General features: G+C 37.4%; 4 protein-coding genes across 5 annotated transcripts in view; all 4 read left to right on the top strand.

Moving 5' to 3' along the window:
• The first annotated feature begins 1874 nt into the window (after positions 1–1874).
• Positions 1875–9020, top strand: LOC127439046 (uncharacterized). The gene is made up of 7 exons (XM_051695067.1): positions 1875–1951; positions 2199–2290; positions 2374–2479; positions 3302–3646; positions 4693–4773; positions 5972–6097; positions 7238–9020. Exons 3-7 carry the CDS (start codon positions 2422–2424, stop codon positions 7396–7398), a joined length of 771 nt encoding a protein of 256 aa, XP_051551027.1. The 5' UTR covers positions 1875–1951; positions 2199–2290; positions 2374–2421; the 3' UTR covers positions 7399–9020.
• Positions 9021–11014: 1994 nt separating this feature from the next.
• LOC127439187 (WD repeat-containing protein 47-like) lies at positions 11015–33335 on the top strand. Its single transcript, XM_051695323.1, has 14 exons — positions 11015–11142; positions 11871–12043; positions 12355–12438; positions 12565–12649; positions 14023–14810; positions 18601–18709; positions 19699–19868; positions 21444–21677; positions 21798–21965; positions 29179–29348; positions 29470–29640; positions 29809–29940; positions 32029–32247; positions 32403–33335. Exons 2-14 carry the CDS (start codon positions 11886–11888, stop codon positions 32543–32545), a joined length of 2631 nt encoding a protein of 876 aa, XP_051551283.1. The 5' UTR covers positions 11015–11142; positions 11871–11885; the 3' UTR covers positions 32546–33335.
• A 2450-nt stretch (positions 33336–35785) lies between these two features.
• LOC127439094 (chloride channel CLIC-like protein 1) lies at positions 35786–40199 on the top strand. Of its 2 annotated transcripts, none has more exons than XM_051695141.1 (10): positions 35786–36056; positions 36901–36947; positions 37120–37256; positions 37574–37630; positions 38068–38292; positions 38598–38726; positions 38821–38920; positions 39622–39719; positions 39800–39946; positions 40040–40199. In XM_051695141.1, exons 1-10 carry the CDS (start codon positions 36031–36033, stop codon positions 40163–40165), a joined length of 1092 nt encoding a protein of 363 aa, XP_051551101.1. In that variant the 5' UTR covers positions 35786–36030; the 3' UTR covers positions 40166–40199. The 2 variants fall into 2 exon arrangements, with proteins under 2 accessions (XP_051551101.1, XP_051551100.1); XM_051695140.1 differs by having other exon boundaries at positions 37574–37684.
• Positions 40200–47887: 7688 nt separating this feature from the next.
• The window catches only part of LOC127439093 (chloride channel CLIC-like protein 1), a 16763-nt gene continuing 3702 nt past the window's right edge, over positions 47888–60948 (top strand). Inside the window, exons 1-9 of the mRNA XM_051695139.1 lie at positions 47888–48269; positions 48597–48719; positions 49614–49727; positions 49816–50040; positions 51432–51572; positions 52072–52171; positions 52250–52347; positions 55549–55695; positions 55788–56324. Of these exons, the coding sequence (XP_051551099.1) occupies positions 48102–48269; positions 48597–48719; positions 49614–49727; positions 49816–50040; positions 51432–51572; positions 52072–52171; positions 52250–52347; positions 55549–55695; positions 55788–56324 (1653 nt within the window). The 5' untranslated portion in view covers positions 47888–48101. The remainder of the gene's footprint in view (positions 48270–48596; positions 48720–49613; positions 49728–49815; positions 50041–51431; positions 51573–52071; positions 52172–52249; positions 52348–55548; positions 55696–55787; positions 56325–60948) is intronic.

The raw sequence follows: 60948 nt of genomic DNA, 5'->3' as shown, positions 1-60948 counted from the left end.
TGTGCATATCACATAAAATATTCAAAAATTGCTGGAAAATGATGACCTACAGGTGCATCTCAATAAATTAGAATGTTGTGGAAAAGTTCATTTATTTCAGTAATTCAACTCAAATTGTGAAACTCGTGTATTAAATAAATTCAGTGCACACAGACTGAAGTAGTTTAAGTCTTTGGTTCTTTTAATTGTGATGATTTTGGCTCACATTTAACAAAAACCCACCAATTCACTATCTCAAAAAATTAGAATACATCAAAAGACCAATAAAAAAAACATTTTTAGTGAATTGTTGGCCTTCTGGAAAGTATGTTCATTTACTGTATATGTACTCAATACTTGGTAGGGGCTCCTTTTTGCTTTAATTACTGCCTCAATTCGGCGTGGCATGGAGGTGATCAGTTTGTGGCACTGCTGAGGTGGTATGGAAGCCCAGGTTTCTTTGACAATGGCCTTCAGCTCATCTGCATTTTTTGGTCTCTTGTTTCTCATTTTCCTCTTGACAATACCCCATAGATTCTCTATGGGGTTCAGGTCTGGTGAGTTTGCTGGCCAGTCAAGCACACCAACACCATGGTCATTTAACCAACTTTTGGTGCTTTTGGCAGTGTGGGCAGGTGCCAAATCCTGCTGGAAAATGAAATCAGCATCTTTGAAAAGCTGGTCAGCAGAAGGAAGCATGAAGTGCTCCAAAAAAAGAGGACTTTGGACCACTGGGCAACAGTCCAGTTCTTCTTCTCCTTAGCCCAGGTAAGACGCCTCTGATGTTGTCTGTGGTTCAGGAGTGGCTTAACAAGAGGAATACGACAACTGTAGCCAAATTCCTTGACATGTCTGTGTGTGGTGGCTCTTGATGCATTGACCCCAGCCTCAGTCCATTCCTTGTGAAGTTCACCCAAATTCTTGAATCGATTTTGCTTGACAATCCTCATAAGGCTGCGGTTCTCTCGGTTGTTGTGCATCTTTTTCTTCAACACTTTTTCCTTCCACTCAACTTTCTGTTAACATGCTTGAATACAGCACTCTGTGAACAGCCAGCTTCTTTGGCAATGAATGTTTGTGGCTTACCCTCCTTGTGAAGGGTGTCAATGATTGTCTTCTGGACAACTGTCAGATCAGCAGTCTTCCCCATGATTGTGTAGCCTAGTGAACCAAACTGAGAGACCATTTTGAAGGCTCAGGAAACCTTTGCAGGTGTTTTGAGTTGATTAGCTGATTGGCATGTCACCATATTCTAATTTTTTGAGATAGTGAATTGGTGGGTTTTTGTTAAATGTGAGCCAAAATCATCACAATTAAAAGAACCAAAGACTTAAACTACTTCAGTCTGTGTGCACTGAATTTATTTAATACACGAGTTTCACAATTTGAGTTGAATTACTGAAATAAATGAACTTTTCCACGACATTCTAATTTATTGAGATGCACCTGTACATCAAGCCTTTGAACTGAGATTTTGAGATAAAAAATCTTGTGCTCTATTCACTCAACCTATTGCTGTAATACAGCTGATTACTGTAAGATCTAATCAAGTCACATAACATAAAAAAATATGTGTCGAAAATAACATTATCCCATGCAAACAACATGCATGATGCTGGATTTGTAAGAAAATGCCAGTATTGTATTTTGTGTTTCAGTTTGAAGTTCAGGTTGACTTTTAAACAGTGGTTTAGGATTGCCTTAGAGGATTAATACTGAAACCACATCCAACCTGTGTCACTGTGCTCAGCAGGTTGTGCGTTCACTCATGTATGGAATCTCAAATCATCACTGTATCGGTCCAATGGAAACCTTTCAAACTGAATGTATCACTGGTGTGTGCAGAGTGTTTTTTGCGGTATAGCTAATTCTCAGTTTGTGTTCGTGTGGCTGACCTGCTTTCGTAGTTCTTCTAAACTCTTGCATGCTGCTTCAAAGTGACTCTCACAGTTTTTCATCCATTTAGAAACTGGTAAGTGTATCGTTTTAATGTTTGGAAAATGCTTTATTTTGCCAGGACAGCATATATTCCTGATCTTATATGTTCTATGATGCATTCTAAATTCAGAAGAAAAATAATAAGTCTTTAAGTTGTTAGTTTGAACACTGTCTTGTGAACACATAACTGTTTTTAGAAGCGATTTCTGTTTTATATGTGCCTAAAGGTCTGAGAGGCCCAGTAGTATTACTGAGACTTATTCATGTGCATAACCACACAGGAACATGTCTAGATATCTCTGCCAGATTTCAAGTGCTTTTATCACCACAAACGAATGAGGAAGCGTCACACATTTGCATGTAAAGGCTCAAGGTGCTGTTGTGTTCCTTTATTCATTTTAGTTCAGTTTGATGAAGTTGGATCTGGGCTTTAACTTTAGCTTTCTTCTTGTTTAGACAATTTTTCTATTTACTGCGAAGGGTTTTGAGTACCGAGCACACTCTATGCCAAATCGAGGCATGGATCGACTATACAGGGAAATCTTTTTTCTGTTAGTCACAGGTAAGTGGGATAGCACTCATACTATTTTGAAAGTTTTATCAACATTGTTCAGAAATAATTTACATTACTTAAACAATGTTTGGGAAAGGCTGAACTATTTGATATAATGTACTTATTATGTACATAAATGTTGTTGCATTGTAATTACATTTAAAGTACTTACATTTTATTACATTTGTAGTTACACTGTTACTACCTAACCCAAACCTTACTCCAAAACCTACTCACACCTCAACCTCAGTTGCAGCAAATGTGGGCATAGACTTGTATGTATTTAATGTTAGTACATAGTAGTTAAGGCCACCTAATATAAAGTGTGACCGAAGCTTTTTAAATGATTTTTGATGTGATAAAGTAAAAAATATATTTTTATCATTAATACGAGATGTATTATGAAAAAGTACTGTTTCAATTAGTTCATGTTGATAATGGCAAAAAACTATAGTTAACAACTGTACTAAAGAGGTACTTCTACTAACAGTATAAATTACTGCTTCGGTGGTAAATGCAAAGTAACTTCAGTTTTCAGTTGTACATTTCAAACGCTCTTTCATTAGTTCTTTTGTTATTATCTAGCGTCTAATATCTAATAATAACTAATATCAAAAGATCTTTTATAAAGTTTCATAATCGTTCATTACAAAGTCAGTATTCCAATAAAATCCGTTTTGTGATCATTTACGTATTTGCTACTTAACAACAGACTGATATTTCATGGCTTGTGTAATATCTCTGTGAATGTTTTACATATTTATTTTATGAAATACAATTTTCCCAAACTTTTTGTCCAATCTTTATCTCTCTTTTCCTTTTATATCTTAGGAGTTTTCATTAGGAGTACATTTCAAAAAGAAAAACTACATATCCTTCTGAAACCAAAGTACATTAAAGTCTGTGAAGGGGCCTCGGTCACAATCAACTGCACTTTTCCGTCAAGTAACATGATGTACAAAGTGAGCTGGCACTATAGCCAAACATCAGATTCCATGTGTGACTTAAACAACAAACTTAAAGGACAACATACTTATTCTGTAATAAACAGAACTTGGTCAACTCTACACATTAATGACATCAGGTCCAATGAAAGCGGATGGTACTCCTGCTACGTTATAAGAGACATTCCTTATCTTGAAGAGGTTTGCAGTAATGGGACTCACGTTATTGTTGGTAAGCATTTAGGGTATGAAGACAAGTGTTTATGCTACAGATGAACACAACACAAATCGAATCGGTGAAGGCACTGTTAAATTATAATTGACAACAACAAATGAAAATACTATCAAAGCACGACTACACTGAGCCTCATTTGTAACAAATAGCTTGTTCGAGAAATCATAAAAAGTGAAATGTTTCTACTAGTCAATATAAAAACCTGTTTGGACAATTAGACACACTCATAACCGGTAGAAAACAGGTTCAATACAAGTTAAGCTCTATGAATAGCATTGTTGGCATAATGTTGATTACCACAAAAAATATTGACTCGTCCCTCCTTTAAAAAAAGATAAAGAAGAAAAAAATCGAGGTTACAGTGAGGCACTTACAATGGAAGGGAATGGGGCCAATTTTGGGGGGGGTTAAAGGCAGAAGTGTGAAGCTTATGATTTTCTTAAAGAACTTACATTAATTTTTCTGTTAAAACTTGTGTATTATTTTATCTGTAAATTTGATTAAATTGGCATTTTTGCAGTAATTTTAGAGTTTTGGGGTTTACAGTGTTGCATAGTCATGGCAATGAAGTTCACACAGAAAAGGTTGGTAAGTGATTTTATCACGCTAAAATCATTTTGAGACACATTTTGTTTATGTCTTGTGGCTATACATTTGAAACAGTGAGTATTTCAGCGTTTACTGATTGGCCCCCATTCACTACCATTGTAAGAAAAATCTGGAACGCATTTCAGGACGATCCGAAATGTAGTTTTGTGGTCAAAAATCAACATTATGCCACAAATGCTGTCGACTGAGCTAAACTTGTATTGAACCCGGAACATTCCTTGAAATAAATTGTTTGATTTGAGCAAATACAGGCAAAACTGACTGATATCTAAATTTACAGTTTTGGACAAAATGGCTCATTTTTTTTAGTTCATCTTTCAGCATCTTTAGCCAGAGAAATTGTCACCACAAATTTGTCATAATCTTTGAATTAATTTTTTAAATAACATTGTCACAGTTTTAGCAATTTTCTATATGGTTTGCTTCTTCCACAGATGCCAACATCCCCAGCACCAACAAGAACCAGGATAAGACTCAGAATACCACAAATTTACCAACTACTTACTCGTCTAGTGGTAAACCTTTATCTATTTAAAATTCAAGGTTTTTGGTTTTTAACTTAACTCAGTTCAGCTTTAAATCTTCTATAAACTGCTTTCTTACATTCTTCTTACAGACTCCATAAGTGGTTGCAAAGCAAAAACAGTTATCCATAATAACTAATTACAATAAGCATTTAGCCCTCACTTTAAAATCAAATATGTAGGATACAAATCATGTTTACTTTTCCATAATTTTCCTGCATGATCTCAATTACCTATGGACATAGTAGAGTAGTTACAGTATATAATGATTGAATTACTTGTGCTCTGTGTAAACTGGCTCAGGTTCCAATTTCAGTAAACCATTCTTCTTTATGAAAAGTATGGCAGCTACAAAAATAAAAGACAGGCACACAAATTACATTTGTACAACATTGTTTTTGTTGTTGTTGTTGAGTTTTATCATTTAAACCAAGGCCAGAAATACCAGCAAATCAACAGCTGGTCAAGCAGATTTGTACAGTATAGATTTATGATGTGGACGGCTGAAAATTGTTTTGCGTTCTCTCCTAAATAGAAATCAATTGTTTAAATTTTATTGTAATCACATCAGATTCGAACCAATTCAGCACTAAGTTTTTAGAATTGTATTCAGTCTTTATGTCAGTAGAAAATTTTGAATTTGAATTTGATAAAAAAAAATGTTGAAATCGTCTGAAATGGACACTTTTCAGCAACTCAGTCACACTCTGGCTACAGCATCGCCATGTTAAGACCCATCAATCTGTTCTTTGCCTTGCATCTCTTACTGTAAGAATCTGCAAAACTATATCCTATATTCTTTTTTTTTTTTTTTTTTTTTCACTGGCTGCAATTAAAAGTAATATCTAATATATGAATATACAAGGTGAAACACCTTTAAACTCAAAGGTACCGTTTAAGGTACAAAGCTGTAACTCGGGTGGTATGCTTGTTTTGCGTCCATTTTTTAGCCTTTTTTTTTAATAAATGTACCTTTAAAATTGCACAATAGGTCCTTAGGGTACAATTATGTACCCAAAACAAGTTATACCTTTAACAAGAGGTACAAAAAAGGTCTCCTTGACCTAAGTGACGTCCATTGTACTGGCTTGAACGATAACTTTTATACCACCATAACCATAAAATGAGCCATACATCTGAAGAAATTAACAAACAAAGCATTATTTTTGTATACTTTTTTGTGTTACAGCTACACCCTCCACATCTACTTCTTTCATCCTGGGTATATGGTGGATATGGTTGGCACTGGCAGTCGGATGCGTAGTTTTGGTTGTGTCAATTGTTGTCATATGTATTTTGGCTTGCAGAACTAAAGGTATGTCTAAAAGCAACACTAATATTACATTTAACATAATCCACTGTATGTATAACAAACAGACACATAACAGATCACAATTTGCAGTCATGTTGAATGGGGCCAGTCCATTAGCATTGAAATACACACTTTTTCAAAACTATAGCCACAATTTGTAAACATTATACATGTAAACATGATTTTAGTATGATAAAATCAGGGATTTACTGGAGTTTGGTCGTTTAAAAGATTACAGGGTTTCCGGCATTTTGTCATCATGACAACAAAGTTGTAATATTGGATAAAACTTTACAGATATAAGGTTAGTAAGTGATTTTATTACACTAAAATCATGTTAAGATGTATTATGTCTATGTCTTGTGGCCATACTTCAGAAACAGTGTGTACTTTAATGTTTATCAACTGGCCCCATTCACTTCCATTGTAAGTGCCTTGCTGTAACCATGATGTTTGCATTTTTTGTTAAATAAACAAGGGATGAGTAAAATTTTTTTATTTGTTATTTGTTTTGGTAATAAACATTATGCCACAAATGCTGTTGATTGAGCTTAACTTGTACTGAACCCAGTACATTCCTATAATGTGGCTTGGCAACGAGCCCTTACCCATGGTAAAAATCACTGTAATGCACAGCATGTTATGGCTTATTGCTTTAATAAGCAAATAGTAAGAAATGCATGTTAATTTTTAACTTTTCACTCAAAATGTATTAAACATATGTATATTAAGTTATATTAAAGCAATCTAAACAGAAGCATTTTCAATATTGGCATCAGACCTTTGGACCTCAATCTAAATCATATGTTTGAATATCACACAGACTGATTATCTTCAAAAGTGAGAGCCCACTAAGAAACGACAATGCCTTCTTAAGTATAGTCTTTTCTCAAGGTCAGACATTTATTTCCTGGGCCTCAGAGATGAGTGTGGGTGGTGTGTTTCAGAACTCTGAGAACTAGTTCTAGTTGATGACGATTATACTGCCTCTCAGTGCTTGTGGTTAGACAAGAGAAGTGAGGTGCAGCGTGAGCGTGCACAGCAAAACCATTTCCCTCCAACGACCCTCAGTGTGGCCTGTGCTTTGCATTGTTAACCATTTGATGTAACTCAACAATGATCTGCAATGCTGTTTATTTCTAGAGATCATTTATGAGAACACCAATCCCCAGAAACCGGGCTGCTGGACATGTCCTTGGAATCAGACAGAGAGCTGTGACCTACCTGCATCCAAAAAAACTGAAACCATTAAACCACTGAGGAAATATGATAGTATTTCAACAAACAGAAATCGCAGGCCATAGGTATTCCATAGGGAAGTATTGTCCTCTAAACCTTCTATGCCAACATGCACTCAATATCTTGTACATTTTCTTAAACTCAAACTGTATTTAATGATGTAATGTAGCATTTCCCATAAGATGAGAAGCTGTACAGTTCTGAATAGTCCTTGCGTAGTCTGTAGGATGTTTAGCATTTTTAAAGAATAAAGAGAGATCATAATTGTTTTTTTTTTAATACAGTTCTGCTGCACACAAATATTAAAGTGCATATCTTGGTCCATCTTTTCAATACAATGGCAGTGGATAGTGCCTCTAAAACTGTTAAAAATAACCCAAAATATCATAAAAATAGTCAGTTCGACTCATTTGTCATGTTCCAAGTCTTCTGAAGACATTCAATCGTTTTTAGTGGGAAACAACCCGAAATTGTAATCATTTTGTAGTGAAAAATTTAATGTCCATTGCACTTTTACCAGCCTGGTCTTATGAACATTACGTGGCCTTGGAAACATTTTAGCAAAATGAAATTATGTGCTTCATTACACATTTCGCCAAAAGCGAGTGTAATGGTGCGGTAATTAGACAAGGTTTTAAGTTGAATATTAGATGTAGGTAAAGTACCACCCTAACCTAAAACTTTAACCAAACCCTAACTAATAGTGATCTAAAACAAATTACAAAATTATAAAGCACACTTTCTGAAGCAACCTCTTCATCTTGTGTCACCTCTATGACACTTTCGTGTCACGTCAGCTTGCGTGTTTGGCTGGTCTCAAACCGCAGTCTGCCAAGTCTAAAGTCCAACAGTCTATGTGGTGAGCTACAGCGGAAGATATTTACATTGAAATAAGTGTATAAATGTAGGTGAGTCTGCAATACAAGTGTTAAAATGTGTCATTTTTCAAATGATACGTTACAGTAAAAGTGTTTTGATATCATGACATAGCAGTGTGTGAATAATAGAGCAAAAATAAGTGTTTTTAAAGTCCATTGTAGTCGTGATTTGTGTGAAAGTGAATAAAACACACAGTTGTTGTAGTGCCTCTAGTGTTAATTTAATTTAATGTGGCACGTAAAAGTCAGTTTGCAAAAAATTTAGTTATAGTAACGTTCATTTTATGAGACTAGGATGGAAAAATTAATTACATTTCGTGTTTATAACGACATTTCTGTAAATGATACTGTTAAAAAGTTTACAATGGCTGTTTGAAGCCTTTTTTTTAAATCACAAAATTCAGTTATTTATTTGTCTTGTGGATTTGTGTAAATTTCTGTTATAGCATAACATTTTCATCAGAGCAGTACTAAATAAAAAACAAAATTCTATTTTTATGATCCCTCTTATTATTTTGTATAAAAATCATACATGTCTTACAGATTCTGGAAAGTGTAGAGCAGAACTGTATATACTGTATGTGTATATACATAGCTGTTATTTTTTTATTTAAACTCCCAAGTTTTAAAGAAAATAAGAGAAAGTATTTTTTTTTTCTGTTGTTGCTGTTGTTGTATGACTTTCAGTTGTATCATACTGAAATATTCTGTGGTTACAAATGAATGTGAAAAACATAAAAAACAATTTTTTTAAAAAGTTGCACAGTTGCCCATTATATGACTGATCAAGCACAAATAACACATTTTTTTTCATTCAATGAAAATGAAAGGTGACTGAGGCTAACTTTCTGCATAACATCCTGTTTTGTGTTGCACATGCGAACGACATACGATTTTGGAATGACATGAGAATAAATAAATGAATGCAGATTTTCATTTTTGCATGAACTATTCCTTTAAGAGGCATGCTGAAGCCCTGATACAAGTCATGTGAAAGGGCCTTTAGGTACAGTAGATGGCCAATTAACAGTGAATGTCAGCTTAATTAAATAGAGGTGTGCCGATTAGCTTTTTGATATGTGATGTGAATTCTTTAAGCAAAGCAAAGACTACAAACAATAAGTGGGGCACAATCCTGCAGAGAAACGCCCTAGTTGCAATTGCATATAATGCGTCAAAAACAACGAAGGCCTTTGTCAAACAGGGTCACGCTCCATTGACAAAGAGGAACAGGGTCACAAAAGAGGCTCATCAACAAACTGGACATGTAAGATGATAAAACAAAACTGCTTTAGCACCTGATTCACTAAAGGAATTATGCAGATGAGGCAAATGCGCACACAAAATCTGTGCTGAACACTATTTGCATGGCACAATTCCAATCTTGAGGGCCGGTTGTGCACGCTATAAAGCAGATGATGCAGCAGATCAACACAATCTGGCTCGCTCTGAACCAGACTGTAAGGTACAAGTGTACAGGGACTGTGCAGCATCACTCCCCTTCTTTTAACCAGACACCTGAATCTTCTCTTTAAAGGAATAGTTCACCCAAAAATTCTCTCATCAGTTTACTCACCCTCATGCCATCCAAAATGTGTATGACTTTTTTTCTTCTGCAGAACACAAATGAAGATTTTTAGAATATCTCAGCTCTGTAGGTCCATACAATGCAAGTGAATAGGTGCCACAATGTTGAAGCTCAAAAAAGCACATAAAGGCATCATAAAATAAATCCATACGACTCCAGTGGTTAAATCAATGTCTTCAGAAGCGATATGATAGACGTGGGTGAGAAACAATATTTCAGTCCTTTTTTACTCAAAATCTTCACTTTAACTTTCACTTGCATTTATGAAAGTGAAACTAAACAATCACCACATGTGACTTTCAGATGTAAAAGTCAAAGTGGAGATTTAGAGTAAAAAAAAAAAAGGACTTATGTGGTGTGGGTGAGAAGCAGATCAAAGACTTTTCACCCAAGACTTTCACCCACTGTTGCACTTGTGTATATGGTTGTGTGACAATAAAAATTTGATTTGAAAATATTTAACCCTGCTCAGTAGGTGGCGATATGCATGAAGAATGTGAATTGCCAAAAAGAAAATAAGAAGAGTGTGAAAGTGAAAGTGGGGATTGATATTAAACAAGGACTTCAATATTGATCTGTTTCTCACCAAAAGCCTTTGGCCTCACTCGTTTGACACAATTGCATTTCACAGCTCCATCTAGTGGCGACACACTCCATTACCGGTTGATTACAGTTATATACAGTTCATGATGGCACTTGTGTTAGAAAATAACTTTTTTATTAAAAATCATTAAAATCAGTTTTACGCCCTAGAAATGATTTTCAGATGCATTTTCTTTACCTTAACCAGGATATCTTTTCTCATACCATATTACCAATCATATCAACATCAAATGCAAAGGCAGCAGTAGATAATAAAGATGTCCGAGCATTGTGTTAGACAGTATGTTACAGTATGTTACACTATATATTTGTCTACTGTTATGTAATTGCTGTTTCAAGTTTTTTTTTTTTTTTTTTTTTTTTTTTTTGATGTTCAGTGCAAAATTGTTTATTATATCATAATAATACAAAAAAAATATGCATATATATATATATATATATATATATATATATATATATATATATATATATATAATCTGTAATTCTGCTTAATCCTAACCCTTTCCTGATTAACCATAAATGAGTCAGTCAAAGACTCGGAAAATTTGGAATCACACACCCCTAACTGTTGCTGTTGCTGATGGTGGCGAGTGGCACAGACGTAAGGTGGGTGGGGACATCCGAGGCGTTGTCGGGGATAAACCAAACGCACGCTCGGGCGACGGAACGCTGAGCTCGCGCTAATCCGCATTTCAGGGCACGCGCTGGAGAAGATCAAATAAACAAAAGCGTTATTTCAGGTAAGGTTTTTCAACATCCAGCACGTATCTACTGACGGAGGTATGCAAGGACGCGTTGAGTTAAAAGAAACCCGGAATAAATCTTTACTGCTTCGCATATTGGGGCCAGGCTGGGCATACATACTATAAAATGTCAACGAAAATGACAGATTTCAGATTGCATGCAAGTAAATGGGTCAGTAAACGAAATGGCCAGATCGCTGTTAGCAGCAATATAGCTACCTAATGTTGTCTCTATTGCATTAGTGCAACCGCTAGCAAGGTTCTCTTGCCTGACAGTCCTGCATGGCACAAGTTGTCGCAGTACTTGCATGCAACTACTGTATTTGCATGCATAATAAATCAGGGTTCGTTTCTTACAGGTCACATAATGTATGCAAATGATGATGCACCTAAAGCAATTGAGATCAGTGGCATCGATTGGTGGTGGTTCACAATATTTGATGCACTTGCATTATTGTTGATAACTAGATATATTTAACATTGAAAGTCTGGAAATATAAGGGAATCTTAAAATGTTACATACATGGAAATCAATAAATATTTCATTGCATGTCAGATGCATTTCATATACTGTATATATAATAGTAAAATAAATTAATTGGTCAAATTCTATGGCAATCCTAACAAATGTGTAAATCTAGGGCTAATTTACAAGTTATGAAGCACAGTTTGATACAAGCTCCTCATTGTCCTTGCTCACAGTTGACCATCTCCTGTCCCTTTAGAAATCTGACACCACCATGACTGCAGAGGAGATTATAAACATTAAAGAAGCTGAGATCATCAAGCTGATCTTGGACTTTCTCAACTCCAGAAAGCTTCACATAAGCATGCTTGCTCTAGAAAAGGAGAGCGGAGTCATCAATGGTCTTTACTCAGATGATATGCTTTTTCTGAGGTGGGTAATATGCTGCTGTGGTCAGCTGTGTCTTTTAAAACCTAAACAACTAGTTGGAGGAGCAGTTCAACCCAAAATAAAAATGTAATCTCCATGAACTGCCCCATTATGTCGCTCCAGACCTGTATTTTCTTTCTTCCTTTGAACCCTAATGAAGTTTTTTCTAAGCATTTATTTTCAATATAACAAAAAATAATGGGAATTGGGGCTGTCGAGCTCCAAAATTGACTAAAAAGCCCTATAAAAGTACCATAAAAAGTCATTTTTGGAGTAGTTTTGCTCACATTTGGTCCTTTGTTTTTCTTTAATAGGCAACTTACATTAGACGGGCAATGGGAGGAAGTTTTGCAGTTCATTCAGCCATTGGAGTGCCTGGATAAATTTGACAGAAAGAGGTGAATGATGTCAGTTTTACTTGTGTGCTGGTGCGTAATGGCTTTGAGTGTTCTGTACCTTCGCCAGAACATCTCTTAACATGTTTTGCTTGTCTCATAGTCATTTGGGTGTTTTGCTTCTTTCAGGTTTCGATATATAATCCTAAAACAAAAATTTCTGGAAGCTCTCTGTGTAAACAATGCCATGTCTGCATCAGATGACCCTGAGAATGTGAGTGTTTCCTTGTGTGTGTACAAAATAAGATTTAGATAGACTTGAATATTGCTTGTCTTTAAAGGTGATGTTTGTAATTTTTTCTATTAAAATATTTAACCCCAGATTAATAAACAGAGACCACTATAAGGAAGCCATTCGTAGGTACATTTTCTTAGAAAACACTGTGGCATCATCAAAACATTTCTCTGTTTTTTTGAAAGATCCCGACCAACCTGACATGGCAACATTGGCTCAACCAATGGTGTGAGTTTAGGGCGGGACTATCTGTTTAGCCAACCAATGGAAAACTGGGGAAATGTTTGGGAAACTTGTTTGAAAAATTTTTTGCAATTCGGTTTGGTGCCACTAGTGGTGCAGAAATTACTCACTTCACCTTTAATGTAATATGAAACAGGCGTATCAGATATAGTTGTCTGTAATAAAATAAACAGTGTCCTAATATTACATTCAGTACATTTACATGCACTACAATTCTGATGTCATGTAAACGCTTTAGTCCGACTGTCGGCTTATTGCATTCATAGCCAACATGTAGGAAGAGATCATTTTGACAAGCTTTGCTATTTGAATTGTAATATGATAAACATTTATCATCTAAAATTGCCGCACAGACCTGCTAGAGAGCGACTCCCTAACTTTGAATGAAGTAAATGCAGACTATATTTTTTAACGCAACCTCTTGCGGTTTAGTACTCCTGCAAGGTCATATCACGATTTAAATCTTAATTCAATCAATCGTGCAGCCTTAATAGATATCATATATATGTCTCAGAGGTTAAAGTCTGCAGGTTTCAAAGAGTTTGGGGTGTTTTTTCCTTTTTCCATGCCCATTTTTATCATATAATGCATGTCAACATTTTTGGATGTCTGGACTCTTATCTGCGGGGGCTTAAGATTATACATACAAATCGTCTGATATTGGCTACTGGTAATGAGTAGCCTACTTTCAATTAGAAGCACTCCTCTCTCTTGTCATTGTCACCCCACCTCTTAGGGCTATCCTTCAGCCAGGCTCATAATGGGAGTAGGCAGGAAAGAGGAGAGGTGCAACTTAATGAGCCTCGTTTGGGCAGTGGATGATGAGTCACACCTGATGTGAGTGGAGCCTTTTCACCGCTGCCATTAAAATGTAGAGTGCACCTCTCCTCATGGAGCTGGCTTTTATCTCCTTGTGTGCACACACTGGCATCTTTGCAGGTCCAGGAACGGAGTGGGGAGGGTCTGGCACGAGTTAGATGTGTTGCCGGACCCACACCCCGGACCCTGGTTTTGGGTTGTGTCCTGATCTTGAATCAGAATATGCCTGAAAGAAACTCTGTTTTATAACCATTCCAGATGATCCTTTCCTCTGTCCTTCCCTTCTTTAGCTTGAGCTTTCCATGCAAGAAGCTGTCAAATCCCTCCATGCACTGGAAGAATTCTGCCCAACCAAAGAAGACTACAGCAAACTTTGCTTGCTTCTGACCCTCCCCCGCCTCACCAACCATGCTGAATTCAAAGACTGGAACCCCAGTACTGCCCGCGTCCACTGCTTTGAGGAGGCCTGCTCCATGGTGGCTGAATTTATCCCTGCGGACCGTAAACTGAGCGAAGCAGGCTTCAAAGCCAGCGGGGACCGTCTCTTCCAGCTCTTAATTAAGGGAATACTGTACGAGTGCTGCGTCGAGTTTTGCCAGAGCAAGGCGACTGGAGAGGAGATCAATGAAGAGGAAGTTCTTCTAGCTGTGGATGTTCTTTGTGGTAATGGTTGTGAGGAACTGGACTTGAGTTTGCTCTCATGGCTTCAGAACCTCTCATCATCCGTCTTTGCCTGTGCATTTGAGCAGAAGACCTTGAACATCCACGTGGACCGCGTCGTCAAACCCACCCGGACAGGTCACGCAGACCTTCTCACCCCTCTCCTCACCAAACTTTCACCCTGCCCGGCTTCGCCCCTGAGCCGACCCCAATCGGCAGATACGTACATGTCACGGTCTCTCAATCCCGCCCTGGACGGATTGTCACACGGCTTGGCAGGAAGAGAAAAGAAAATCTTGGAAGCTGATGGAAAAACAACAGCCATGTCGCAGTCTTTCGCTAACTTTGGGTATCCTTCTGGGTCAAATTCAAGCCGAAATGCTCTGGAGGGCAGTGTCTTTACTGAATCTCCAGACAGGTGATCTTGCAATCTCACTGCATGACTAATTTAGGTTTGTATTTTCTACTCGTTTTATAGAGTAGAACAGTCTGATTGCGGAAGTAAAATTCCAATCAATTTTTTCGATAGGGGAATTGATTATTAGCGATAACTTACAAAGCGACAGACCTACCGTGACCTCTGACGTTTTTAATCGATGATATATCCCTAATATCATACGTACATTACCCAGACATCTATTTGATGTGTGTGTTTACATCTGGAAGGTGTATTTTTTTAGGTTGCTTGCTCATCTGCAATTTGTCTTTTAATTAAATTTGTACGTTTCCTCATGGAAGTCAACAAGACGTTCAGCAGATGTCTGAGACATTTATGGTTTAGAATGTTTGTAAATCTGATCTTTTTAAGATGTTTAGCAGATGTTAATTAGAATGCAATGCTTTCCAGATAAAATGCTCGTAAACAGACATCTCAGAGATGTACGTCAAGTCAAGTAATTTTAATTTGAATAGCGCCTTTCACAACACACATCGTTTCAAAGCAGCTTTACAGAAGATCAGGCATTAACAGAAGATAAAACTGTAATATCTATTATGTCTTAAAGTCATCATTGTGTAGTTTGATAAAATACGATTGTGAATTGTTTAAAAATAAGTAATTTAAATAAGAATTGTATTTATAACCCCAGTGAGCAAGCCAAAGGCGACTGTGGCAAGGAACACTCCATAAACCACAACACCATAAGATGTTGGTTAATGGAGAAAAATAACCTTGGGAGAAACCAGACTCACTGTGGGGGCCAGTTCCCCACTGGCTAACATCATGAATATAATGCCAATATTACTTATGTATAGTGCAAGTCATGGTTTAAAATTATTAAACTAAGTGTTAAGGGTCAGTGTTTAAACAAAGATTTTGTAAGAACTGTAAGATTAATGACTAATGTCTTTGAAGTTCATCCTGGATTAACTGCAGAAGTTCATTTAGATGCAATTGTCTTTGTTAGTTGGCTGATGAAGGGTTTTGTTGGCAATTAATTGATAGTCTATATATTCCATTTTTAAGAGTGTAGTCCATCATTAGACCGAGGTGATGTAGGCAGAGATCAGTTAGGTGCATCACAGTTCAAACTGGCCGGTTATTTCGGTGAGGTCTCTCCAAAGTTCAGGCTATGGCATATGAAGTATCCCATGTCTTATGTTTGGAGTTGGCATCAGTTCATCCTCTGAAGTCCATCGTAATAGACTGAAGTGATGTTTGGCTGGCACCGGCTGCTATTAGTCATCATCACACAGCGACACGTAGCAGTGGAGTCCAACACCAAGCAGGAACGGAGCTGGATCTGGCCGGTTCTGGTGACCTCAGGATACGAATCCCGAGATTGAGACAGGGAAACAAATAAAATAATATTAGCATAGATGCCATTCAATTTATTGCAGAATTATAGATCATGAGCACTGTTTTTGGTTCTGGCAGACCTAACTAAAGCAGCCTAATTGTGTGGTGAAGAATAAATTAGGTGTATGCCTGGCTAAATAGATGCGTCTTTAGTCTAGACTTAAACTGAGTGAGTGTGTCTGCATCTCGAACAGTGTTAGGGAGACTATTCCATAGTTTAGGAGTCAAATATGAAAAGGATCTACCTCCTTTTGTGGATTTTGATATTCTAGGAACTATTAACAGGCCAGAATTTTGGGATCGTAATTGAACGTGATGGAATATAGTGTGGTAGAAGGTCACTTAAGTACTGCTGAGCTAGACCATTCAAAGCTTTGTACGTAGTTAACAGAATTTTAAAATGAATACGAAATTTAACAGGTAGCCAACGACAGTAACAATGATAAAATGGGGCTAATATGATCATATTTCATGGTTCTCGTCAGCCCTCTGGCTGCTGCATTTTGAACCAATTGAAGTTTATTTATTGATGTTGCTGGAAATCCTCCCAGTAATGCATTACAATAATCTAGTCTTGAGGTCATGAACGCATGAATTAGTTTTTCGGCATCAGCATCAGAGAGCATGTGTCGTAATTTAGCAATATTTCTGAGGTGGAAGAATGCTGTTCTACAAACACTGGAAATGTGATTTTCAAAGGACAGATTGGTATAAAATATAACACCTAAGTTCTTTGCTGTTGAAGACAATGTAACGGTACATTCATCGAGAGTCAAATTATGTTTTAGCAGCTTATTTTTAGAGGTTTTTGTTCCAGTAATTAGTACCTCTAATTACATGTACGTGTGCTGTCTGGGATGCTTCTGTTGAAGCCATCAGTCGAAGTTATTCCAACTTAATTTCTTTTTAAATAATATTTAATAGTGGAATTTCTGGTGAAGAACTACACTACCCATGATCCTGATGGGAAACGATCCACCAATCAGAGAATCACAGCAAGCAAACTGCAGCAACAGCCCTCTCCCATGATGCAATCTAGTCGGTCTTCCTACCTACACTCTCAGAGTTATATATTTGTGTATATTTGGTTATTTTGAAGTATACTTTAAATATGTTTATTCTATACTTATTATCAAAAATTTTAAATTAGATTTTTTTTTTTTTTTTTTATTTATTTCATTTGATAACATCATTTGCAATGCTTCATGGAAATGTAGTTGTAGTAGCACCTTTGTCTTTTGTCTGATTTTCAAATAATTTTTTTGCTTCAAATCTGAGCTTGTTGGTTTCGTTCATGGCTTTCAACTTTTTTATAAAGAGTTTTATAAAACTCCTATTGGAAACTCCTTCCAGAACCAAGACGGCTAAAACTGGGACCCCACTGTTGTACTCTATTGACAGTTGTACACATGTGGATGTTACCATCTGCTCTTGCAACAGCTAAAGGTGAAGCAAGAAATTTCTGTGCATCTAGCAGCACCAAATTAAATAATAGCTATATTCTGAAGAAAACGTGAGTGGTGCTTTACCATAAAAACTGACAGCCACTATACTAGGGTGTTCTAGGTGGTTGCTAGTTGCCCGCCGAGAATGTTGTCTCTGTCCAAGGCATTACTGCGAGCAGTGAAATTTAACATATGGACAAGCTTAACACTCATAATCCTGTTAAACTCACTGAAGTAAACCCTGACAGCTCTACTAGTGAAGTACATACTTGTAAAAAGACAGGGACTTACAGAAAACATACAGTACGAAGCCTTATAGATTTGCACTTTGAAAATGATTACCAAACACTTTTTCTTTTCTCCCCAATTTGGCATGTCCAATTCCCACTGCTTACTAGGTCCTCGTGGTGGTGCAGTTACTCACCTCAATCCGGGTGGCGGAGGACAAGTCTGTTGCCTCCGCTTCTGAGACAGTCAGTCATCTTATCACGTGGCTCACTGTGCATGACACCGCGGAGACTCGCAGCATGTGGAGGCTCATGCTATTCTCCGCGATCCATGCACTACTTACCACGCGCCCCACTGAGAGCGAGAACCACTAATCGCGACCACAAGGAGGTTACCCCGTGTGACTCTACCCTCCCTAGCAATCAGGCCAATTTTTGGTTGCTTAGGAAACCTGGCTGGAGTCACTCAGCACACCCTGAATTCGAACTCACGACTACAGGGGTGGTTGTCAGCGTCAATAATCGCTGAACTACCCAGTCCCCCTACCAAACACATTCTTAACTGATTTTTAGTTAATTTAGTGTACTGCACAGAACTTTGTCTTTTGTCACATTCTAGTTGTTACAGTCTTAACCAAAAGATAGCAGTATTCGATTAAGTTTTTGTTTATTTCACATCAAGGTACTTTGTTATTAGTGTGGTCTTGTGTATTGACTGATGTCATGCTGTTCATCCAGAGCACAAACAAAGGTAGAGAAGATAAGCGGCTCGGGAACCAACTCTCTGCATCCTCCTCTGACTCCTGGGAAGGATGGTGGCAACATGGCTGCAGGTGAAAAGTCTGAGGTAAGTTCCCTTTCCTCAGTGTTTTAGCAGAGTGATATGAAAATGTATCCACAAATCACTATATTTCAGCACAAGGACAAATATTACACATATTAAAAAGAACACAAATTTTGTCCAATCATTTTTGTTCCTTAATGTATTAAGTACATGTCAGGGCTCACCAGTAAGCCTTTTTTTTTTCTGCCAATACTGAACCACAGAAAAGATCAGTTTTATTTATTGCAATTTTTATGTCGGAAATATATTTAGGTTTTACATTAGATTTTAAGTTTTCTTTACAAAAATGTAAAAAGAAATAAAAATAATTCACTTAGTATCTTGAAATTATACAGCTAAAATAAAACTGCATAACAGCTTCATAATTTCATGAACCCACTTTTGTTGGAAAACTATTGCAAACTGTGATTTATGATTTTTTACACATTCTAACGGCTTCCAAGAAGATCACAAATCATTGAAGTAATTTCAATGAAACCTCAGGTATGTAAGCCAGTTAGATAACATTGACATGGAGACATATTTAAATCAACATGATTCACAAAAACAATGATAATCCAGATTATGCTCTTGTGTAGTGTAAAACTTGCTTGCAAGCCGCAGTCCGTTATGATGTGTGAGTGAATTGTTCCTTTTGAGGTGGTTCTTTTTAATGAATATTTCAAAACAGTTCATGAATCTGTGTAAAAGATTTATTAATGAATTGGTCACAATTATTTTTTAATCACAGTGTGACCGTAATCACAAATGACTGGAAGGTTCATGGAAAAGTCATGGAATTTTATTGGTCAAAATGGGGGGGAACAATAAGGATTAGGGCTGAGCCCTTGATATAGATTTGTGCATATTTAAAACATTTTTAATTGTGTTTTGTCAGTGAATTGCCAATTCCAGGAATTAAACCAGCAGGTCTATTTCCAGGCCATGTCTCTGACTAAACCAGCGACCTTTAGTTTACATGCATGGATCTTTAGCCTAATGTACCATTGCAGGAGCAGATTCAGGAGTTCCAGCGTCAGCGGTTGCGGGTGCAGCAGCATCTCGAGCAGAAGCAGCAGCAGAGGCAGCTGTATCATCAGATGCTGGTGGAAGGTGGAGTTCATCCTCCAAACCAGCCATCAGACGCTGCACAACACAACCTCACACAGAAGTTTCTGAACAGGTCAGACCCTCTGATGTGCCCCATAGGCATTAAATGTGTTGAAACTGCAGTGTTGTTGATTGCTTACGTGGCTTCTACTAGCTAAGATGCTGTGATTGCAAGTAAGTGCTTTTTGGACTGAAACTTCTACTTGTATAATCTTGCTTACAACAGAGTTTGTCATTTGTTTCACTTGTTTGTAATGCACATTAACTGTGTTATTTTGCATCACTGCTGTGCCATTACTTTTAGACAGGAATAACAGAATTAGCATGTGCTTTAAGAATATTATTATTTTTTTATATATATAGTGATAGACCATGATATATCAGATATTTGGGCATTTTAAGATTATCATCAATCTTTTGTCAATCTACAATTTTTATAATAAATGTTTTATAAATATTGTACAATATTTATAATAAATTGTAATAAATGTTGTGTAAATCAGTGTAACATTGCTTTTTAGCAGTATTGTGTTCATGTCTTTTGCTTTTCTTAAATTGTATGTATATATCGGCCATTGGCTGCCCTGCTCTCAAAATATCAGCACTGACCATTTAAAAACCCATATCAGACAACCACTATTTTTTTTTAATGGTGGGGGATACCCCGATATGTCTTAAGGCCGATTAGTCTGCCGATATTTGGCACTTTTGAGATAATATCGACATCAGGCGATAACCATGCCACTTAACTGATTAACAAAAGTCAGTTCCAAAATCTATTGACAAATTTGTTGATGGATAATGCATACAAATATTTTAAAAAGTCTTGTAAATGATAATACAAATGCATTTCTTATATTCACAAATATCTGTAGTTAATTTTACAGTTAATGTTGTGTAAAATAAGTGTGGTTTTTTTTCTGGGCTGTTAGTCGCTTTTTAATCAAAGTATTTACATGATACATTGATTAATTTATCAAATTAATTGCAATTATAATTATATATAATTATATGTGTGTGTGTGTGTGTGTGTATGAAATTAGATAATTAAAATACATTAAATTGTTCTGTAAGAGTAATGCATTGATTAGACAATACAAAAAGTGGCTTTAGAAGGCAACATAGGCTATTGTTTATTTCCACGTAATTGCGTCAGACGAACGTTTTTGGTTCTGTGTAAAGTTAAACATAGTTTGAAACTTAGAAAAACACGACTTCCATCCAGCTGTGTTTGAATGAAAGAATGTGTCCTCATCTTGTGCTGTCTGCTGTCAGCTTTCTTTTGTTTCCTGTACAGCTGCGTGTTCCCTGTACAGCTTCAGTTGTGGTTACTGCCCCCTACTGAATAAGACTCTTAAAAAACATGAGATGGTTTAGTACTTCAAGCTCAAATTGCTCAGAAGGAAATGTTTTTGAATTTGGTTAATTCATTGCATTAACGTGTTATTTTAATATTATTAATTGGACTAAATTAACGCGTTAAGTCGACAACCCTAGAGGGATTTTTTTCAATACAATAGTCAGTACAATAGAATTGTAAAAATATCTGCATGATATTGGCCATCGGCCACCCTGCTCTTTAGATATCAGCATTGACCATTGGAAACCCCATATTGCTCAACCCCTAATGTTTTTATATTTTGTGTAGGTCTATTCAGAAACTGGAGGAACTGAATGTGGCAGTGGGCATGGAAGATCTTGGAGAAGATGTTCAGGCTTTGGTCCAGCAGTGTAATGGAATGACAGCCCCCACGGCCAGTAAACAAACACCTGATGTCGGATTAGGCCGGAACAAGGCTTCGGTGGTCAGCAGCACCCCTCAAAAGGGAGGAGGCCGGGGCATTCCTTCACTGGACGAGTCCCCTGTGTTGGTCAGCCAGAGGTGAGGGATGTTTCTTTAGCTCACTACTATTGTAGTCGATTTTAGAGTTTGATAAGCTTTAGCTGGCACTGATGTATCTTCAAGTCTTTCGAGGTGTTTAATGCTGATATATCATGATAGTGTGTTTCAGGACGAGAAACTAAAATCCCCATTCATCGCAGTACAGACGCTGGAGGACACACAGGCTTTGCGAGCAGTTGCCTTCCACCCTTCTGGGGCCCTCTACGCAGTGGGATCAAACTCCAAAACACTGCGTGTCTGCACCTACCCACAATCCCTCAAAGCTAGGTACGGCATCAGTATTTAAGATGCTTTCACTGTCTAAAACTAAATTTAATTTGAAGATTTTTTTTTTTTTTTGGTCTCATGGCCTGATGAATTGTTATGATCTGGAAGAAGTTTATATAAACCATTGCATACAAAAGAGTAAAAATAGACAATATATTGGTTTTACCAATTAATCGGTGCCAATAGTTGCTTTTTGTATGTTTTTTTTTTTATTTATTTTTTTATTCCTCTGTGTTCCTCATCTGAAGGATTCTGTAGTAAGAACGACCTAACAGCGGCTTCTATAGGTGAAATCTCTTGACACCTCATGGAGATTTGCTGTATCTAAATCTTTAATTATTGACAATATTCATCATATTTTAACCTCACTTGCTTATTTTGATTAGATAATCAAGTGTTCTAAATTGAAGCGAGGGCATGCAAAGAAAAATGTGACTAAATCGAAACGTGCCCTGTCAACAAATGTGGTGTGTGTGTGTGTGTGTGTGTGTGTGTGTGTGTGTGTGTGTATATATATATATATATATATATATATATATATATATATATATATATATATATTAGGGGTGTAACAGTACACAGAAGTCACGGTTCGGTACGCTGCGTTGCGAGCTCCGACACAACCTAGTAATGTTTTGTTTGTTTTGTTCACAATTCTTATGTTTTTTATCTTGGATGTTGTCTGCCTTATTGTCTACGACAGACAAACACTTTTGGACATTGGTTCAGCAATCTCACACCGTAAACCGGACTTCACATTCCTCAATGCCGACCCGCTGTTTACAAACACGCAAGCAGAGCCCTTTGTCTGGGCAGCACGGCCGCGGAAACGCAGGAGGAAAAGGGGAAACAGAGCCAGCGTTCTCATCGGAGTAAGACACCGCGCAAATCGACCCCCGCTACCCACTATTCTACTGGCAAATGTTCAGTCTCTGGATAACAAGCTCTGCGAGCTGAAAGCGCGGATCTCTTTCCAATGAGATACAAGGGACTGCTGCATTATCTGCCTAACAGAAACTTGGATGTCTGCGGAGATTCCAGACTCAGCCATTGAACCCGTGGGGTTCTCCGTGCACCGAGCGGACAGAGCGAAAGACCTCTCAGGTAAAAGCAGAGGTGGTGGTGTATGTTTTATGATCAACAAATCCTGGTGTGATCAGAGGAACGTACATTCTATCAAGTCTTTCTGCTCTCCTGATCTGGAATTTCTTATGCTTCTGTGTCGACCATTCTGGCTACCGAGGGAATTCACAGCGGTCATTATCACTGCTGTGTACATTCCCCCACAAGCCGACACAGACCAGGCACTCAAGGAACTGTATGGGATTATAAGTGAGCAGGAAACCGCGCACCCTGAGGCTGCATTCATTGTGACCGGGGACTTTAATAAAGCCAGTTTAAAATCAGTCGCACCAAAATATCACCAGCACATTAGTTTCAACACACGAGGGGAACGGGTTTTGGACCATTGCTACTCTCCGTTCCGGGATGGCTACAAATCCCTCCCCCGCCCACCATTTGGCAAATCGGACCACTCTTCCATTCTGCTTCTGCCCGCTTACAGGTAGAAATTGAAACAGGAAGCACCCACCCTCAGAACGATCCAGTGCTGGTCGGACCAATCAGACTCTACGCTACAAGACTGTTTTGATCACACGGACTGGGAGATGTTCCGTTCCGCCTCTGATGACGACATCGAGCTTTACGCTGATAGCGTAATGTGTTTTATCAGAACGTGCGTAGAGGACGTCTTTCCGACCAGAACTGTACGAATCTATCCGAATCAGAAACCTTGGATCAATAGCGATGTTCGCACTTAATGTGCGGACCTCCGCTTTTAATTCCGGGAACGTGGAGGAGCATAAACAAGCCAGTTATGCTGAAGCTACAGAGGTTAGTTCACTCTCCGTCTCTGTAGCGGATGTAACCCGATCCTTCCGACGGGTGAATATCTGCAAAGCCGCTGGCCCAGACGGCATTCCGGGCCGCGTCATCAGAGCGTGCGCGAACCAGCTGGCTGGTGTTTTTACGGACATTTTCAACCTTTCCCTCTCTTTGTCTGTAGTCCCCACATGCTTTAAAACATCCACCATTGTGCCTGTTCCACCATTGTTGCTCTGACCCCCATCATCAGCAAATGTTTTGAGAGACTAATCAGAGATTACATCTGCTCTGTGCTGCCTCTCTCTCTTGACCCGCTGCAGTTTGCTTACCGCAACAACCGCTCCACTGATGATGCCATTGCATCTACACTACACACTGCTCTCTCCCACCTGGAAAAAAGGAACACTTATGTGAGAATGCTGTTTGTAGACTACAGCTCAGCATTCAACACCATAGTGCCCTCCAAGCTAGATGAGAAACTCCGGGCTCTGGGCTTAAACAGCTCGCTGTGCAGCTAGATCCTGGACTTCCTGTCAAGCAGACGCCAGGTGGTTAGAATAGGCAGCAACATCTCCTCATCACTGACCCTCAACACTGGAGCCCCACAGGGCTGTGTTCTCAGCCCACTACTGTATTCCTTGTACACACATGACTGTGTGGCAACACATGGCTCCAATGCCATCATTAAGTTTGCTGATGACACGACGGTGGTAGGTCTGATCACTGACAATGATGAAACAGCCTACAGAGAGGAGGTGCACACTCTGACACACTGGTGTCAGGAGCACAACCTCTCCCTCAACGTCAGTAAGACAAAGGAGCTTGTGGTGGACTTCAGAAGAAAAGACAGAGAACACAGTCCCATCACCATCAATGGAGCACCAGTGGAGAGAGTCAGCAGCTTCAAGTTCCTGGGTGTCCACATCACTGAGGAACTCACATGGTCCATCCACACTGAAGTCGTTGTGAAGAAGGCTCATCAGCGCCTCTTCTTCCTGAGACAGCTGAGGAAGTTTGGAATGAACCGCCACATCCTCACACGGTTCTACACCTGCATTGTAGAGAGCATCCTGACTGGCTGCATCTCCACCTGGTATGGCAATAGCACCGCCCACAACCGCAAAGCACTGCAAAGGGTGGTGCGAACTGCCAGACACATCATCGGAGGTGAGCTTCCCTCCCTCCAGGAAATATATACAAGGCGGTGTGTGAAAAAAGCTCGGAGGATCATCAGAGACTCCAGCCACCCGAGCCATGGGCTGTTCTCACTGCTACCATCAGGTAGGCGGTATTGCAGCATCAGGACCTGCACCAGCCGACTCCATGATAGCTTCTTCCCCCAAGCAATCAGACTTCTGAACTCTTGATCTCCCACGATCAAAATACATCAGCACTGCACTTTATTACCCTTACTCTTATATCTCACACCGGACTGTCATAAATTATATTATTATTATATTATATTCTCTCTTAACAACTGACTATCAACCGACAGCCTGAATGTCAGTACAATACAATACAATACTGTACATTCTAAATATATATATACTTTTTTATATATTTTTATTTTTATTGAATAATGTGTATCTATATAGTGTGTATTGTATACTGTACAGTGTATGTTATTATTTGTATATTGTTGAGTGTAATTATGTGTATATCAGATGTTTAAATTGTGTTGTGTTAATTTGATGTTATTGTAAATTGGTATATGTCTCATCACTGTCACGACTGCTATGTTGATCGGAACTGCACCCAAGAATTTCACACACCATTGCACTTGTGTATATGGCTGTGTGACAAAGTGATTTGATTTTGATTTGATTTGTACCTCGGTTTTGGGGTCACGGTTCGATACAAGTTCGGTACAAAAGGAAAAAGCAACAAATCCCAAATGCTAGGTTTCTTTTCATTTATTTTGAACAGACAGTAGTGCAAATTACAGTTTGTTCCACCTAGCGGCATTTAGTCCTCCCTGAGGTAGTTGGTACAGTACAGCCTCCTTTAGTGTATTAAGCACTAAGCAGTAAACAGAATGCACTCTTGCATAGGCCATATTTTTTTGTAGTATTGATAAAAAAACAAAAGGTATTTGGTCACAGGCAGCTACAAAACTGAAAAGCATCTCTTGTGTTATAAAAGTACAAAATAAATAGAATAATGAAAAATAAACTTGTGCATTAGGAGAAGCCATTATTTTTTTGTGTTTGGGCATATAGGGTCTCTTCTTCTTCTGCTCTTTTTCCTGTTGTGGCGGTTAGCAAACAGTGTTACATTACCGCGTGCGCCCCCTTCTGGATTTGAGTGGATTGTCTGTGACTGACCCGGATGTTATTCTTCGTCTGACTGCATGCACCGAACCGTGACGTCAGTACCGTGACGGTTCGGGACGAATACATGTACCGTTACACCCCTAATATATATATTAATCCTTAATCTCTTTTAATATATAGGCTTTAAAGGGCTTAATTTGGTAAATACTTAAAGCTGCACTATGTATGATTTTTTTTGTTGAAAATGAACAAATTGTCATTATTGATTTTAAGTACATAAACAATCAGTGTTCAAAACAATAAGTAAGCCTATAAAAATAATTTGTATTTTGAACTGTCGGGTTGGATTTGGTGTGAAATCGTTGGCTTATGTCGTTCCTCTTTGCATTATGACGTCATGTCCGTAAACACAGGAAAGAAGTGCCAGCTGTCTCATGTTCCGGCTGAGGACGCTGTTCAGTTCAGTCAGTCACTGTCGCTGCAGTCTGGATGGATGTTTATCTGTTATCCATTTGGCGAAGTTGTTTACCTGCTATTATGCTTGGAATTGGATACAGTATGTTGTCTGGTAGGGGTAATGCTTTTATGAATCAAACATTACTCGTGTGTTTACCGATCACGATCCATTGTCAGTGGAAGTTACTGTGCATGTTTACTAATACGTATGACTTCTGAAATTGACTTCTTGTACATATTATTTTCATGTTTAATAAAGTATATTTTATCCCCATTATTGCTCGTTTTATAGTGTTATAAGGCCTACAGTTTCACTTGCTTAATCAACTGCCGTATTTTTGTTTGTTTTTCGTTTTAGTCTTTTGACAAAAATGTCCTTTAAAAATAGTCACTATTTCGTCACGTTATATTAATTAATTTTAGTCAGTTTTACAAAAATTACATATTATTTTCATTGAATAAAATGTTATCTTTTACTTGATGATGACATGCAATATGGACAAAAAGAGTCAAACTGTAACAGACCAAACTTTAATCAAATATTCAAATATTTAGAAAAAACAAACAAATTATAAACATTTTCTAATGTAAACTTGTATCAAACATACAGTATAAATGTACATAGGCCTACTGTCCTTATTGTGAAAAACCTGAGCTCCTGAAATAATAATGTATAGATGGAAGTATTAGCTACCTTTTAGAAGTTAGCCTACTGTACTCTGAATTCTTCATGCTTTAGAGACTTATTCATTTTCCATGAAAGGATATTACATTGCATGTGCATGTTTCTTATGGAAAAAGTGTATTCACAACGCAAATTACGATTATTCTGACTAGCGCATTTAATTCAAGTTCACATGTTAATTCCTTAATTTATTAAAGCGGTTAATTTTGCTGGTGATAGCGTGTTCAACTCAGGCAGTTTAAGCAGAGAAATGCCCAACACACTGGATTAATGGATTAAATGAATCCATATCTAATATCATCTTCTAAAACCCCGATTCCCAAAAAGTTGGGACAGTATGAAACATGCTAATAAAAACAAAAATGAGTGATTTGTAAATTATATTCACCCTTTGCTATATTGAAAGCTCTACAACTACACATGATATGATGTTTTACCCTGTGAATTCAAATTGTTTTTTTTAAATGTACAGTAATTTCAAATCAGATGACTGCAACACACTCAAAAAGTTGGGACAGTCGAGTGTTTATCACTGTGAAACAACACCATTTCTTCTAGTAACACTTATTAAGCATTTGGGCACTGAAGACACAAGTTTGTTAAGTTTAGAAAGTGGAATTTTCCCCCATTCATCCATTATGTAGGTCTTCAGCTGCACAGTTGTACGGGGTCTTCTGCTTCATAATGCACCACACATTCTCAGCTGGAGATGGTCAGGACTTCAGGCAGGCCAATCTAACACCCAATAGGGCAGTAGTGTCGAAACACGACAGACCTAATGTATTCTTCCGCAAATTGCTTGCTATTTTAAATTTCAACCACAGATGTCGCTAGAGAGCACAAAGTTACATAGTGCAGCTTTAAATATAGAGCAAAATTGTAACAAACTTTTTTTAACAAAAGTTATTTCAAAATAAAAGTCCCAAAAATAAGTAAGTGTATTTCTGGCTTGTTTATAGTTAAAAGTCACGTATTATGCTTATATATAATAATAATAATATTATTATTATTTTGGTCGCACAATAAACTGCATCTGGGATTTTTTTACATTTTGGATTCTTGTAGCCTCTGTGCCTGTGATAGTTAGGAAAGATTATGAACTTTTTTCGTTTTTTTATTTTTTTATTCTATAAATCGATTTTAAAGACTATGGCCGATTTAATTGGTTATCCACCACCTTAGGTATCGGTATTAGCATCTGCAAAATCTACCAATGGTTGACCTCTACAAAAAGGTGTCCCTGACACTTTGGTGACCAGGGGCCATAAATTATTTTGGCAAGTAAATAAAAAGTTACTGACCAGTAATCAGTAAATTTATAAGGAACTGCAACACAATGAATAGGTCAAACTGTAAGAGCGATAGTCGGACCCTGGTGTTGTGAGCTATTCAAATCAAAGACAGTTGCGCTTCTAACAGTTAACCTCAGTGGAAAATTTATCTTAAGAAGTTTATCTAGGATAACTAATCTTTTTTACCTCCAGAACTCCACATGGCGACACATGTGGAATTACGACTTAAACAAAAATATGAGGAATAAAATCACGATTCAGCTCAATTGACACTGTGAACAGCGCTATTTTGTCACTAATATGCAGGGAAACAACAGCTAAATACCATTGTCAGAAGGGCAAAAATATATTTTTAAATAGAAAATATAGTTTTATGGCCAGTAAACTTTCTCGATTCTATTAATTCATATGGCAAACATTTGAGTAATTGTTGATCCTTATTGTGATGGTCTGGCAGGGTGCCAAAATACTGACTTTTGTCCTGTACCATGGTATTTACATGGTACTCCAAGTTACTTCAAAGAATACCTTGGCACATGTTCAAAAACATGGTAATACTTTGTAGTACCCAATATAAGTGTGCAGAGAGTTGGTCATCTACAAGCTCTGTTCTTCCTCTATAGTGCTCAAAGTCCAGTAAGGCAGCCTGACATCTGCTTTAAACGTATTAAGCACCATAAAGGCTCCATCTACTGTGTTGCCTGGAGTCCCTGTGGGCAGCTGCTTGCCACGGGCTCCAATGACAAGTATGTCAAAGTTCTTCCTTTCAACGCAGACACCTGCAACGCCACAGGTAATATGAAAATATGTATCTTGTGTAGTGTGAATATAATCATAAAGTGAAGTAAATTAAATCTTAATTATGAGCCTATGAATAAGATATGTAATGTTTAGTGTGTATATTTTGACTGCAGGGCCAGATCTAGAGTTCAGCATGCATGATGGCACTATCAGAGACCTGGCGTTTATGGAGGGCCCAGAGAGTGGAGGCGCCATTCTCATTAGTGCTGGGGCTGGAGACTGCAACATCTACACGACCGACTGCCAGAGAGGACAAGGCCTTCACGCTCTCAGCGGCCATGCAGGTGCACACAATCTTGACAAAGAAACTAATCTTTCATCTGTCCCCTTATAAATGGTTGACAAGAAATGAGATGAACTGAATGCTTCTGTAACATTATGCCGTATTGTTTTCTTGTATGTGTGCATATATGAATATGTTCTGACTTGCTGCCCTGTGTGTCTGTTTACAGGACACATACTGTCTCTGTACACCTGGGATGGGTGGATGATAGCATCTGGTTCTCAGGATAAAACAGTGAGGTTCTGGGATCTACGTGTGCCCAGCTGTGTGAAAGTGGTCGGGACAGCTCTGCATGGAACAGGTCTGAGGTTTCAGTCTGCTCTTTCTCGTATTAAGAAGTAAAAAAAGTCCAGAATTGGAAAGTGGATCATTTCTTGCAGCACTTTCACCTGAATCCATAAAACTAATCCCTACATATCATATGTATGTACATGTCTCTTTTGTTGGTTCAACATGAAATGCCATTTGCATCACATTTAATTTACAGAAATATAAGGGCTGTCAATTGAATTAAAATTTTAAATCTAATTAATTACATGATGTGCTGATTAACTAATCGAATTAATTATAAGTAATTGCATATATATCAATATTTGCTAAGAAAGGCCCCCAAATCATAAATAATGATAATGTAATAATTTTATTTAAATAATTTAAAAAACTATTTATAATAAATATGATCATTTAGATTTAATTAAAGGAATATTCTGGGTTCAATAAGCTCAATCGACAGCATTTGTGTTATAATGTTGATTACCACAAAAAAAATTATTCAGACTCTATTGTTTGAGCTATAAAGTTGTTTAAATCATCGTTTTTACAGTCGTTGCAGGGTTTGTTGACAATACATCGTCACGGCAACAGTTTTCAAATTGTATGTAACTTTACACCGAAAAGGTTTGCAAGTGATTTTATCACACTAAAAATCATGTTGACATGCATATTGTTTACATCTTGTGTCTGTACTTTTGAAAAAGTGAGAATTGTAACGTTTACGGATTGGCCCCATTCACTTCCAGTGTGCCTGACTGGAACACAGATTTTTGCTTATATTTTTTTTTAAGAAAAGTTAATTTTTGTGGTAATCAATATTATGCCACAAATGCTGTCGATTGAGCATAAATTGTATTAAACCCGAATATTCCTTTAAAAAACGGTACATTATTGTGGCATTATTGTGTAAAGCATTGATTAGATGATACAAAAAGTGGTTTTAGAAGGCAATATATTGTTTACTTAAATATCATTGAGCATAAGGCTGTCATTGGCCCACAGTCAACAGCAATCCATTTTGTAATTGAACTTGTCAATCTGTCCGAGATATGTGTACATTGACGCATCCTGCGTCAGACGGACGCTTTTGGAGCGTCTCACTTTGGTTGCATCGCGTCATAAACACAGCGCTAGTTTGAAAATGAGAAAAACACATCTCGAGAACCCACTCCATCCAGCTGTCTTTATAAGTGAGAACGCGTCCTTGTGCTGTGCTGTCTGCTCTCAGTGAGTTTGGTTTGTTGTCTGTACAGCTGTGCATTGCCTGTTCAGCTAGAGTTGCGCTGACTGCCTCCTGCTGACCGAGGCTCATAAAAATATGAAGGTTAACATTTCTTATAATGATCCAAAAAGATTTTTAAAGCATTCTTTTTCTATATATAATTAGTCAATGTCAGTGAAACACTATATTCAAGCTGGAAATCATATAGGGCAGGATGAGATCCATCAGTTCACCAGATCTCGACCCTATCCTTTCTTTAAATGTAGAAATAACTGTAAGAGAGCTATTAGTAGGTTGATTTCACCGTTAAGTGTAAACTGTGGCCCGATAGCACTTTCCAAAATTGCTCTGTTTGTTTGAGTGGTCCGTTCAGCTTGATGCATTGGTCAACCAATACTGTGAGTTTGGGGTAGGACTATCTGTGCTTTCGACCATTGGTGACAAGTTTTTTCCTGTTTAACTTGTTTTGTATTTGCTAAGGCCTCACATGTACCTCTGCTGTATTGCAGTTAACCCCACTATACTTGTTCAGTCCAACCCAAAAATGTGGAAATTATCCATTACAAATCCAATTATAGCTCTTAAGATTAAATTCTGTGGTTATTGTACATGATGTACACGTGTGTGTGTGTGTGTGTGTGTGTGTGTGTGTGTGTGTGTGTGTGTGTGTGTATATATATATCGGCTACCCAGCTCTTTAGATATTGGCATTGGCTATTGAAAAATCCATCTTTATTAATAAAGTAAATCGGGTCCATTTTCATTTTGTCTTTAGGGTTCTGCATGAACGTTCAGAGGCCACCCAGTTATCTCGTCTGAATAAGCTTGAAAGCTTGCAGAAGTATGCATCTAATAAATGTACATGTTCATGTGCTTGGAATTTTCTGATCACAGGAAGTGCAGTGGCCTCGGTGGCAGTGGATCCCAGTGGGCGGCTCATGGCCACCGGATTGGAGGACTGTCGCTGCATGCTTTATGACATCAGAGGTGGTCGAACCGTCCAGGCGTACAGCCCACACACCAGTGACGTTCGCTCTGTCCGCTTTTCTCCTGGTGCGCACTATCTGCTCACTGGTTCCTATGACAACAAAGTCATGATCACTGATCTTCAAGGTAAGTGGCAACAGTAAGAACAATCTGTCTTGTTTCAAAATGATGATGTTGTCTAGGGAGGGAGCTGTATGTACTGTGTCTGCATGATAATGGCCCCTTTAAATGGTTCATCATTTTCAACAAATGTGTATTCTTTTCTCAACACGTTTCTCCAGGGGATCTCACCAAAACTCTGCCAGTTACTGTAGTTGCTGAACACGGTGATAAAGTGATCCAATGCCGGTGGCACACCAGAGACCTCTCCTTTCTGTCCTCCTCAGCTGATAAGACTGTCACACTATGGGCGTACCAGCCTTAACCTACACCAGTCTGCAGACAAAAGAAAAGAAATAGCACAGAACAACTTATCCTTCGGGACTAAAAAAAAGACACATTAAATACTGAAGAAAAAAAATGACTGGATATTGAAATGTTCAATTCTTAAACCTAGTCACGAGTCAACATTTGGAAACGCATGTCCACTGAAGAAGCAGCTATATAAACATCTCCGAAAAATACCAAAATAGCTGACTTTCACATAAACACGTAGCGTTGATTCTGTGTTTTGCTGTTATAAATTCTTGTTGAATGACAAATGTGAGAAAATGTGAGCTAAATTGTGCCTTGGAGTTATTTTCTTTGTAGTTACACTTATTAAATTGAATGTCTTGTAAATATGAGCTTGATGAACTGATCAAGGCATAGTTACAGATGTATAGCACATTGCACTATGGACATTATTGTTCAGTAGATTTTGTCTACTCAGTAGATGAAGTCACGTCATGATATCATAGCACTTGCGGATGTCTTCATGCAGCATGAATATTCATCTCATTATTTAAATGTAAATAAACCAACATTGTAAATATTGAGGAATAATGTTTTGAGAAAGTCATCCTCATTAGGGTGTTGCATACATTTGTTTTAGGAATGATTTTATTTTAGATTGTCATTTTCCTTGTGCATATTTTTATGCATAATATGCATCACTTTTGCACAAATCAGCACCTTTCCTGTTGAGCCAGATTAAAAAGGATAGTACTCGCTCAATCATCTGTTGTACAAAGTATGTTTATTGTCGATTCATGTGAACATGGAAATAAACATTCGCAAGGTATTATGCTTAATGAACAATTGCAAAAACGAACAAAAAAACAATTATAGAAATCAAACAAAACAGAAAAGCATGAAATCCTTTATTATTTATTAGTTTGTATGCATATCTACAGTGAATACAATGTTTAGGTAAAGGCTTAAGATGTTTAGCTTTTACTGGCATTCCTATGTAGCATTTGGGATATAAGATATAAAGGTTATAATCAGTCAAAAGTTAAAATGAGCATAAAATATTCTCTATAAATAAACTAAAATATATTCTTGTTCTTTATACATTACCAAGGTTTTGACACGCTTGATTCAAAGTGTGACCTTTTGATCTGAGGGCTTGTGCCCTTGAAAATAATTTTGAAGACAAAAATAAGTTGTGAAGTGCTTTATAGCATTTTTGCATGGTAATATCTGTGGAAGGAGAAATAGCGCCTATCCTATGCAACTGCACTGCCTGGCCAAAAATAGAAAGTCGCCATTTGGATTTAAGGCAGTGTTATGATCTGGGGTTGCTTCAATTGGTCAGGTCTAGGCTCAGCAATGTCAGCTGACTACCTCAATGTACTGAATGACAAGGTTATCCCGTCAATGGATTTTTTGTCAGAAATTAAAAATTCCTCCATTGTTGCCTAGATTCATCAGGCTCAAATTGTGAAAGAGTGGTTCAGGGAGCATGAGGAATCATTTTCATACATGAATTGGCCACCACAAAGTCCTGACATTAACCCCATTGAAAGTCTTTGGGATGTGCTGGAGATGACTTTATGGAGTGGTTTGAATCTCCTGTCATCAATACAAGATCTTGGCCAAAAATTAACATAACTCTGGACAGAAATAAATGTTGTGACATTGCATAAGGTTGACGAATGTGCGCTGTAATCAAAGCTAAAGGCGGTCGGTCCAATGAAATATTAGAGTATGCAATTTGTTTTGGCCAGGCAGTGTATTCGCTAATAGAATTCTTTTTTTTTTTTTTATGATTCACATTCATTGTCATTTTAAATAAATTATAAAATCACCAGTTTAAAAAACATCTTCAGAAAATACATAATTTTATGTGAGGATCAATCCTCTCAATTCAATATCTGTATCAGAAGTATTTTTAGTATAGTAAAAATTGTTTTTTAAAGTATTCAAGAACAGGGTAATCTGGGGAAAACAACAACAACAAAACAAGAGAATAAATCAAACCAACACATAAGTTGACTACGTTAACAACTGATAAAAGCTGAACAGAACACAGAGCTACACACACACAAACCAAGGACAAAACTGAATTAATTAACAAAGATAATAAGACAATGAAACCAGAACAAAAAAGGAGGAACATGGCACATGATAAAACTGGAACCAGGAAGATAACAAGCAGATTTCAAAATAAGAGTCATGACCAAAATAACAAGACCAAACATGACTGACTGAAAATGACATGATACGATACAACCAGATCCCCTCCAAGTGGAGGTGTGAGTTGTTATTGACAAACTTCTTCACTCGCTGCCTTAGCCCCAGGGGAAGGCCATCGGAATTGCCAGCACCTCTAGAGGCAATGGTGGAAGTGGCTGAGCTGGCGGACACCATAGACACAGGAGAGAGGGTTCCTTTGTTCCCCTGGAGGGGCCCCACGGAGAGGTGACTTCCAGAGGCACCCCAGTGGTGGACCATCATGCAGCGCTCTCGGTTCCTCGCGAGATGATGATGCAACAGATCACACCACTCAGCAATGTGGGCCTGAGTTGCTGGCTCCACACAACATCATCAAAGACTGATGTAATAAATGGCCTGGAAGGACTAGTGAGGGAGTGTTATGTACTACGTGTACATACAGTAGTACATCACTTTTCCATGATATGGCTCGTATAAATAGTTCCTTTGTTTCAACAGATGTGTATCCTTTACTCAACATATTGACTGAATATATTTTTAACTGTCAGTGAAGTTGAAGTTGATGTTGGCACACTGGTGGCACACCAGAGACCTCTCCTTCCTGTCCCCTTCAGCACTATTTAACACTATAGTTGTGTAACAATAGCCAGCTGGTAGGTAGCTGTGCAGTGTGTAAACCTCACTCCCCTGGCTTCAAGAGGCGCACTAGCGACTGATGCTAGAGGCTGTAGCCTTTAACCTCCTTGTTAGCGTGCCCGCCTCCCACACTGGAGATGCTGGTTCAAATCTTGTTTGGAGCGGTTCGAGCAGGACTGGTTACAGTGGTGCCATGACCCAGATAGGAGTGAGGTTTAGGGGGGTGAGTGTAACGGTAGCCAGCTGGTAGGTAGCTGTGCAGCGTGTAAACCTAACTCCCCTGGCCTCAAAAGGCACACCAGCGACTGACGCTAGAGGCTGTAACCTTCAGCCTCCTTGTTAGCGTGCCTGCCTTCCACACCCAATTCAAATCCCGTTCGGAGCAGGTTGAGCAGGACGGGTTACAGTTGCACTATGGACATTTTTGTTTAATATTCTGTTAAACTCACTCATCTCATGGTATCACTTGCAGAATATTGTGCGTTCATGTAAATATTGTTTTTTGTTTTTTTATTGAAATTTTCCTTCTGCATATATTCCTGTATATGCAAATTCAGCACATTTGATGCAGAAGAAATTTATAGAACTCGCTCAATTGCATCTTGTACAGTGTACTGTATGTATTAGAAATTTATTTGAAAATGGAAATTACCAGATGTAAAGAAATGGTGTTACATGGTGTTGACAAAAACCAGACAAAGGTGAGGAAAAGCATGAAACCAAATTTCATTTTTTGTGTTTTTATTTAAATATTATATTTCTACTTCTTTAATAACCTTGAATTACTTGCCATCCTTGGACATGGTGTTCTTTCTTTGATTTCCTTGAGGAAATACTATATGTGAAACTTGGCATGGAGCCTGACCATTTCTTCTTATGAAATTAAAATTAAATAATAAAAGTTGTTCAGAACAATAAAACTGTTATTGCCATTGTTCTTGGTGTGATAGATACAGATAACAATATAATTTTGGTTTATACAATATTGTTTTTTCATGCATTCTAATCACAAGCACAATGGATTATCTATTTGATTAAAATTCACTAATAATACAATTATTTCCTAGAGACTGACTGCCTTAAAGGCCAAATTAGTTTTTAACATTTATGTCAATCACATTTTGTTTAATATCTATTTTGTTTAGTATCAGAAATCATAGACATTAATCTAATTATGTAAAATGAAATTAAAATGTACTTTGTCATTTGTTATGTTGTAAATTCTTTTTATTTTAGAAAAATATCATTTTATATTGTTTAGATCAATATATTGCATATTTTATGCAACATATATGCTTTGAATTGTTTTATTTTAAATTGTATGTTAATACCCCGAATGTCGCTTATAGGACCTAGAGTTCCTCTATCTTTAAATTAAGGCATTCTTTAAAAAGTATTCACAACGTTCTTAAAAATATTTTATAACAGCTGTTTTTTTTAACGTGTAGAAGCATGATTGGTAGACTAGATGTGGAAAAACCTGCTAGTTTGGTTTAGTCATCAGTGTGTACCAGGGTGAAGTAATATACATGACCTGTTTTACAGCTCTGTACCTGAGTCTTCAAGCAACTTTACCTGTTGGGAGTGTTTCTGTATTGATCTTTAAATTTTTAATTGTATTTTATTTATTTAAATCAAACCAGTGTGGAAATCAACCAATTGTCTAAAATTGTATATATATATATATATATATATATATATATATATATATATATATATATAGCTTCACCAGTTAATTTTAAACTATGATTTTCTTTCCATTAGCAGTGATCATGAAGGTGTCAAGCTGTTTGTTGTTTGGATTTTGGAGTTTCTTTGTTTTTAGTGGTCTGTCTGTTATTGCCTATGCAAATATCGATCATAATGATGAAGTATGGACTGATAAGTGTGACCCCACAAAGGTGAGAGTATTTTTTTTTTTATTAACATCCAATAGTTATCACATTTCTACATATATTCAATTTATTACAGTGTTTGCAAGGCAAAACCTCCCTGTCTTCATAACTATATAATCATAGAGTAAAAAAAAAAAAAAAAAAAGTGAAATTATGCACACAAAGGAAATGGCTCTTACATCCTAACTATTTACAGTATTTACATATGAACAAAATAGCATTCATATTTAGTAACTATAAAGATTAATGCTTATTTCTCTATGGAAATGGAGTTGTGGAATGGATTACTAAACTAATATTTCTTAATGCTACCTCTCTTTTAGGGTGATGAACATAAAAAGAGCGGGACTACCACCTGTCAACAGCCATCATGTCTTCCAGTATTCAAGCGTTTCCTTTCCAAGCTCCTTATAGAAACAGAAAAACTTGACCATGTATATATTTATCATTTCTAGTGGGATTTGAGTTAGCATTGTGGAGGACTAAGAAAAAAATTGTTTATTAATTAAAAAATAAAAACATTAAAAACTTAATAACTATATATATTGATCTAGTAAAAAACAATATAGTACATTTTTAAGTTGCATTAAAAAATTATTTAGTAATTTATTATTTAATTGTTACTTACAGGTTAAGTACATTTTCAACATTAATGATATAAAAAAATGTCATTTTAGTGGTTAATTTATAACATATTTTATTATTTTCAAATTAATAAACTGAAAATTGATTCCTTAATTTTTAATGTCACTCCTTGTTCTCCATAGCATTGCTCTTCAGATTTCACAATTTGTTTATTTATTTATTTTATCTTCAGCCTGATGATGCAAAAACAGTCATGCATTATGACGCTGAGGTAAAGCTTTCCAAGCAATCAGTGGCAGAGATCCAGAAGCTTTTAAATGATAAAAACAGCTGGACCACTGGAGCCATGGATGAGGCTCTCAGTCAAATTCTGGTCAACTTCAAACTCCATGATTATGAAGCCTGGAAGTGGCGATTTGAAGATACCTTTCATGTAGATTTGGATACTTTCATGAAGGTAAGTTATTACGAAAGTATCTGAAGTGGACAAGTTATACTTGTTAAATGAAAAAGTTAGTTAACAGATCAAAATCAAAGAAATATTTCTTGCTCAGTTCAATGTCGACGCTTCAACACTTATGCCTAAATTTCTTGAACTGATGTGAAGGGGTCATGGCACCCCACAAAATTGCTTTTTAAAAAAATTAAATAAGTGATGGTACTTGATCCACTAGTTTGAAGAAGGCCTATCCATTTTTATATTATATCATACTGTAAAGGCATGCATTTTGATAATACCTCTCCATACTTATTGTTCTACAGATTCTTTTGAGTGTTCTGATTATCTTCCTTATAAAGTGGATTGTGTGGTCCTGGGTTTTCCAGTTCAAGGAATGGTTTACTCTCTGCTTTTTAATTAGCATTATCTGGAACTGGTTCTATCTTTATATGGTAATTTTTTTTATACTCTGTACTAGAGGTTCATATGTAGAAAGTATGTATACATGATTTTTTTATTTGATTATTTATTTAAATTTCTCGCTAGCTTGATTTTTCTGAGCACCAGAACAATATTGTGCAGATGGAGAGCTTCAATGAGAAATGTAGTGGGGTGAAACAAATGGACTGGAAGGACAGTTTGTCAGGTGAGGTTATTACACCCCAGATAGCACAGTTAGTTTTAAATCTTTTCATCTGGAAAGCAACCTATTCTTATTAACATCTGCTAAACATTTTAAAAAGATCAGATTTACAAACTATCTAAATCAAAAATGTCCTAAAGACATCTGATAAATGTCTAATTGACATCAGAGAGGAAATGTCTTAATGACATATTGCAGATGAGTAAAAACCTAAAAAATATGTCTTCAGAATGTAAACACACACATCAAATGTGTGTGTACGTGTGCATTCAGGGACAGCAAACAGTACAGTAAAGCACTTACAATGGAAGCGAATGGGGCCATTAACATTAAAATACACACTGTTTCAAAAGTATAGCAACAAGATGTAAAAAGTATACACTTGTTAACATGATTTTAGTGTGATAAAATTGCTTACTAACCTTATTTATGTAAAGTTTCATCCAATATTACAACTTGGTTGTCATGATGATGCCAGGTCAATAAACTCTGTAAGCCATTCAGTCACAGTAAAATCATGTAGAACAGAGATTTTATCACACTTAAATCATGTCAACACGTATAAGGTTTATGTCAAGCCTCTATAGAGAAAATCAATGTGAAAGAAAATTCCGGAAAGAAGGACACTGTAAAATTCGTCAATCACTGTTGCTTTCCATAGCCATAATGGTCAATTTTTCGATCAACTTTCAATGCTTATTTAGAGTGGTATAGAAGTACATGGACTCTTCAAGATGACCCTTGTAAAAAGTACTACGAGGTCCTGTTGGTGAATCCCATTCTACGTGTACCACCAACAAAGGTGTGTATCTCTTATTTTAACATTACTCTTTGACAACAGATGTTGTTAAATGCATGCATGTGCTTTTCACATTTTTGCAGGCTATCACAGTCACCATAACCAGCTTCATGACAGATCCCCTGAAGCAAATTGGGCAGGGCATCAATGAGTTCATAAGAGCTTCGTTGAAGGATCTGCCAGTCACTCTCCAGATCCCTGTGCTTGTTCTTATGGCACTAGCAATTGTGGTGAGAGCTGTGAAAAGCAAAGTTATTATAATAATATATATATATTTTTTAATACTGAAAACAATAATACAATCACACCCTTTCCGTCCACAGGCTTTTTTGTATGGAAGTACCCGAGCATCTATGCAGCATGCCTTACGTGAACCCATCTTAAAGGCCGTAGCTAACGGTGGGGGGGAAGGAAGACAATGGATTGATTCTAGGGTCCCACAGTCATAGGGTCCCCAAACTTTTGACATAATGATCTTTTTGCCTTTTTTTTTTTGCTTTGGAGAGATGTGCAATAAAGGCTAGTCACAATATCAGAAATTCAAATGCATTAGTAATATGTGTATTGTGAAGCATATTAGTAAAGGATCTGTACAAGTGTCCAATTGTGCAAAAAGAGAATTTTTTTAAATTTCCACTTATAACATACAAACTTTGAAAAATGTTCAAGAATTAAACTCATGAAGTACAAAAATCATGCCTACCCATAAGCACAAATGGTCACATATAAGAAATTAAACAATACAAACTGATAACCAAAACAAACCCTAAAAAAATAATAATAATTTTGCACACATAAATTAATGAAGAAATTATCCTTTTTAAACCTTTTATACATTTTCAATTTGGAACCTCTTTTAAGGTTCATTCAAGAACCATCAAGAATCCTATTTGAACCTTTTCTAGGCAGCCTGTACAGGTCCGTTCTCTTCTTATAAACTTTTCATATTTTGTATCAATTTATTAATACCATAACACAATATAGTAAAATCGTAACATTTTGTAAAAAATAAAAACAAATTGCAAACAATCTGTACAGAACATCACAGTCCTTCAAACACAAGAGACACTTTAAAAACAGAAATATTTCACCTTTTGCAAGAAATAATTGAGATATTTATAGCATATTTTATTCAACAAAATATAACTGAATATTCAGCCTATACAATATCTAAAAAAATTTAACACTTAAAACAAGACGAGAAAATGTGCAAAACATGACAAAAGGATAAGAGTGATTTATAATGAGTCTCTTTTCCACAAAGATAACACCGATTACATAATTTGTTATTTTGTTACTCCAGTTTGAAAAATTGTGTATATTTAACCCCACTTTGGCCATCCTCTTCCACATAGGTATTTATATAAATAAAATTCCTTATAAACATCCATCCATCCATCTTCTATAGATGCTTGTCCTATGTAGGGTCACGGGTAGTGCTGGAGCCTTTCCCAGCAGTCTCGGCTGAAGGCAGGGATACACCCTGAACAGGTGGCCAGTCCATCACAGGGCAACACACACAGACATACACATACACACTCTCACTCTCACCTACGGGCAATTTAGTGTCTCCAGTTCACTTGACCTGCATGTCTTTGGACTGTGGGGTATCCTTCAAAACAGAAAAGATTTTATTACAGTTGATGGTATTTTGGTTTCATAATTATTACACATAAAAAATGCATTTTAAGGGGGCCTGGGTAGCTCAGCATGTATTGATGCTGACTACCACCCCTGGAGTTGTGAGTTCGAATCCAGGGTGTGCTGAGTGACTCCAGCCAGGTCTCCTAAGCAACCAAATTGGCCCGGTTGCTAGGGAGGGAGTCACATGGGGTAACCTCCTCGTGGTCGCGATTAGTTGTTCTTGCTCTCAATGGGGTGCGTGGTAAGTTGTGCGTGGATCACGGAGAGTAGCATGAGCCTCCACATGCTGTGAGCCTCCGCGGTGTCATGCGCAACGAGCCACGTGATAAGATGTGCGGACTGACGGTCTCAGAAGCGGAGGCAACTGAGACTTGTCCTCCGCCACCCGGACTGAGGTGAGTAACCGTGCCACCATGAGGACCTAGTAAGTAGTGGGAATTGGTCATTCCAAAACTGGGGAGAAAAGGGGATACAATGCAATGCATTTTCCAGGTTTCAGAAATGCAAATCTTGCATTTTTGATAAAATACTTTTAATGATTAGTATCCCCAAAAATGAGAATTATGCCCTCTGGTGGTCTGCCTAACCATACCAAGAAAAGGCCCTGTGAAGAAAGTTCATCCTGGTGTAGAACAATATGAATTTAAATTTTGGGGTCGGCCTGTCGCGATTATTAAATAAAGTCTGATCGCGGTTACTTGATTTAACCGCAGTTATTTAAGACAAACGCGATTATTTGGCATTCAAATTCCAATCACATTTTAATGCACAAACAGTAGCACATTTAGGCATGGGCGACATGTGCAGTTGCCCAGGGCAGCATCTTGCGGGGGATGGCGGCACCTTGCGGGAGGGCGACACGAGGCACCCACACAGACCCACATGTGCTGTCAGCAGCCAAACTGCCGCGAAATATAAACAAACAAGGATAAACTTTGATAGTGAATGCAAAGCGCTCCGGTTTAACTTTAAACGATCGTGTAATGGCAAAAGTTCCTGGTTTATGCACGCAGTGACAAAGAGGAGGAGATGCATGTGTACTCTATTTCTGTAGAGTGATGAAATGATGAAACAAAATCTCAAAGGTTTTGCTTCATGACAAATAAGAGCTTGTGGGTTTAATCAGAGCATTAAATAACTTGTGGAAGTGAAGAAATTAGGAAAGAAATGTTTTACTGTTGCATATTATAATAAAAATAAAAATATAATAAAATGTATATAGAAATTATATTATATTTTATATGAAAAAAATGATACAATATATGAGTTCAAAAACAAGTGTAAATATAAAACTGACCAAGTCAAAAGTTGACAAAAAAGAGAGACATATTTTAAGTATTTAGAAAGATTTTTTTTATATAAAACATTATTTTTCATGTCATTCATACGTTTTTTAAAGCCTTAAAAGGAAATCATTTTATTTTTTTATTTATATATTTGAAGTTAAATATGTAAATCAAATGACTTCTTAAGGTGTATGAAGAACACACGCAGAAAAAAGCACATCTTAAAAAATATGACAATTTATAGGACAGTTAATCGTGAAAGCCCTTGACGAGACTATTAATCACAGCCCTAAAACAGACAATAAATCGTCATAATCGCAATTATTTGTTTGACAATTAATCATCAGCCAAATTTAATAACCGTGATAGCCCTATTTTGGGGTAAAAAAACATGTTTTAAACCTTTTTTTTTCCAGTGCAATGCCTTACTCCATAGACTTCTATTGCATGTGCATTACTGTAACATAATTTTTGTGTTTTATAAACTGTCAAAAGCTTGAGCCTTGTGAACACGACATATATATATATATATATATATATATATATATATATACAGTTGAAGTCAGAAGTTTACATACACCTTAGCCAAATACATTTAAACTCAGTTTTTCACAATTCCTGACATTTAATCATAGAAAACATTCCCTGTCTTAGGTCAGTTAGGATCATACTTTATTTTAAGAATGTGAAATGTCAGAATAATAGTAGAGAGAATTATTTATTTCAACTTTTATTTCTTTCATCACATTCCCTGTGAGTCAGAAGTTTACATACACTTTGTTAGTATTTGATTGTATTGCCTTTAAATTGTTTAACTTGGGTCAAATGTTTTGGGTAGCCTTCCACAAGCTTCTCACAATAAGTTGCTGGAATTTTGGCCCATTCCTCCAGACAGAACTGGTGTAACTGAGTCAGGTTTGTAGGCCTCCTTGCTCGCACACACTTTTTCAGTTCTGCCCACAAATTTTCTATTGGATTGAGGTCAGGGCTTTTTGATGGCCATTTCAATACCTTGACTTAAGTCATTTTGCCAAAACTTTGGCGGTATGCTTGGGGTCATTGTCAATTTGGAAGACCCATTTGTGACCAAGCTTTAACTTCCTGGCTGATGTCTTGAGATGTTGCTTCAATATATCCACATCATTTTCATGACGCCATCTATTTTGTGAAGTGCACCAGTCCCTCCTGCAGCAAAGCACCCCACAACATGATGCTGCCACCCCCATGCTTCACGGTTGGGATGGTGTTCTTCAGCTTGCAAGCCTCACCCTTTTTTCTCCAAACATAATGATGGTCATTATGGCCAAACAGTTCCATTTTTGTTTCATTAGACCAGAGGAAATTTCTCCAAAAAGTAAGATCTTTGTTCCCATGTGCACTTGCAAACTGTAGTCTGGCTTTTTTTTATTGCGGTTTTAGAGCAGTGGCTTCTTCCTTGCTGAACAGCCTTTCAGTTTATGTCGATATAGGTCTCGTTTTACTGTGGATATAGATACTTGTCTACCTGTTTCCTCCAGCATCTTCACAAGGTCCTTTGCTGTTGTCCATATATATATATATATATATATATATATATATATATATATATATATATATATATATATACTGTTTATGTATATATTTGTGCTGTCAGTCAGTTAAAATATGTAATCACGATTAATCACTTTTTTTTATTCTTTTTTTTATTGCGAATTCCAAAAAAAGCATTCCACAATATAAAGACAGATATGCACTAAAACATTTTGTTTTGCTTTTAGCGCTGGCACAGTCCACGTAATGACACTTCATCCAAATTGTCCGATAACGCCAAATGCTGAATGTAGCTTATCACAAGTCCTTTTTGGGCTTGTTTTGTACAAAAAAATAGTTAAAAGGGTTTTCTCCATCACTTGATCATTAAGAAATTGTGACGCTGTTGTGTGTGTGTTTGTGGTGTATGCGTCAGTGTGATAACCCCTGACACATTGCAAAGGTTCTGTCCTATTCCAACCAGTGTATAAAAGTCACACAGAGCTGAAAGAAATGTCAAATTGGTAAATGCATTAAACATTTTTAATTAAATGCATAAAACAACTTTATTGCACTGTTTCTTGAACTGGAGTCCTAAACCCTGAATCATAATCCTCTCCAAGGACTTAGGCTGCAACAATTGCTGGCCCCTGCACCTACGCAAATGAAGGATTTGGTTAGCAAAGACTTCTGCTCAAAATGACAGGCGAGTACCGGTCCTAGCCTTTTGGGGTCCCTAAGCAAAACCCCCCCCCACCACCACATATTTCGCTTCCAAGCCATGTCTATCTACTATGAATCTCAATACAGTACCTGGTGCATGTCCGAAATGGATAACATTATTCACTGAAACCTCATTCGCGTTTGCATATATTAACACATGGCTCGTAAAGATGGCTTTAGCCAGGCTTAAAGTCAATTTTAGGTACTTGGCAAGAATTTATAATGTTGTACGAGAACTATAGCAGAGGATAACAATTTAAATTTTGGTCTGTTCCTTTACACAAAGCTATGGTATGGCTATAGACAACTTTTATGATACTTTTGTGAACCCATGTTGGCTGAGAGTTTGTGATCTTTTTGCATTCACCCAACTAAAAGAGACATAGCATTAAGAAATATTAATATACATTTATTTATTTAATCCCCCTCCCCTTTAAGTGTACTTTTGTACACCTGCAGCCCAAAATAAATTATATATCATTCTCTCCTTTGCACTTGTATTTTGTTGCGCAAATTTAGGGAGAGAATTTAGTTTTTCATAAATGTTCTTAAAATTCAGAGAATTATGGAAATTGTTCTGGTTTGCACAACCTTTGATGTTGCCCAAGGAGGGCTTCTCCAGATGAGGCTTGGTTCCTGCCAAGGTTTCATCCTCACCTATTTACATCTGACAAAGTTATTGATAGATTCAGCCCTTACAAAAACACACTGCGGCAGTACCTTGTACAATGATAGTACTAGATAGTAATACCATGGTACTTTGAAATATACCATGGTACTGAATTGTATTCATGTACCATGACATTTACATTACATTTATAGTACACTCCAAGGTGCATCAAAGAATCCAATGGTATATGTTCAAAATACATGGTATTGCCACTGAACATACTTATCATTAGTGAGGTCTAAAAAAACAGAGGTATATTTTCATATTTCTCACCTCTTTCTGCAAAATACTTTTTTAGTTTATTGATGCACTCTGATACATCAGGACACTGTTGCAAATCACAGAAGTCTGTGCTGAGCTCCCTTTTCTTAGTTGGAAAATTGGTGTTGGCTGACTAAAACATGAAAATAAAGTGAGAATCATCATAATAGAATGTAAATTTGATTTGAATAATTCCAGTGCTAGCAAGGACTAATTTGATAAAGGCCAGTCAAGATTCACTATGCAATTAAAATGACATGTAATGAATGTAGAACATTGTGTCACTGAATGAAATACCATTAAGAATACAACGTAATTTTTTTTTACGTTTTAGAGTCTGTATTAATTACCAAATACAAAGGAGCATTTTGGATTTCGATGGCTTTATTGCAAGAACTGCAATACATTAAACTTTCAGACATTTACCTCGGTGGGTTTACTCATGTCAAACGGACTGATCCATTTTTGTTTGCATAGGCAATTACAAAAAGTCCACAAATGTTTTTTATTTGTTTAAGATTTTTGTTGTCACAGCATAATCCCCATACTTGTGTTATTATTTTATAGCTTTGATGGCTTTAATTTTATTCTAAATGCAGAAAATAGTAATAAGAAAGAGTAGTTGTGCCCAAACACATAGGCAGAGATCTTTTATACTTATATACTATATATATATATATATATATATATATATATATATATATATATATATATATATATATACGTACACCGATCAGCCACAACATTAAAAACACCTGCCTAATATAGTGTAGGTCCCCCTCATGCTGCCAAAACAGCGCCAACCCGCATCTCAGAATAGCATACTTCTCACCACAATTGTACAGGGCGGTTATCTGAGTTATCGTAGACTTTGTCAGTTCGATCAAGTCTGGCCATTCTCTGTTGACCTCTCTCATCAACAAGGCGTTTCCATCCGCAGAACTGCCACTCACTGGATGTTTTTTGTTTTTGGCACCATTCTGAGTAAATTCTAGAGACTGTTGTGTGTGAAAATCCCCGGAGATCAGCAGTTACAGAAATACTCAAACCAGCCCGTCTGGCACCAACAATCATCCATGCGATTATCTAATCAACCAATTGTGTGGCAGAAGTGCATAAAATCATGCAGATATGGGTCAGGAGCTTCAGTTAATGTTCACATCAACCATCAGAATCGGGAAAAATATGATCTCAGTGATTTGGACCGTGGCATGATTGTTGGTGCCTGACGGGCTGGTTTTAGTATTTCCGTAACTGCTGATCTCCTGGGATTTTCACTCTTTACTGTCAATAGAGAATGGCCAGACTGGTTTGAGCTGACAAAGCCTACGGTAACTCAGATAACTGTTCTGTACAATTGTGGTGAGAAGAATATCATCTCAGAATACTATTCTGAGATGCGGGTTGGTGCTGTTTTAGCGGCACGAGGGGGACCTACACAATATTAGGCAGGTGGTTTTAATGTTGTGGCTGATCGGTGTATATAAACCTCCGTGTTTTGCTGTAAGACAAGTCAAGTCATATTACGACAGTAAGTCATCGTTTGCGGATATAATACAAATGTATTGGGAGAGCCGTAAACTGACACCTACCTGTCGCAAAATGTCTGTGTCTTCTCTTATAAAACAGCAATTTTATCATAGTAAACTGCACAAATAGCTCATTCAAAAAAGATTTGTTTAGTGTAAAACATGTTAAATATTAGCACGCAGTTGGTAAATTAATTATGTCATGAGCGGTTTTCTCATAAAAGCAGTTTATTCAGCGTACTGAAGCATTGCCTCCATATACATTCGTCGGTTTTCTCATAAAAGCAGTTTATTCAGCGTACTGAAGCATTGCCTCCATATACATTCGTCGGTTTTCTCATAAAAGCAGTTTATTCAGCGTACTGAAGCATTGCCTCCATATACATTCGTTCAAAAATAAAGGCCTCTGGTACAGCGCACAAACAATCAATGGACAGCCGGGTTACTCATCGCTTTGCTAACATTTTAGGCCAATGGTAGAAGGGCTCTTTGTGTAGGATGAAAGTTGGATGTATGATTCTCTCTGTCCACATGGGGCGATGAGTAACATTTGAACACTTGCTGTAACGTCAAAGAAGAAATCGTTGCGTCGGTTTTAGAACGCTTTGGTTTCAGTTTAGGAAATGGTGTTAAATTAGTGTCTAGTACGCTCTCTCTCTCTTTTATTTATTTATTTATTTTTTATTTGATTAAATACCAGTTTTTGTTTTAAGATGAACTGGGTTACAGCTCTAAGCAACTTTATTTTCCACTAGTAGTGATCATGAATGTGTCAAGCTGTTCGTCGTTTACATTTAGGAGTTTCCTTGTTTTTTGTGGACTTTTTGTAATTGCCTATGCAAACATCATTAATGATGATGATGAATGGATCGATCCGTTTGACATGCTCAATTATGACCCGACCACAAAGCGCATGAGAAAACCCACAGAGGTAAAGGTGTTTTTTTATTAAAGCATCTTACTGTGTATTAATGTATTACAATACCCACAAGGCATTGAAAGCCCTCGTACTTCTTTTTATTCTTCTGCACACATTCTGCAATTAATACAGACTCCAAAATTTTAATTGGCAAATGCTTTTAACTGACGCGATGGCCAGCATTCATTATCTAACTTCAGGCAGTGAAGCTATTGTAATATGTGCATACTGAATTTGCGATTGACCCTTATTAACTATCGCTTTGCAGGCACTGACATTGTGTGAATTGAAAATCCTAACCGTTTCTTTAATCCGGAACCTTGTTTTCATGTTTGACAGTCTGCCAGTTACACCAATGTGCCAGCCAAGAGTAGAGAGTCCAGGACAGACCCCAGTGGTGGAATACAGACAGTCCAGTGTCCTGATGATTGCACAGATAAACTGGGTATTTTGCAGAAAGAGGTGAACATTTTGAAAATATGCCTCAGTTTATTATACCTTGCTAACAAAAAAAGGACCTAAAAGTACCATGTTTTTTTGGACATGTTTTATGACAACAACATGTTTTGTTTTTCTTTCATTTACCATGTTACTACCATGGTATTTCTTAACACACCTTGGGGAACTATGACAGAAAATATATAAGAAATATACAGTACTGTGGAAAAGTCTTAGGCATATAAGATGTTTCACACAAGCATTTGTATTAAGATGGTTATTTATATCTTCAGCTTTAGTGTGTCAATAGGGAATATAAATGTTAGACTCCCAAACATTACTTTTGCAAATAGAAAAGATTAGAATAGAAGAACAGGGAGCCCTGCAACAGATGTCATGGCCCCCACAAAGCCCCCCACTGAACATTGTGTCAGTCTGAGATTACATAAAGAGACAGAAGCAATTGAGACAGCCTAAATAGAAGAACTGTGGTGAATTCTCCAAGAAGCTTGGAACATCCTATCTGCCAACAACCAAGAAACACTGTGTCCAGGTGTACCTAGGAGAATTGGTGCTGTTTTAAAGGCAAAGGTGGTCACACCGAATATTGGTTTAGCTTTTTTTTATGTTTACTGGACTTTGTATGACATTAAGTGATAAATGAAAACTATTTATGGCATTATTTTTGAAGACACCCTCACTATGCAACATGTTTCACAAGTGCCTAAAACTTTTGCACAGTACTGTACTTGTTGAAGAGCTGAAGAACTAATGGTCGGGTCTATGAAATAAAGTATGTATGAAATATAGTTTCTTTGATTTTTATGTGGGCAGTAATAAAAAAGAAGGCTTTTTGGAGAGGGGGGAACTGATGACTGAATGTATATTCTATTAATATGTATTCCAAATCTTTTATAGATTGATGAATACAAAAAGAGGGGGTCTGCCATCTCTCAGCAGTCAACATGTGCCAATGCAGTGTTCAAGCGTTTCCTGTCCAAGCTCTTTAAAGGAACGGCAAAACTTGGCCTGGTATGCATCCATCTTTGTGATGGAAATATTCTTTAAATAGCACTGCTTCAGGTTTCTTAACTTTCACCTTTTTTTTTTTAATCTCTAGCCTGATGATGCAAAAACAGTCATGCATTATGACGCTGAGGTAAAGCTTTCCAAGCAATCAGTGGCAGAGATCCAGAAGCTTTTAAATGATAAAAACAGCTGGACCACTGGAGACATGGATGAGTCTCTCAGTCAAATTCTGGTCAACTTCAAACTCCATGACCATGAAGCTTGGAAGTGGCGATTTGAAGATACCTTTCACATAGAAATTGACACTGTCATGAAGGTCTGTTTCTTTCTTTCTTTTTTCTTTTAAGAAAAAAATGTTCCAAGGAATGTTCTTACCATCGAGACAATTCAAGCTTATTGTACCACCTTGATGTGGCAATAGGGGGCAGTCAGTGCAGCTTCCACAGACAAGCTTTTGTATTCACTGTTTCCATCCAAGTTGCGAATTTAATTTGTGCGAAAAACCATAATATCGCAAAAACGATGTGCGAATAAAGCCGCGTTTCCATCCCATGTGTTCAAAAGAACAAAATCGTCACTTCTGGAGAAATTATAGCCACTGAGACTCTTTTATTAATAAAATGCTCACGGTTTAGAGCACACTGTAAAGAACTTTGTCTCATGAGCACTATGTGTGTGTGCATGTGCGTTCCTCCATCCTTATGACTTTGCCATGCAGATCTATAATATATGTTCAAAAGCGTCAATAAACCTGTTCTTCGGCACAATTTAAGTTTGTTTTCCACATATTTACCCTGCAAACTGTGTGCAGGCTTTGGGGTTTCAGGACACCGTTATTTTAGGATGAATAGAGCAATATTTCATATGCGATGATTGGTCCGCTGGTTAGTCCAGTTATGAAGGAGCTATTCAGTCACATGACTTTTATGTGCATCTTGTATTCCTAATAAAGTCAATAGGAGTTTATTCGGTAAATGTGTTTCCATCATAGTTTATGTGCATTTCTTCTTATCAAATAAAACATTTATCCACACAAAGCAAGTGTAAAAATTTTTTATGCGCATTTTGGAGATTTTATTCGCATCTTGGTGTTCCAGCATCCATCCAGCAATTTTTATGAGATATATCCTAAAATGTGCATAAAAATCTGTGGATGAAAACCCAGACAGCTGGACCGAGCACAGCAGAATGATCTCGAGATGCGTTTTTCAGTGTTTCAAACTACATTTAACCTGACACAGCGTCCTAAAAACAGCACTTTTGACTACAGATGTTGAAAACAAGTGAGATGTAGCCAGAATGAGATGCTCTAAAAGCGTCCATTTGACTCATGAGTACGTTCACCAACAATTAAAAATAGCTCAGACTGATGTAGGCCAATAATAGATATGTTCAGTGATATGGAAATAAAACAAACAATATTTTGACTTTAAAGCCACTTTTTGTGTTGTAGAAATGCTTAATGTTTCTGCTGCCACAATATATGTTGATTATGTAATATATTTAAAGGATTAGAAGTATTATATTTATGGTATATTAGATTTATGATCTTCTTTATTATTATATACTAAGTTCTTTATTTGGGGGCCTTTCTAATTAAAAATTGGCATATGTGATTAATTGTGATTAGTTAATCAGCACATCGTGAAGAAAAGGTTTAATTGATTGACAGCTCTAGTACTAAAAGGTTGTTTTTTTTTTCTACAGGTTTCTTTGTGCGTTCTGATCATAACGACTGTTATCTGCACTGAAGTTTGGTCTGGGGTGTCCTGGTTTGTCCAGTTCTGGAGAATGTTTGCTGTCTGCTTTTTTATCAGCTTGATCTGGAACTGGTTCCATCTTTATATGGTAATAAAGTTGTTGACCCTAAACTTGAGGTTGATACGAAGAGATTCTGTACTTCCAGCTCGGCATTATTTCATGTGATCCCTCAAGTGTTTTCTTATAAGATTGTTAAGCATTATCCTAATTTATGTTTATATTTTTCCACAAAAGTACATCACAGGCCTTAAACACAAATTAAAATGGTAGTTAATAACTGATTGCGCTGAACTGTATAACTGCGCCAATATGGAGTTGCAATTTGTGATTGTAATAACATTTTTATTTATTGCAATTGTTCTGACTGCTCTTAATGGAAAACACCTGGAACCTGGCTAGTAGCCCTCAGGTAGTTTGTGTTTGAAACACCTGCTGTACACAATACTATGGACTTGTTATACCCATGGTATTTTTACTAAACAGGTGTAGAACAAATGAGAATGAAAGGGTGGAACCTATGTATGTGTGTTCACTGTTCTACAATCAAGAGTTAAAGATTTTGTTTTAAACATTTTACACTGCCTAGCTTGCCTTTGCTGAGCACCAGAAGAACATTGTGCAGATGGAGAGCTTCAATGCTAAATGTACTGGGCTGAAACAGATGGACTGGAAGGACAGTTTGACAGGTGAGGTGCTTACTGTTGCACTTCAGCCAGTGATACCCACAATGATCAGTTCTTTAAAGTAACTTTATGCTCATTTAGAGTGGTACAGACGTACATGGACTCTTCAAGATGATCCCTGCTCAAAGTTTTATGAAGTCCTGGTGGTGAACCCAATTTTACTTGTATCTCCAATGAAGGTTTGTATGTCCTATTTCAAAAAATATTAAACTAATAGTTCAGGGGGTTTACTCACTCATGTTGTTTCGAACCCATTAAACCTTCGTCTATGGAACACAAAAGGAGAAATTTTAAGCCTTAAATACATGGGTGTTTTGCCAAACATTATTAAATACCTCAGGTCTTCAGAGACCCAGCACGTACAGTGCATCCGGAAAGTATTCACAGCGCTTCACTTTTTCCACATTTTGTTATGTTACAGCCTTATTCCAAAATGGATTAAATTCATTATTTTCCTCAAAATTCTACAAACAATACCCCATAATGACAACGTGAAAGAAGTTTGTTTGAAATCTTTGCAAATTTATTAAAAATAAAAAAATCACATGAAGTATTCACAGCCTTTGCCATGACACTCAAAATTGAGCTCAGGTGCATCCTATTTCCACTGATCGTCCTTGAGATGTTTCTACAACTTGATTGGAGTCCACCTGTGGTAAATTCAGTTGATTGGACATGATTTGGAAAGGCACACACCTGTCTATATAAGGTCCCACAGTTAACAGTGCATGTCAGAGCACAAACCAAGCCATGAAGTCCAAGGAATTGTCTGTAAACCTCCGAGACAGGATTGTATCGAGGCACAGATCCGGGGAAGGGTACAGAAAAATTTCTGCAGCATTGAAGGTCCCAATGAGCACAGTGGCCTCCATCATCCGTAAATGGAAGAAGTTTGGAACCACCAGGACTCTTCCTAGAGCTGGCCGCCTGGCCAAACTGAGTGATCGGGGGAGAAGGGCCTTAGTCAGGGAGGTGACCAAGAACCCGATGGTCACTCTGACGGAGCTCCAGCATTTCTCTGTGGAGAGAGGAGAACCTTCCAGAAGAACAACCATCTCTGCAGCACTCCACCAATCAGGCCTGTATGGTAGAGTGGCCAGACGGAAGCCACTCCTCCGTAAAAGGCACATGACAGCCCGCCTAGAGTTTGCCAAAAGGCACCTGAAGGACTCTCAGACCATGAGAAACAAAGATTGAACTCTTTGGCCTGAATGGCAAGCGTAATGTCTGGAGGAAACCAGGCACCGCTCATCACCTGGCCAATACCATCCCTACAGTAAAGCATGGTGGTGGCAGCATCATGCTGTGGGGATGTTTTTCAGCGGCAGGAACTGGGAGACTAGTCAGGATTGAGGGAAAGTTGAATGCAGCAATGTACAGAGACATCCTTGATGAAAACCTGCTCCAGAGCGCTCTGGACCTCAGACTGGGGCGAAGGTTCATCTTCCAACAGGACAACGACCCTAAGCACACAGCCAAGATAACAAAGGAGTGGCTACGGGACAACTCTGTGAATGTCCTTGAGTGGCCCAGCCAGTGCCCAGACTTGAACCCGATTGAACATCTCTGGAGAGATCTGAAAATGGCTGTGCACCGACGCTCCCCATCCAACCTGATGGAGCTTGAGAGGTCCTGCAAAGAAGAATGGGAGAAACTGCCCAAAAATAGGTGTGCCAAGCTTGTAACATCATACTCAAAAAGACTTGAGGATGTAATTGGTGCCAAAGGTGCTTCAACAAAGTATTGAGCAAAGGCTGTGAATACTTATGTACATGTGTTAGTTGTTGTTTTTTTTTTTTTCCGTTTTTTAATAAATTTGCAAAGATTTCAAAAAAACTTCTTTCACGTTGTCATTATGGGGTATTGTTTGTGGAATTTTGAGGAAAATAATGAATTTAATCCATTTTGGAATAAGGCTGTAACATAACAAAATGTGGAAAAAGTGAAGCGCTGTGAATACTTTCCGGATGCACTGTATATCTATCACAAATGAATCTACCCAGATAGTGTCAAATTTTCAAAACATTTTCAAGAAAATTACAATAGAATATATTCTGATATGTTTTTATGTTTTATTTTTTATATATCAAAGAGATGATGTATCAAATAAAGAACAGGATTAATTACTTCCACACACTCAGTAAGATACACATAAGCTACACATATAAGTCTAAATAGATGCACAACTTACATAATTTCAGTAGTGCACCAAAATGACACTTGCCAAATTATAATGTTCATGTGTTACACTTACTATAGTTTTGCTATGTTGCTTCTTAGTCAAATAGCATATATAGCAAGTCAATCACTAAAACATCAGCACCACCGTAAGAAATGTAGAATATGTGTGTGTACAGTACATGCATATAATATACTGATAATTCACCATTGTTACACTGAAAATCAACGTGACATACTGTAATAGTCATTTGTATGAATATACTACTCATTTGTCTTGTAATAAAGAAATAGATATCCTGTGATTGTAAACTTAAATAGATATTAATTAATCATAAAAATATGATTTATGTAAGCACAAATAAAGTGACACTATTACATATCACAGGTCTTTAATGACCCTATACACTTTTGGTAATCAAGCCGTTATAAAAAATATATATTTTTTGCCATTTTTCTTTTGTTACACTATTTAGAAGACGAAGGTTGTGGAATACTAAAGAGGTGTGGGCATAACTCCAAAAAATGGATGAGGTACACGGTAGAGTGAGGTCTCGGGTCACAAAAGACCAGAGGGATGCATTAAAGTGTTGATGAATGTACTGTTCACTTTTTTGTGCAGTTACACTGAATGGGGACTGGAGCTTACAAGCTTAAAAAGTGACTCAAAAGCACTATAAAAATATAATAAATATTGACTTGCACTACATTCAAAGTCTTCTGAATTCGTACAATAGTTTTGTGTTAGGAACAGACATAAATTTTAGCTGTTTACTATACTCTGAAAATCTCGACATCCGCCCTAGCTCTCTTTAGTACGTTCTTGAGTAATATAGTGATGCCTGATTTGTTAACGAATCATTCTTTTGAGTCGGATCTTCTCCATTGATCGATTTATTCGATTCAAAAAACCGGTCTGGAAGCTTTGTTCACAAATCGGACTGATTTGGTTCTTGACTCAATGTTCCAGTCAGTCTGATTCTCATCCAAAGCTATCATATGACTTCAGAATAGTGAGGAAACCAGTGCATTCATTAAAATTTCTCGTTTTGTGTTCCACAGAAGAAGGAAAGTCATACAGGGTTGGAATGACTCGAGGGTGAATAAATGTGGATAGAATTTTCACTTTTGGGTGAATTATTCCTTTAGCTTGAACCTGATAAGAGATGCAATGAAATGCATATGTTTTTGTGTTTTTACAGGCTGTCACGGTCACTATAACCGGCTTCATCACAGATCCCCTGAAGCACATTGGGCAGGGCATTAGTGAGTTCCTCAGAGCCTTGCTCAAGGATCTTCCAGTCACTCTCCAAATCCCTGTACTTCTCATTATTGCAGCAGCCATCTTTGTAAGAGCAGTGAAAAGGAAACTTTATAATAATATATCTCTCATTTAGTTTTAAAAAGTATAATAAAGCAATCGCACCCTTTCTGTCCTCAGGTGTTTATGTATGGAAGTGCTCAAGCAGCTATCCATCATGCAGTACCCTGGCCCCGCCTTGGTCACCGTCAGGACCCACCACCCCCTGTATTATGGCAACATCAAGCTCCGCAACTAAGGGAGGATGGGGGAGCATGGGCCGGAGGTGATGCCCCACAGCCGCCACAAGTGCACCAGGAGGCCAACAGGATCAGTCAATCAGGAAACAATGCTAATGTCCCTCAGCCAGCAGACAGAAGCAATCAACAGGCCCAGACGGTACAGGTGGAGACCCTACGCTCTGCAGGAAACATCTCTAGTGAGGATGAGACTGATCTTCAACAACAGAGGCAAGAAGAGGAACCTGGCATAGAGGAAGGTGGAGAGCCTGAAACAGAGGATGTTCAAAAGAAAGAAAAAGAGGATAATCCAACTCCCATGGACAAAAGGGAGCAGGAAGGCACACAGACTCTAGATACTAGTGAGAATGTGCCCGCAAGCAATCTGTCTTCTCAACAAATTGATGTGAAAACAGTAGGAGCAGATCAAGGGAATGATGTAAGTATTGACTGATTTTCAGGGCATGTTATTCCAAACCTGAATGACAATCTTGAGCTTCCAAAATGGCAAGAAATAAAGATGTCCGTACAATTTTTATACAGTACTACATTTCAAGACATATGAAAGCTTTGTGTGAGTAACCCACAAAATATTTGCCCTCCACTGTAGCTGTCAAATTTCATTTTCACTTCTGCATAATAAAGAGTGTATGTCGTTAGGCTATGTAAAACATATACATTTTCAGATGCATCAAGATCTTCATTTGATCTCTATAACGATTCTTAAATCCCAAGATGTTTTTTTTTTACTCAACCCTCTACAATGCGAGTAAATCACTTGCATATACGACCAAATTTTGCACTATGCATTAGTATTTAACTCTGTAAATACAATACAATTTGAAACTATAAACGACTCAGTGAAAAATCAATGGTTGAAAAATTCTCCTGTGTGCGTCTGCATGCATAATTAAGATTAGACAGTTGGCTATGCTGTTTAGTGTCCGCTGTGTGAGAGTTGTGAGAGAGGATGCTGGTGTAGCCCCTCCCACCCAATGCTTTGCATCGATGGCACTTAAACTGAAAAGAATGAAAAAGACAACAGGCAGATTTGCTGGCAATATATCGCATTCGGTAAGACAAAAGCAATGATCATCATTATCTGTAAGTTTTTGAACGTAACTTTGACAATGTGTCAAAAATGCGATTTAATTAGTAATGACATTGCTTGAGCGAGCCCAAATGTTAAAAACGTGCATTATTTCATAAGGTGAAATATCTGATCACAGAGCTAATGTAAGTCTCTAAAAAGTAATACTTTTCTTTCAGTTTGTTGTTATTTCAACTTAAATGTAGACTGTCCAATTTCTACAATTGCTGCACAGCTAAATCATAAAGTTATAATATAAATGATAAAGAACTATAAAGATTTGATGAGCCCTTGAACTTTTGCTAAACTGAATATATAAAGCAAGCTGTCTGCTACAATTTATTATGGATTAAAGTAAACAGTATGTATATAATGTCTATGTCAGTCCTATAAAAATAAATAACTATCAAGACAGATAATAACAAGTAGGTAACTAACCCTGGAATTTAGCTACATAAAGTTAAATAACACTAGGTCTGCGTATCAGGCATTTAATTGTGTTGTTCATGTTGTATGTTCAAATATATTTGTATATTGTTACGACCTCTGTCTAGGTACAACATACAGTGGTGTGAAAAAGTGTTTGCCCCCTTTCTGATTTCTTATTTTTTTGCATGTTTGTCACACTTAAATGTTTCAGATCATCAGACAAGTTTAAATATTAGTCAAAGATAACACAAGTAAACACAAAATGCAGTTTTTAAATGAAGGTTGTTATTATTAAGGGAAAACAAAATCCAAACCTACATCGCCCTGTGTGAAAAAGTGATTGCCCCCTAAACCTAATAACTGGTTGGGCCACCCTTAGCAGCAACAACTGCAATCAAGCCTTTGTGATAACTTGCAATGAGTCTTTTACAGCGCTGTGGAGGAATTTTGGCCCACTCATCTTTTCAGAATTGTTGTAATTCAGCCACATTGGAGGGTTTTCGAGCATGAACTGCCTTTTTAAGGTCATGCCACAGCATCTCAATAGGATTCAGGTCAGGACTTTGACTAGGCCACTCCAAAGTCTTCATTTTGTTTTTCTTCAGCCATTCAGAGGTGGACTTGCTGGTGTGTTTTGGATCATTGTCCTGCTGCAGAACCCAAGTTCGCTTCAGCTTGAGGTCACGAACAGATGGCCGGACATTCTCCTTCAGGATTTTTTGGTAGACAGCAGAATTCATGGTTCCATTTATCACAGCAAGTCTTCCAGGTCCTGAAGCAGCAAAACAGCCCCAGACCATCACACTACCACCACCATATTTTACTGTTGGTATGATGTTCTTTTTCTGAAATGCGGTGTTACTTTTACGCCAGATGTAATGGGACACACACCTTCCAAAAAGTTCAGCTTTTGTCTCGTCAGTCCACAGAGTATTTTCCCAAAAGTCTTGGGGATCATCAAGAAGTTTTCTGGCAAAAATGAGACGAGCCTTAATGTTCTTTTTGCTCAGCAGTGGTTTTCGTCTTGGAACTCTGCCATGCAGGCCATTTTTGCCCAGTCTCTTTCTTATGGCGGAGTCATGAACACTGACCTTAACTGAGGCAAGTGAGGCCTGCAATTCTTTGGATGTTGTTGTGGGGTCTTTTGTGACCTCTTGGATGAGTCATTGCTGCGCTCTTGGGGTAATTTTGGTCGGCTGGCCACTCCTGGGAAGGTTCACCACTGTTCCATGTTTTCGCCATTTGTGGATAATGGCTCTCACTGTGGTTCTCTGGAGTCCCAAAGCTTTAGAAATGGCTTTATAACCTTTTCCAGACTGATAGATCTCAATTACTTTCTTTCTCATTTGTTCCTGAATTTCTTTGGCTCTCAGCATGATGTCTAGCTTTTGAAGATCTTTTGGTCTACTTCACTTTGTCAGGCAGGTCCTATTTAAGTGATTTCTTGATTGAGAACAGGTGTGGCAGTAATCAGGCCTGGGTGTGGCTAGAGAAATTGAACCCAGGTGTGATAAACCACAGTTATGTTTTAACAGGTGGGACAAACACTTTTTCACACAGACCCATGTAGGTTTGGATTTTGTTTTCCCTTAATAATAACAACCTTCATTTAAAAACTGCATTTTGTGTTTACTTGTGTTATCTTTGACTAATATTTAAACTTGTTTGATGATCTGAAACATTTAAGTGTGACAAACATGCAAAAAAATAAGAAATCAGGAAGGGAGCAAACACTTTTTCACACCACTGTAAATAAAAGACCTCAGACACTATTGTTCTGACTTTTGTTTCTACGTAACCGGGTTAATCTATCTCAAGTGGTCCAACACTGTTTGCTTGACCATTTTTAATTTTCCTAATTTTTTTTTTAGTGATTACCTCTATGTATTAGTATTGCAAAACCACCAGTTTTTTATTTTACTTGGTTTAACCACAGTGGCCAACTTTGTGTCATGGCGCACAACAAATGTTGGTTAAACGGATGTTTACGGAAACCTCAGTATCTAAGCTCAGGATGGTCCTAGCTCCTTGGAACAAAAACTGATCTCTAGAGCACATTACAAGGTACAAGTATACACATTCTTGTTCTTAGAATTAGAACTTAAGTCCTAATGTAATAATCAAAATCGCTGAAAGTTCCACTTTTAGGGTCAATTTTTAATAGGAAGTGTTTGAGTCTCAGTCCTAAATGTATTTTAGGGGGTACCTAGGTTAGTATAGAGTGCATGCAGAACATTTCAGGCTTTTGACTTCTCTTATTTTTCTTTTATGGGGGCGAGAGTGCAATTTTTTTAACATTTCCCCTCATTTTCGGATGGATTATCTCTGGTGGGGGACCAGATAGGAACCTGAAATTTTCACAGAAATAAGTCCTCTATAGTAGCATTTTGCTGTAAAAATTTTGAGTTTGAGATTCCACTGGTTACAGAGCTAGGATGCAGGGGATACTTCAAGAGCAGCACAAGCTGAGTCAACCTTCTGAAGAGAATCTTTGGTTAATACATAGTCCTCACACTGCTCCATACATGTTTCTTTTTCAATCACATTTTTATTTCATTTTTGTTGCAGGTGGGACACAGTGACCTACCAGGGACAAGTTTAAGTGGATAGTTCTTTTCCTTTGATATCTGCTCTAATCAAATTTCTTGTAGTCCTTTTGTAATAGATTTTTTGTGATATTCCAATGGATTACAACAACTGTTACCAAATAGGTGATGATATTTCAATAGAAATTTGTTTTCATAGTACTTACAAACTGATGTAACATCACATCTTACCACTGAACACAGTAACTCCTTTTCTTCTGAGCTGTAGTCACTTACAGCTTTTATCACAGGAGAAACAACACCATAACTCTGTTTATGACACTGTTCATATGAACCCTTCCCATTTTACTGACCCTAAATGTGGAACTTTCAGCGCGGTGGCTCAGTGGTTAGCACCTCACAGCAAGAAGGTCCCGGGTTCAAGTCCTGGCTCAACTGGGCCTTTCTGTGTGGAATTTGCATGTTCCCCCCGTGTTTGTATGGGTTTCCTCTGGGTGCTCCAGTTTTCCCCACAAGTCCAAAACATGCAGGTTAAGTGAATTGGAGACTCTTAATTGCCCCGTAGGTGTGAGTGTGAGTCCCCCATCCACTGGGGGTTGCGTCAGGAAGGGCATCCAGCATAAAACCTGTGCCAAGTCAAATATGCAGATCATGGATGGTCTGCTGTTTTGACCCCTAACAGGAGCAGCCAAAAGAAGAAGACATGTACCTTGTTATGTGCTATAGAGATTGTTTTTTGTTTCAAGGAGCTAGGACCATCCTGAGCTAAGATATTGAGGTTTCCATATACATCTGTATTACCAAAATTTGTTGCTCGCCATGACATAAAAATGGTGAGTGGTTAAACCAAGAAAAAGAAAAAGAAAAAACAGGTGGTTTTGCAATACCAATAAATAGAGGTAATTACTCAAAAAAATTAGGAAAAGGGGCCTGGGTAGCTCAGCAAGTATAGACGCTGACTACCACCCCTGGAGTCGCAAGTTCGAATCCAGGGTGTG

The sequence above is a fragment of the Myxocyprinus asiaticus genome, chromosome 50, assembly GCF_019703515.2.
Source record: "Myxocyprinus asiaticus isolate MX2 ecotype Aquarium Trade chromosome 50, UBuf_Myxa_2, whole genome shotgun sequence".
NCBI lineage: Eukaryota > Metazoa > Chordata > Actinopteri > Cypriniformes > Catostomidae > Myxocyprinus > Myxocyprinus asiaticus.
This window is presented reverse-complemented; position numbering and strand designations above follow the sequence as displayed.

What these genes read in the sequence shown, in the direction of transcription:
- LOC127439046 (XM_051695067.1), top strand. Translation starts at nt 2,422, where the DNA reads ATGCCAAATCGAGGCATGGATCGACTATACAGGGAAATCTTTTTTCTG. An exon ending in AACTACTTACTCGTCTAGTG is followed by an intron (nt 4,774 to 5,971) that starts GTAAACCTTTAT and finishes TTTGTGTTACAG; the next exon opens with CTACACCCTCCACATCTACT. An exon ending in TTTGGCTTGCAGAACTAAAG is followed by an intron (nt 6,098 to 7,237) that starts GTATGTCTAAAA and finishes GTTTATTTCTAG; the next exon opens with AGATCATTTATGAGAACACC.
- LOC127439094 (XM_051695140.1), top strand. Translation starts at nt 36,031, where the DNA reads ATGGTGTTGACAAAAACCAGACAAAG. An exon ending in ACTGGTTCTATCTTTATATG is followed by an intron (nt 38,727 to 38,820) that starts GTAATTTTTTTT and finishes ATTTCTCGCTAG; the next exon opens with CTTGATTTTTCTGAGCACCA. An exon ending in TTATGGCACTAGCAATTGTG is followed by an intron (nt 39,947 to 40,039) that starts GTGAGAGCTGTG and finishes TTCCGTCCACAG; the next exon opens with GCTTTTTTGTATGGAAGTAC.
- LOC127439187 (XM_051695323.1), top strand. Translation starts at nt 11,886, where the DNA reads ATGACTGCAGAGGAGATTATAAACATTAAAGAAGCTGAGATCATCAAG. An exon ending in TTTACTGAATCTCCAGACAG is followed by an intron (nt 14,811 to 18,600) that starts GTGATCTTGCAA and finishes CTGTTCATCCAG; the next exon opens with AGCACAAACAAAGGTAGAGA. An exon ending in ACACAGAAGTTTCTGAACAG is followed by an intron (nt 19,869 to 21,443) that starts GTCAGACCCTCT and finishes TATTTTGTGTAG; the next exon opens with GTCTATTCAGAAACTGGAGG.